Source organism: Musa acuminata, chromosome BXJ2-6, assembly GCF_036884655.1.
Source record: "Musa acuminata AAA Group cultivar baxijiao chromosome BXJ2-6, Cavendish_Baxijiao_AAA, whole genome shotgun sequence".
Lineage (NCBI taxonomy): Eukaryota > Viridiplantae > Streptophyta > Magnoliopsida > Zingiberales > Musaceae > Musa > Musa acuminata.
The window spans coordinates 2860357-2931927 of NC_088343.1; the positions used below are offsets into that span (position 1 = coordinate 2860357).

At 45.3% G+C, this 71571-nt stretch overlaps 3 protein-coding genes and 1 pseudogene across 3 annotated transcripts in view; 2 read left to right on the forward strand and 2 right to left on the reverse strand.

Annotated features, from left to right (window-relative positions):
• Positions 1–11484: 11484 nt before the first annotated feature.
• Positions 11485–30129, forward strand: LOC135614249 (mediator of RNA polymerase II transcription subunit 14-like). Its single transcript, XM_065111401.1, has 6 exons — positions 11485–11980; positions 13338–13805; positions 27827–27924; positions 28713–28886; positions 28993–29135; positions 29238–30129. Exons 1-4 carry the CDS (start codon positions 11762–11764, stop codon positions 28750–28752), a joined length of 825 nt encoding a protein of 274 aa, XP_064967473.1. The 5' UTR covers positions 11485–11761; the 3' UTR covers positions 28753–28886; positions 28993–29135; positions 29238–30129.
• Positions 30130–32148: 2019 nt separating this feature from the next.
• LOC135613498 (DNA-directed RNA polymerase V subunit 1-like) lies at positions 32149–39257 on the reverse strand (annotated as a pseudogene).
• Positions 39258–42496: 3239 nt separating this feature from the next.
• On the reverse strand, positions 42497–59136 carry LOC135613501 (uncharacterized). Its single transcript, XM_065110536.1, has 2 exons — positions 58796–59136; positions 42497–43259 (listed from the first exon to the last, which is right to left on the reverse strand). Exons 1-2 carry the CDS (start codon positions 59134–59136, stop codon positions 42497–42499), a joined length of 1104 nt encoding a protein of 367 aa, XP_064966608.1.
• Positions 59137–69579: 10443 nt separating this feature from the next.
• LOC135614252 (uncharacterized) overlaps positions 69580–71571 on the forward strand; it is a 2362-nt gene continuing 370 nt past the window's right edge. The window contains exons 1-4 of the mRNA XM_065111407.1: positions 69580–69736; positions 70525–70698; positions 70805–70947; positions 71050–71571. The exon at positions 71050–71571 is cut by the window's right edge and continues 370 nt beyond it. Of these exons, the coding sequence (XP_064967479.1) occupies positions 70882–70947; positions 71050–71571 (588 nt within the window). The 5' untranslated portion in view covers positions 69580–69736; positions 70525–70698; positions 70805–70881. The remainder of the gene's footprint in view (positions 69737–70524; positions 70699–70804; positions 70948–71049) is intronic.

The window sequence follows — 71571 nt, forward strand, 5'->3', positions numbered from 1 at the left end:
CCCCCTCGGAATTTGAGAAATTCTAGTTTCTGTCTTTTTATCCAAATTACGAAAATACCCTTAGGAATTGAGAAATTCCCTACATGTCCCTAATTTCAGAAAATATTAATTAATTAAAATGTTTAGTTGATTATTATTTTTATTATTATCTAGTAGTCCTACATGATGATGATTATTTATACATATGATGTATGATGTGTGGACGGATGATCATGGACCGTGTGATGTGTGTACTTGTGATTATTATTATTGAGGTCTACGAGCCTCCATTATATTTCTCGTTTATTGTCGGGCCTGCGTGCCTATGATTAAGTTGTAATCATATGAGGAGGCGCAGCGGGAGCGTGGATGCGATAGCGGGACCCACGAGACGGACGACTATGATGCATGAAGATGCATCAAGATGTCGACGGAACCGACGAAGACGAGATGGACGATCACAGGGCATGGAGATGCACCGTCGCACACATAGATCTTGATGTGAGTGATTAGGCCTACTGGCTCGGGCCTAATCATATTAGGTTATGGTCCATGATCATCTGGTGTGATTGGTTATACACATACTAGATATGTATATATATTTGCATGCGATGTAGATATATATTAAATATGTATATGTATGACATGTCATATTAGGAGAACAAATCATATAAACATCTCTCGATAATATTAAGTCGGTAAACGTGAGGCAATTAGATTGACCCACGTGGCCTTCGATCGTTATAAGTAGGAACCGATTCCCGGTGTAGGTTGAGTTGGTCGAGTCCCTCGAGACTCACCTATATCGCGATTCGCTATCTTGCTTACGACATAGAGATGTCACCGGTGACCTGAGGGCATGGTATGCTTGGTCGAGTCCCTCGAGGGTATATCATCAAATCAGACTCATCTTGTAACGAAGGTGTTGACTTAACCGAGCATCATGGTTGGTCGAGTCACTCGAGGCCATGGTGATTCGGAGGCCGAACAGGACGGGAATCACAAGGAGTTATGATCGGCAAGAGTTGCCTACCTTTTAGACTTAGTGTGATTGGTCGAGTCCCTCGAGGTTACACTATGACACTGATTGGATCCTGATCCCCACTAGAAGTCTGCCGGAGACTTCCGTTTCATGTGCTGAGGGTGTCGCGTGACTCGTTAGTAAAATAGTGGGAGCATATTAAGATAGAAGTCCATATCTTGATAGTTTATTTCTTGCAAAATCTGCATGTTATTCATTTCTGCTGCATCTTTATTTTCAGAAAATGTCGCTTTCAAATCCCTTACGTGGCATACTTGATGTCAACCGCCTCACTAGTCCAAATTATACGGATTGGCTCCGTAACTTGAGAATTGTTCTCACAGCGGAGAAAATCATGTACATCCTTGATACAGTGATGCCTACGCCCGAAGAAGGGGCAAGCGAGGATGAGATCGCTCGCTACGTGAAGTACATTGATGACTCCACTCTTGCTCAGTGGTATATGTTGGGCTCTATGACTCCTGAGTTACAGAGACAAAATGAAAAGATGGATGCCAAATCCATTCTCCTACATGTCCGTAAATTGTTTGAGGAACAGGGAAGGACTCAGCGATATGAGATATCCAAGAGCCTTTTCCGCGCTAGGATGACTGAGGGGACACCGGTTCAGAACCATGTCCTAAAGATGATTGAGTGGATAGAGAAACTCATAGGTCTAGGAATGGCCCTAGAGGATAACTTGTGTGTGGACATTGTGCTTCAGTCCCTACCAGATTCCTTTTCACAGTTCATAATGAATTTTAATAGGAACAAGCTTGAGGTAACTCTCCTAGAGCTCCTCAATATGTTGAGGGAGGAGAGAGTACTATTTAGAAAGAGAAGCCAGTTCTCTACACTAGTGAGACCAGAAAGAAAATAAAAGTAAAAAGACCCCTTAAGAAGGGAAAGGGCAAGAGCAGACCAGGTAAAGCAAAGGTTGCTATGAAAGACCCAGCAAAGGACAAAGGCTAGTGCTTCCACTGTGGTAAAGATGGGCACTGGAAGAGGAACTGCAAAGAGTACCTTGCAGAAAGGGCGAAATAGAAGCTTGGAGAAGCTTCAGGTACATTCATGATCAATCTCCAATTGTCAGATTTTTGTGATAGTGCATTGGTATTGGATACCAGTATTGCTTATCACATCTACAATTTATTGTAAATTCTAGCAAAGCCGAGGGGAGATTGACGAGAGAAATGCTGCATAAAGGTTTGTTTATGCAAGACACTACTCCACATATCATGAATGTAAGTGTCTAAGAGGAAACAAGATGAGGTGAACAGTGCATACCTTTGGCATTGTAGGCTAGGTCATATCCATGAGGGAATAATTCAAAAGTTGCTAAATGATGGATATCTAGATCCATTTGACTATGTGTCATATGCAACTTGCGAGCCTTGCCTTCGTGGAAAACTGACCAACTCTCCATTTAGTGGAACTGGAGAGAGAGCCACTGAGTTGTTGGAACTCATACATAGTGATGTATGTGGACCCATGTCAACTCATGCCATTGGAGGTTACTCCTACTTCATTACATTTACTGATGATTTCTCAAGGTATGGATATGTGTACTTAATGAAGTACAAGTCCGAGGCCTTTGAGAAATTCAGAGAGTATAAGAATGAGGTGGAGAACTAGACTGGAAAGAGTATCAAAACTCTTCGATCAGATCGAGGAGGTGAGTACTTAAGTATAGAGTTTACTCAGTTTCTCAAGGACCATGGGATATTATCCCAATGGACACCTCCTTATACACCTCAGCTCAATGGTGTCTCTGGAAGGAGGAATCGTACGCTATTAGATATGGTACGGTCCATGATGAGTTTCACTGACCTACCCATCTCATTCTGGGGATATGCCCTAGAAACCGCAGCTTACCTTCTGAATAGAGTTCCAACTAAGTCGGTAGTGTCTACACCATATGAGATATGGAAAGGGAAGAAGCCTGATCTTAAGGTTGTTAAGATTTGGGGCTGTCATGCCCATGTTAAAAGACACAACCCCGATAAGTTAGAATCAAGGACAAAGCGATGCAAATTTGTGGGATACCCCAAGGAAACTTGTGGGTATTATTTCTATCATCTCGAGGACCAAAAGGTCTTTGTAGCTAAGAGAGCAGTGTTCCTTGAGAAGGAACACATTCTTGGCGGAGACAGTGAGAGAATGATAGAGATGAGCGAAGTTGGAGAACCAAGCTCAAGCACCACTCTACAGCCCGAGTCTGTTCAGGTACCTAATACACAAGTTTCAACTTTACGCAAGTCTGATAGAGTATCCCATCCTCCTGAGAGATATGTGGGACATATTAGAGGAGAGGATGTTGAGGATATTGATCCTCAGACCTACGAGGAGGCTATTATGAGTATAGACTCCGGGAAGTGGCAAAAAGCCATGAATTTTGAGATGGATTATATGTACTCCAATAAGGTTTGGAACCTAGTTGATGCGCCCGAATGTATTGTACCCATCGGTTGCAAGTGGATCTTTAAGAAAAAGATCGGAGTAGATGGAAAGGTAGAGACCTATAAAGCAAGGCTAGTGGCTAAGGGGTATCGTCAAAGGCAAGATGTTGACTACGACGAAACCTTCTCACTCGTAGCAATGCTAAAATCCATTAGAATTCTATTGGCTATTGTAGCACACTATGATTATGAGATCTGGCATATGGATGTGAAAACCGCATTCCTCAATGGGAACCTCAAGGAGGAGGTGTATATGATACAACCTGAGGGATTCGTGTTCAAGAACTGCTCAGATAAGGTGTGTAGGTTGCTTAGATCCATTTATGGACTAAAGCAAGCTTCCCGAAGTTGGAACATAAGATTTGATGAGGCGATCAGATCTTATGACTTCGTTAAGAACGAAGATGAGCCTTGTGTGTACAGGAAAGTAAGTGGGAGCGTTATCACCTTTTTGGTTTTATATGTGGATGACATCCCAATCATTGGGAATGACGTAGGAATGCTATCCACAGTAAAGGCTTGGTTATCTAGATATTTCTCTATGAAGGACTTAGAGGAAGCATCCTATACCTTGGGGATTCGAATCTATAGAGATAGATCCAAAAGGATGCTTGGCTTGTCCCATTCCAGGTACATAGAAACTATTGTCAAAAGGTTTGACATGGAAAATTCCAAGAAAGGGCGAACATGGATATGATACCTTATGCCTCAGCAATAGGGTCTATCATGTATGCAATGCTATGTACTAGGCCTGATATAGCGCATGCTCTGAGTGTCACGAGCAGGTATCAGGCAGATCCAGGCTTGGAGCATTGGACAGCAGTAAAGTGTATCATTAAGTACTTGAGAAGGACTAAGGATCTTTTACTAGTATATGGAGGTAATAGCCTTAAGGTTGAAGGCTATACAGACTCAAGTTTTCAGTCTGATGTCAATGATAGCAAGTCGAATTCAGGGTATGTGTACACCTTGAATGGAGGAGTAGTGTGCTGGAAGAGTTCCAAGCAAGATACCACTGCTGACTCGACCACAGAGGCGGAGTACATTGCTGCATCAGATGCAGCAAAGGAGAGAGTTTGGGTGAAGAAGTTCATCACAAATTTGAGAGTCGTGCCGAGTAACGAGGAGCAGACTTCCTTGTATTGCGAAACTATGGGGCGATTACTCAAATTAGGGAACCCGGGTCTCATCAGAAGTGTTCTGAAGAGGTTCCAACTTATCAGAGAGATCATAACCCGAGGAGATGTAGTAGTGGAAAGAGTTTAATCCGAAGATAACATTGCAGATCCACTGACAAAGTCATTGTCTCAGATTATCTTTGAGCGTCACAAGGGTCTGATGGGGATCATACACATAGGTGATTGACTTTAGGTCAAGTGGGAGATTGCTAGTCATAGGTGCCCAGCAAGCCAATCACGTGAGTGATAGCACGTGTGACTTGATACAGAATCTTTTTGCTTATTATATTTTGGCGTATATCACTTTATAACTATTGCATAAATGCATATATATATTGTGATGTCCTTGGATTTGTGCAATGGGAATCGGATCGTGATGAGATCACGATAATGAGATTGATTCACCTTTAAACACATATCCTAAATAATCCCGGTCATAGGTTACTCGAGAGGGACATCGTGATAACCGGACAGACTGGTGTGTTGTATACCCGTCCATATGATGGATGCAGCTGGTCTCATAGTTGCTCATGTAGGGACACTAGGGATACAGTACAGGTGCTCATTGGAGAATGAGTTCACTGATTGATCCGCTTACGGAATGCTGGATGGTTGATGATGCCTTATTGTCAGACAGCGATTCCGTAGTCCTAATGGTATATCTGGTCCTTAGACTTGAGACACCAAGGATGTCCTGTATGAGTGCTCCACTCTTTGATACCAGACTTATAGGTTTGACTGTCCCAGATCTAGTACAGCTGGTCATTGGGAGTGGTAGTCGACCTTACGAGGTCTATTGAGTGTCGATAGAGAATCATCCACTCTCGGCGTCATGAGAGGAATATCACATGTGTTCTTGCTCAGACAAATCCCTGGCCAGGGTCATTCGGGTTGAGAGAGAAAGAGTTCTCTAGGAGAATCCGATTAGAGCGAGACTCGAGTAGAAACCGTATGGGTCTGACAGCACCATGCTCGATATACGGTCTTTGGGATATTAGATGAATGAGGGACTATAGGTACACGGTAACTGAGGATAGACAAGTCCAATGGATTGGATTCCCCTGTATCGTTTGGGGACTATGGCGTAGTGGCCTAGTACGTCCGTAGTCGATGAGTCGAGTGAATTATTATAGAGATAATAATTCACTGAGTTAGAAGGAGTTCTGACAGGTATGACTCACGGCCAGCTCGATATTGGGCCTAGAGGGTCACACACATATGGTAGGTATTGCGATGAGTAGAGGTTCGGATATGAGATATCCGACGAAGCCCTTGTCTTATTGGATGCAGATCCAATACCCACTAGGGGAGGACCCATTAGGGTTTGATAGGGGACCTCTATAAAAATAAGAGGGATTCAGAGCCTCATAGGCTAGAGCCTTTGCTTGCCTCTCATATTCTCCTCCCCCTCTCCACCTCAGAGTAGGCCTGGAGTTTTGAGGAGCGTCGTCGCAACCCTGCAGTGTGGATCACCGCTAGAGAGGAGGACGCTTGACATCCTTCACCCTCTCTTAAGGATCTGCAAGGAAACATAGATATACGATCTCCCTAAGTAACACAATCTACTCTATACGCAGTTTTAAGTTTCGCGGATTTTGCGCACCAATCTTCGCACGATGACGAACATCTCTTCGGGAATCGGGGATTTTGTTTTCTTGTTCTTCCGCTGCACATATGATGTCGCCCCCATGATTTCCCAACAGTGGTATCAGAGCCAGGTTGTTCGTGCGAATGATTGGTTTTGAACTGCGTGTGTTGTGTTTAGGAAGAATTTTGACGTCAAAATCGTTGACGCAAAAACAATGAAGGGCAGCAACAGTTGCTGCCCTCGATATGCGTGCGTGCTGCGCAGCCGAAGGCAGGCAGCATAGGGGCTGCGTCTGCAGCAGCCGGTCGGTGGCCTGCTTGCAGCGGGCTTGCGTCCGGCGGGGCTGGCAGCCCGCGGGTAGAGGCGCATGCGGCCGCTTCTCCCGCGGGGTGAGGCGCCGCAGGGCAGCGGCGCATGCCGCCGCTGCTCCCGCGTGGGCGGCCGCCCGGCGAGGCAGCACGGCCTGCGGGCGCTGCCTCGCGGGCAGAACCACCCGCGGAGGCGGCAGCGCCCGCGTGGGTGCCGAGCTGCGGGGGCAGCGCCACCCGCAGGGGTGCCAACCCACGGTGGCGCCCACCTGCAAGGGCGACGGCGACAACAGCAAAGGGGAGTAGGGCATTAGGGTTTTCTGGGCAAAAGATAGTTTTGCCCCCTCGGAATTTGAGAAATTCTAGTTTCTTTCTTTTTGTCCAAATTACGAAAATACCCTTAGGAATTGAGAAATTCCCTACATGTCCCTGATTTCAGAAAATATTAATTAATTAAAATGTTTAGTTGATTATTATTTTTATTATTATCTAGTAGTCGTACATGATGATGATTATTTATACATGTGATGTATGATGTGTGGACGGATGATCATGGACCGTGTGATGTGTGTACTTGTGATTATTATTATTGAGGTCTGCGAGCCTCCATTATATTTCTCGTTTATTGTCGGGCCTGCGTGCCTATGATTAAGTTGTAATCAAATGAGGAGGCGTAGCGGGAGCATGGATGTGATAGCGGGACCCACGAGACGGACGACTATGATGCATGAAGATGTATCAAGATGTCGACGGAACCGACGAGGACGAGATGGACGATCACAGGGCATGGAGATGCACCGTTGCACACATAGATCCTGATGTGAGTGATTAGGCCTACTGGCTCGGGCCTAATCATATTAGGTTGTGGTCCATGATCATCTGGTGTGATTGGTTATACACATACTAGATATGTATATATATTTGCATGAGATGTAGATATATATTAAATATGTATATGTATGACATGTCATATTAGGAGACCAAATCATATAAACATCTCTCGATAATATTAAGTCGGTAAACGTGAGGCAATTAGATTGACCCACGTGGCCTTCGATCGTTATAAGTAGGAACCGATTCCCGGTGCAGGTTGAGTTGGTCGAGTCCCTCGAGACTCACCTATATCGCGATTCACTATCTTGCTTACGACATAGAGATGTCACCGGTGACCTAAGGGCATGGTATGCTTGGTCGATCAATCATACAGTGAAACCAAATCTTATAATGTGGAAAAAACCACGGGACCATAGTCCACCTCAAACTACCACTATCAATAGTAATGATAACAGGTTTACAGTAAATCTTCTCTAGAATAACTCGAGGATCACAACAACATCAAGAATAACATATCATCATCACGGATGGATCTCCTCAAAAGAGAATTCTAGGTCTCACAAAGTAGGTATAGCAGGAAAGTACCTTAGAGAGGAAAACTATAGATCAACGCTATTAGAATTGTAGAGTTTGTTGCAAGGATTCTTCACATAAAATTTGGGTTAAAATTGATAATGTTTGGCCACTGATCGTCAAGCAAAAAACTCAATATCCTAATCTTTCTCTCTCCTTCTCTCTCTTTTTGCGTCGCCGATCGCTGCCCTCACGCTGCACAAACGATGCCCTATTTCACCTTTTAATTTCCTTTTGATTAATGATTTAGGCTCAATAGGCCAAATTGTCTAAGCCCACATATGGGCTGGACCCAACAACTCTTACCTTTAGAGGTGCCTTTTGGAGTTCACCCCAAAGAGGCAAAATCATACGGGCTCACCGAAAGTGAATAATTCCTCACACCAATATCGATAAAATATTAACTTATCAAAAATGATTTCTTACCCTTATAGATGCATTTTCAGGCTATAGTTAGATCATAATGACATTTTTGGATTAGAAACATACTTCATTCGTTATCGATCGAGGCGTATACTATTACAAAGTCATACCTTTCGGGTTAAAAAATATTTAAGTATTAAATTGGGAGGAATGTCGAGGTATCGAGGTATATGTAGATGATATGATAATAAAAAATAGAATGACTGGTACATACTTGATGACCTAATCGAGAAGTTTTACGTCTTGAAAAAATTCGATATGTATCTCAACCCATTCAAGACAAATTCCTTGGATTTGCCATTCACCACACCACAGGCGAATAGATGTAAACCAAAAAAAGTTCACACGATAATCGAGATGTACCTATCTTAGATTTATAATAATTGACCGGATGACTAGCAACGGTTAACCTATTTCTATCTTAATTTCACGACAAGTGACAATCTTTTTTTAAATTTTATATTTGTCAAGAGGTTCCAAAGCATCGTATCGCCTGACTGTCACAGCTTTCATCTTTCGTACAAGACGAACTGCTAAGTTAGTACCTCACCGTCATCAAACATGACATCAGCTCAGTACTACTACAGGATGACACGGGTCCAACAGCAAGTCAGCCACATCGCGGCGAACGTCAACGACATGCTAAGCTATCTTTGTTTCTGTTGAAACGCTTTGAGATATATGTAACATCATCCGAACTTTATCGTATGGCTGATATATATATATATATATGTTGAATTAGGGAAACGAAATAACGATTTGTTGACTCGGTCTTTTGTGCTTTATGGTCGGGTTCGATAAAGTAATGATTCCGTTGAGTTAATATTTTGTTGACGTGTTTTGTGATTCCGACTCTACATGCTACGCAAATCAAGTGGGGTGGAAGTATTAAGTAATGGGAATGATGTTTTGGTTAGTCAAACGAAGATGGTTATCAGAAACAGTTCATGTGTCAGATCACTCATAGTGTCCGCACGATCGGAATGTGGACATGGACAATTGATGATCGTTTGCGATTGACTCTGCAGGGGTGGACTCGGTTCCGTAATAATTGGACACTTCATCTCGTCCGAATGCATGCATGGATATATATATATATATATATATATATATATATATATATATATATATATATATATATATATATATATATATATATATATATATATATATGTAAGTGTTATTGTGTTGTATAAATTTATCATGTAATTATGTTAGACGTTCTTAAATTAGCGAGCGAATATTTCACGTAGATATATTTTTAACGATGACATATACAAAGTCTTCGTTAGTTCATTGTCTTCTTCTTCATCTATCATTCTTTTCTCTAAGGCTATTAAAGAAGACATGATTTGACTTATATTCTTTTTTCCCTCGAATTATAGATACACTCTTCAAAATTTTCGTGAATACTCATCACGAATATCGACAAATGCATTGAAAGTTGAACTTTTTTACATGTAGACATGTAAGAAAGAGTAGTCTCGTAGGACAGAATTTTGGACAAATTTATACGAAAAGCCTAGGCTTTGTTTTTTTTTTATCCTTTTTTATTTATCTCTATTAGTGCTCTCACTTTCTCTATAATTTCATTCTGTCCTACTGAGAGTAGATTGTCCGCTTAATTTCCCAACGAAATGCCAATCGAAAGCGGAAGTGATGCGAACCTACTTGGAGGTGATAATTAAGTGAAGGAAGAGTCAATGGGCAAATATCATGGAGGAAGGATCCAAAACTTTAGAAGTTTACGGGGCGATGCTCATTAAAGCTCTAATAAGCATCCACCCAGTTCAAGTAGCATGAGGCATTTGAAAGACTGGCGCATTGTAAGGATGGTCTTTTCCTTTATCTGGAGGATCAGTATGAACCAACAGAGATCAACACAACTCAGCCAACCCCACACTATAGTTAGAGTCATTGGCGAGTTGAAGCAGCATGGCGGATCAAAGATTCGACTACTAAAAAAAAAGAACAACAGCAGAGAGTAGATGGGAGCCAAGAGGCGCATTGCAGCTGGAGCAGAAGATTGAAGACTCATCAAAGGCGAGGAGTTGCAGTGTCGGCAAAGGCTTCGACGAGGACGTCGAAGGCATAAGTGGGGTAGAATGTCACAGACAAAGTTCTAAACTGGATGTTTGATGTAATACTTGTGTATGTCCGTGTCTTTCTATTTGTTTATGCTTTGAATAGCATAGAGGGACGACCAAAGGCTTGATAGTCCCATTTTAGTTGGGTTTGGTAGCCTCTTTAGGCTTGTAAATATAGGTTGTGTCGTGTGGACACGTGTGAGAGATTTTCGGTCTGTAATGGACCATTTTACCCCTTTGTTGTGTAACTGTTCAGATCTTGTAAAGTCTATTTGTAATTTGCATTGTCTATGAAGTGTTTTCGGAAATGTTTGCTTGTGGATCCCGAGTGAGACGTTTTCCCTAACCCGGTTTCTCTTTTATGAGTCCTAAGGGACTATAGGAGGCTGACCTTTGCGAATGGACACGCAAGGGTGCCATACGATTTAAGCAAAACCAGCTAAGTCCGTGACAATACGACACATTCTTTTCTTTTATTTTAGATAATTTATATTGAAAATGGGTATTTTTATATTAATTTCCAAATCGATAAATTACGCCTCAAATGTTTAAGGGTGAAACGTACTCCACAAGATACCACCTCATGCCCGATGGTGAGATCCACGTACACGTGTCAACAAATCAACTATCCCGGTTTCAGGATTGATTCAGTCTTGTCAACCAGGCAGAGTCCAAATATTTCACGCACCCAGCTCTTTCGGAGCCCCGCTTGGCCGAACGAAACTGGAGATGACACGTGGAGCCCATGAGAGAGATGGGGTGCGAGGGTGAGTCACATAGTGCGACGTGTAGTAGACAAGAAATATTTATCTGGGGGCAAAACAAAAGAAATGATTTCCCCACCGGTTAATTTGAGACAAGAAGTCTGCCCTCGTTATCGTTTGAGATTATACTGAGCTTCTTACGGACCCACTGTTTTCCTCCAATTGCATAGCAGGTATGATTTGCGAGTATTAAATCAGATGTAAGAAAAATATTTTTATGATGAAGTTGCGGCCACATAGATCACATGTGGACCAACCAACCCTTTCCCCCATTCCTGTTTGTCGTAAGCCCAAACCCGCACGCTCCAAATAGCCTGCCTTTCTCTCCGTGCGGGTCGCGGATCCTCTCTCTCTCTCTCTCCGGTCTTTGCACACTGTATTTGGTCGCTTCCTCCGCCCTCGAACGCCAGAAAACATCAATTGGAGCTGCGAATTCGATCTCGCCTTCCTTCGCTTTGCACCCGCGGCGCCCGGATTCGAGCCCGGCCGTCGAAACCCTAGCGCGCCCCCCCTCCGCCCCACACTTTGGGCGCCGGAGCGGAGGGCGATGGCGGCGGAACTGGGGCAGCAGACGGTGGAGTTCTCCGCCCTTGTGCGACGAGCCGCGGAGGATTCCTACCTCGCCCTCAAAGAGCTGGTGGAGCGGTCCCGGGCGCCGGAGGACCAGCGATCCGACTCCGAGAAGAAGATAGACCTCCTCAAGTTCATCGCCAAGACTCGGCAGCGGATGCTCCGCCTCCATGTGCTCGCCAAGTGGTGCCGACAGGTGATTCTCGTCCTCGTCTTTTTTTTTTTTTTGGCTTCTTTATTGCTCGCTGTGAACTGGTTTTTTGCCTAGGGTTTCTGAATGTGTTCCTTCTTGAGTGCCTCTAGGCTCCGGTAGATGGAAAGCCGCTTCATTTCTTAATCCATGGTACGGATTTAGTCTAGTGTCTGGATTAGTAGTTTATCTGGGGATGATCCTGGAAACCTAGTTCCAAACTGGTAGTCAGTCTTGGTGAATTTGGCGTTTTGGATATGCTTTAGGTTACAATAAGTGCAGCTTATTTCAGTTTTCTGGAGTGTTTTTCCCCCCTCCCTTTTAATGCATTTGAGCGACAATATGAAATTTATTAGTTTGTGATGCAGTACAACACGCTTTGTGCTCTAACAATTTTTTTCTACTAACCCCAAATGCTAAAACATCATTAAATCTTTAGTCTATTTGTATGTATTAATAGTTAAAAAATAGCAGATTATGTTTTGATGCAATTTAAGATGTAGCTAAATCCTTGAAGGTGAATTGTAAAATTAGAGAAATTTATTGGAACCATTATTTTGAGAATTTTCTCATTGGTGTTCTATATACTATTCTCAATCTTTGACATTTTTTATTTGAGACTGATTGTATCCTAATTTAGTAAGATGCTCTACAACTTTAGGAACCAAGTGAGTCGTTTTTATATGGTGCAGAAAATGTTTATCATGATTCACAACATATTAAATCTTTGTTGTCTAGACATGTTAGGAGAAATATTCCATAAAGCACAGATTAAGGATGTAAGTTGGGCAGTTTGGGTTTATTAGAGGTAAAACTTTATTGACCAAAGGTGAACACCCTCACCGCATGATGAACCCAATGTAATTTCTGAACTAGCTTGATAAACATGTACCTAATTCGAGGTGGAATCAAATTGATTCTCAAGGTATTTATGTCAGAAAAAGAAGTAAGCCACTGCATTCAATTTGTAAATGTTGATTGACAAAGCATGTTGTGCTTTTAATTGTCATTATCTAAATGTACAACTTTCCAGAAAGGTTGCACACTTTTTATGTTTGAATGATTTTTTTTGGAGTCTTCACTGGTAACCTTATTATAAAATCCTTTTGTGACATTATGCTTCTTGATTTTTTGGAGTCTTTTTTATTCACTTTGTCACTTGTTTTACATCCAGCATTTTCTTTAAATTAAGCTCAGAATCTGATTTGAAGATGGTGGTCTGTGCATTTATTCATTTGTTTGATGATCAATGTCAAAGTAGTCTTGTAAACTTTTGAGATGCCTTATTTATATAATTAAATTGTTGGCTCACGTTGTGTATCACATTAGATGACTGATTTGATCTTGAACTGGCATGGTTTAGGCGAAGTTCAAGATCAATGCAATACGCTTTGAGCTTATCTCTGATGGCACTGCAGCACAAGGAGCAAATACTAGTGCTTTGCAACTGGCCCAAGACGGTGAACTCGATTCAACTGGCCTAAAAACTCCTGGTTTGAAAATCATTTATTGGTTAGATGCTGACAAAAATGCCGGGGGATCTGATTTTAGTTCACGTCCATTTCTCAAACTTGAACCAGGGCAAGATACACAGATTAAGTGTCTACATAATTCCTTTGTATTAGACCCACTTACTGGCAAGGAAGCTATTTTTTCACTCGATCAAAGTTGCATTGATCTTGAGAAACTCCTGCTAAAAGCTATTGCATGCAATATACACACCCGTCTGTTTGAAATCCAGAGGGAGTTGAGTAAAAGTGTTAACATTTGTCGAGGTACAGGTGATGTTGTACTGAAGAATGATGGAAGTATGGTAGCAGATCTAAGAAAGGTTAGTAATGAATAAATTTATTCTTCATTTGTCATATGAGTTATCTGTTTCTAAGATACATGTGTAGATTTCATGATTGGGGTCTTTAGGATCAATAAATGTTTAAATGGTTCTAGTAAAAATATTTTTAAGGTGCTGGCCTATATCACTGTTGATTACATGGTTTCATTCATATTGGCTAGATTTTCTTGGTTATACTTCTTCCATTTTGTTCATCTGTATTCAAATTCAATTACAAAGTCCCCACATGATTGACCCAAAACAATTAGCTGATCTATTTGTATTTCATTAATATTCATACAAACTTTAATTCCATAAAGAAATGCAATTAATATTTGAAAATACTCCCATAGCGTCACAAATCATGATGCAAGGAAATGTTCTTTGGCTTACAGAATATTGTAGAATGGATCCATAGGAGAAAATGGATTCTAAGGGTAAGGAAGTTAAGTTGAAGCGGGGAATGTTCATGTGGGTAGACTTTTGAGCTGCAGGCTGTGGCTAGATCTGGTCATCATGTATTTGCTTGGGAAAAATATTAGAAAAGCCTCCTTGGTGGTGTTCCAGGGGTTTTCAACATTAGATCAGTGCTAATGTAGACTTGAGTTGATCATGCTTATCTAAGGCATTTTGGTGGCGCGAGGTGGAAAGATGTTACTTCAAACTGTCCTGTTCTGTGAAGAGGCCTAATTATGTCTAACGCTATTGAATTAATTTAATACAGTAATCTCATGCTCTTTGTTGTCCCATGCAAGGTTTGCAATACCGAATGATACCACCTGGTAAGGGCAGTACATATCAGTCCATCAGCAGACCAGTACACAAACCGCCCGCTACCGAACTGTCACGGACAAAATTCTAAACAGGGTGTTTGATGTAATGCTTGGGTATGTCCGTGTCTTTTATTATGTTCATGCTTTGTACAGCATGTAGAGGGACGGCCGAAGGCTTATAAGTCCCATTTTAGTTGGGTCGGTGGCCGCTTTAGGCTTGTAAATAAAGGTTGTGTCATGTGGACACGTAGGAGAGATTATTCGGTCTGTAATGGACCATTTTACCCTTTGTTGTGCAACTATTCAGAGCTTGTAAAGTCTGTTTGTAATCTGCATTGTCTATGAAGTGTTTTTCGGACATGTTTGCTTGTGGATCCCGAGTGAGGCGTTTTCTCTGTCTCGTTCTCTCTTTTGTGGGTCCTAAGGGACCAGGGGAGGCTTCGGGGAGGCTGACCTTTACGGACGGACGCGCAAGGGTGCCGCACGACTTAGGCAAAACCAGCTAAGTCCGTGTCATATGGTATCAGAGCGGGACAAGCACTCATAGAAACACTTAGCGTGCAAACGTGGGGGACCTAGCGGGGCTGCGTTGAGGGCAGTCAGCACACGCGCGACCGTTATGGGAAAACGGGCATGGAGATGTAGGAAAAAGGAGTCGCTCAGTGGAGCGGGCATCTGAGATTGGCATTCAGAGGAATGGCCAACCCTTCGCGCAAGAGGCACCACGAGAACAGACAAGCTTGGAAGAATTTGAAGCGCACAAGGGTTGGGATGGCTGAGTTTGAGCTACGGCTCAACGTTGACAACCATTCCGGATGGCGCTCATGGCAAGCGAGGCGCTTGGCAAAAGGATGAGACCATGCAAGGTGGAATGAGTTGCTCAACGACCAAAAGAGTTATGCAAAGCTCACAGAGGTGAGGGGAATTGCTAGCTCGAAGAATTTGGTACTCATGCAGGGGCTTGTATGCGGACGATGGAATGTTCGTGGCCATCCCAAGGCGACCGAAACTCGGCGCCATGGAGCATTGAAACTTTCTCTTCGGCATGTGAAGGATACGTTCGTAGGAGGCTGAAGTGTGCAACGAGTTCAGCATGTTGCTAGGCCTTGAGGGGTGCAGCGGGGGCTGTATTGACATGGAGTCGCAATCTAGCAAGTGCGTTTGCAAGAGGCAGAACAGTGCACAGTTTGTTCAGCAGATCGGAGTAGTCCAAGGGGATGGTGGTCTCCGAAACGAAGAGAGATGTTGCTCCAATGGGATAGTTATCCAGGAGGGATAAGTCCCGGCTCTCCAGAGGGAGAATCATGTGAGACGGACCTCACATGTTGAGGAGGAGTACCTCAACAAACCACAACTCCACGAAGCTCGATGGACTGAGCAAGCGGCGAGGAGTTGTCCCATGATCTCGCTCGAGAGAATGCATTGGTGGATGCATTGCGAGATCAAGTGGGGGAGCGACCCAAAGCAACACAAATGAAGGCACACTTGGAGTCGATATGGAGATCAGACTCAAGGGACGGCTGACCCGTGGAATGGTGGGCGCGAGGGCCACCATCAACTCAATGCAAAAACGAGGAGCGGAGCAACTTGGGTGTAACTTGGCGAAGTACCCAAGCCGCATGAAGGGAGCCAGCATAGAAGATGGAACATGGAGCAGAGGCATAGTGCTTTCCAGGGACAGAGGTCAAGGACATGAACTCTTGCAGAGGCAAGAGCAGGATCATGTTGTTCCATGGGTCATTCATTCTGACGGAGCGGACTCATCTTGCATGGTGCCAAAGACGAAGGGAGCTTCGGGGCACATGCACTTCATCTCGGAGGAGCATTTGATGGAAGAACTAAGGCGACTCAATTTGCGGAGGCGAAGTTGAGTTCAGAAGGCCTTAGCACGGGGCAAGAGGATGCAGAGGCGGGTACTCTTGAAGAATATGCCACAGTGTTGTCATTCAAGTTGTTGTGAAGGAGGCGGTGCGCAGCGAAGATTGTGCTGGTAGGGGCAGAGGCCAGGATCCAGACAATGGTGCACTGATTGCAGCGAAGTCGGGGGACTTCGGGAGCTACTAGGCGACGGACTGTCCTAGAGCGGTGCTTCATCTTGGTGTGACCCAAGAGTGGGTGGATGAAGGTCGATTGCCAAAGAAGCAAACAAAATCGAAGGTGGAGGAGACCCTGCGATGTATTGGCAGAGGCCACACATGGAGGGTTCACAATTCGAGTTTATTCCACAAGGATCAGAATGCAATGGAGATGTCACCAGGAGGCGACATGGTGCAGCGGATCGTGGTGGAACAGTTCGTGGCAATGCGATACACACGACTTTGTCCTGTGAGGGATGAGATCATATGGAGGTATGATCGGGAGCTACTGGGAGCTTCGCTTTGGTGAACAACACGACGGCAAGAAGGGCTATGGATTCAAGGAGTGAAGGCTATGGTACCGCAGAGGCGGGTCTTCCGGGCGTGCACCGAATTTTGCATCGGATGAAAACCTTGGTCATCAGCATATGGGGGCTGGGTTCCACCAAGGGAAAAGTTCGAATGCAAGTACCAGTGAGTTCCATGGGAGGGACTTGATCATACAGAGGTATGATCGAAGCAGCTGGAGAGTTGGACTGCTCCAGAGCTCACATTCGCTTAAGGGAGCCCGACAAGTCAGAGGACAAGGTCGAGTAAGCGAACGTTGCTACCAAGGAAGCTAAGGAGAACAGAATCGGTGCAAACCCTACAATGTGATGGCAGAGGCCATGCATGGGAGTTGCAGTCTGTCTTTCCATCGACCAAACAGATTGCTTGGAGAACACAGAGGTGTTGAAGCAGGAGGTCGAAAGGGGCGAGGAAGCGACGATGAGTCCAGAGGGACTTAGCTACCCAAAATCAAGCATCAGTTAGAATGGAGGTGGACTCAGAGGAGTGCCACGGAGACATATCTACTGATCATGGAGAAAAGGGATGCAGAGGCGAGGTGACGGATAGTAGGGCCATGGGCATGGCAGCGCCATGGTACCGCAGAGGCGGGACTTCCGTCAAAGTCATTGATCCCTTGCTCTCACGGAGGGAGAGTGCTTGGTCGTGAAAGGGGCCGAGGAGGTGGAGCATGCAGAGGCATTCTCCAAGTACCGAGACAAGGCTGAAGGGCAGAGGCCAAGAAACTTCGTAAGACCGGTGTCAACAAGTTTCTCATCAAGATAGCCGTAAGTGAAGGACTTCGGGTCATGCAAGAGTGCACGACCAAGGAATGAAGCAGGCAGTACGCGGTGCTGTACCTTTGCTACTCAGTGGAGTAGGCGGCAGGGTTGATGGAGAAGACGGTACAATCCCAGAGGCGACCTCATCTATCAGAGAATTACTCCAAGTTGGGGTGAAAACTTCCTGCATTCCAGAAGTTCAATGGCATTGAGAAGGTGAATCACAGTAGCTAACTCAACGCAAGGAGTGCAAACACTTCAAGTGCTTCAGAAGTGTGAGCAAAGAGCAGGCGAAGACCAGTAACCAGCTCGATGCATGAAGTACAACCTCGAGGAGGCGGGCGAAGTCAAGTAACCTTTGCCTTCTCAACTCTTAAGAGAATTGGGCGAAATCGAGTACCCCAATTCTCTTATTTATCCAGCAGAAGAGCTCTGCAAAAGTTCAAAGACCCTTCGAAGATGATGGAAGATAATAGTTGTCAAATCCTCACCAACGGTGATCAGTGCTACTGAGAGTAGATTGTCCGCCTCATTTCCCAACGAAATGCCAATCGATAGCGGAAGTGATGCGAACCTACTTGGATGTGACAACTAACAGAAAGAAGAGTCAATGAGCAGATTTTGTGGAGGAAGGACCCGAAACTTCAGAAGTTTGCGAGATGGTGCTCGTTAAAGCTCCAACAAGCATCCACCCAGTTCAAGCAGCGTGAGGAATTTCAGAGAGACTGGCGCAGTAAGGATGGTCTTTTCCTTCATCTGGTAGATCCGCAGGAAGCAACAAGGATCAACACAACTCAGCCAACCCCACAACAGAGTCAAAGTCATTGGTGAGTTGTAGCAGCATGGCGGATCAAAGGTTCGACTACTCAAAAACAGCAGCGGAGAGCAGCTGGGAGCCAGGAGGCGCATTGCAGCTGGAGCAGAAGATTGACGACTCAGCAAAGGCGAAGAGTTGCAGTGTTCACAAAGGCTTCGACGAGGACGTCGAAGGGATAAGTGGGGGAGAATGTCACGGACAAAATTCTAAACAGGGTGTTTGATGTAATGCTTGGGTATGTCCGTGTCTTTTATTATGTTCATGCTTTGTACAGCATGTAGAGGGACGGCCGAAGGCTTATAAGTCCCATTTTAGTTGGGTCGGTGGCCGCTTTAGGCTTGTAAATAAAGGTTGTGTCATGTGGACACGTAGGAGAGATTATTCGGTCTGTAATGGACCATTTTACCCTTTGTTGTGCAACTATTCAGAGCTTGTAAAGTCTGTTTGTAATCTGCATTGTCTATGAAGTGTTTTTCGGACATGTTTGCTTGTGGATCCCGAGTGAGGCGTTTTCTCTGTCTCGTTCTCTCTTTTGTGGGTCCTAAGGGACCAGGGGAGGCTTCGGGGAGGCTGACCTTTGCGGACGGACGCGCAAGGGTGCCGCACGACTTAGGCAAAACCAGCTAAGTCCGTGTCAGAACGGTATCGCTGATTGAGGTTGTTATTGTCGACGGTGACCGAGGGAGAAAGTGAAAGAAGAGGGAGAAGAGGAAGAAAGAAATGAGAAAAAAAAAGAACCTGCAGATCGGCGCTGCTCTCCTCCTCGTTTGTCGGTGACTTCTCATCCGCGCACGGGGGGAAGAGTCATTGGCGTCGTGGGGCGAAGAGAGACAATGCCTCAACGAAATTATATATATATATAAAGGCGACGTCGCCGCGTGGGGAGAAGGCAGATTTTTTTTCTTCGGGCGACATCATAATTTTTTTTTTTTCTGTAATGTCGCTCGAGAGGCGATGTGGCCCCGTGTGGGGAGAAGAGAGATATACTGAGCGGTTTATCTCTTATATATATATATATATATATATATATATATATATATACCGAATGATATACCGAAATATGTCGCTCTGTCATAAACGGTCGTCGCGCACCCGCAACAACTCCGTTCAACGAACCGTTCGTCGCTCACACCCACATGTACAGCTTCTTGACATGTTGTTTTCTCTTGGTTTTGGGGCATTTTGCTTGTAAAAATGTAAGTTCGAACAAGCTGCAACGTTACAAAGCGACCGCTCACCGAACCGAGCAAAACAACCCCAAAATAGTTCCGTTTTCGCGTGCCACGGGGGCTAGCGAACAAACTGCCTCCGCTCACCAAAACGTCAGCCATCTCAGCCCCTTTGAATCCCCCGGGTGGCACAGGGCTGGATGGGGCTTTGGTTATATATCGGGCGTTGAACTCTCATTCACAAGTTCGCACGTGACCTTTACGGGGACTTGTTTTCACGCCCGGGACCAGGTGAGCGGCTGTTTGTGGGCTTGCAGCTGTTCGTTCATCCTTCTAAAGCCTTGTTTTCTCCTTCTCCCTCTTTTCTCTTGTGCACACAAGGTGCTCGCTGATTTGCTTGTAAAGCTTCCCCTTTTCGTGAGACTTCGAGACTTGTCCGTCGCTCGCCCTTTTTAACTAATCAACTTTCTCTCTTTTACAGGTCCTTCGGGACCTGCGTGAGGTTACAAGTTGGCTGACCCTTTGCGGAGCAATATAGCAAGGGCGGAGCGCGACTTAGGCAACGCAAGCTAAGTTCGCGTCTTTGCCACGAGTGGGCCTCGCGACTTAGGCAACATAAGCTAAGTTCGCGTCATTGGCCGCAAGGGTGCCTCACGCCTTAGGCAATTCTAGCTAAGGCCGTGACATTGTGGTATCAGAGCGGGCAAGCACTTCGAGCGAGCAGCGAACGAACTTCGCAACTTCGCCATGGCAAAGCATCGTGGCGAATCAAGCAAGACGGGGCAAGCCGGACCCTTGCCCCAAGCAACCGAAGGTGGGCTGCATGTGCATACTCGCTCTCATGCTGTTGGAGCCGCTCAAGAGGAGCGCGACAGCGAAAATGACGAGCGAGAAGTTGGCTACTCTCCGCGAGCGGAGGAAGCGCAATCGGGAGCGTTAACTGGGAAAAAGAGTCACAAGGAGAGACTCGCAACGGCGGAAACCCGCCTGGATGTTCTTGAAGCGAGCATGGAGGAACTCTACCATGGCCAACAAAGACTTGTTGGGGTAGAGAGCTCGCAGGAAGAAGCGGAGTCCAGGATCGATAAGGTCGAGGCCCTAGTCGACCGACTGTCTAATGACACCAAAGACTCCGTGCAACACTTACAGGATGTTGTGGCAGAACTCACTGCAAAGGTGGCCATGCTCACAAGAATATTAAATGCGGGAGGAAGCAACACCCACGTTGCACCGTCACAAAATTTGAGGGCACCTAAGCCCCATGGATATGGAGGAGCCAGAGATGCCAAAGAGCTCGAGAACTTTCTGTTTGACATGGAACATGATACCGGGGAGGGTACAAATGCAGAATGGATTTCGAAAGAGCACCGAAATAACAGTAGTTCAGATAGAAAATGTCACAAAAGGCAAGGAACGCACTTTTGAAGAAACTTCGGTAAAACGAAATATAGCTCACCACCAAGTTTAAAATCGCAATGGGATACAGAAAGTTCACCACCCAACGGAAATTAAACGAGGATACAGAACTAGAAAATAAAAGACTCACCACTCAAGGACGCATCCAAGAGATACAGAGTTCAAGGGGTTCTCTAAGAGCTTCTGTCCAGATATCATCAGTTTCTAAAGTCCTTTCTAAGTCCTAAACACCAAAATAAATACTAGTGCATGAAACAACCCTTCATGCATAGGAAATTTCGAAATTAAGTGTTTACAGCTACTAACCAACTATTTTAATGCACTCATTGGTAATGAAGAAATGTTCACAGCTGCTAACCAACTCCTTTAATGCATTCCTTTGTCTTGAAGAAAAGCACCTTGAAACAGCTTTAACTTTGTGCAGAGAATATGCTGATGAGCTGTCATATTTGAGTGTGCTGAGATCAAGATTATGAGGCATCATTATTGACTGAAAAAGATACTAGATCATAATCAAGGCTCATATAGTCAGATTGTAGTAAATTAGACACTCCCGTGTCAGAACAATACTTCTGAGCCACGAGGCCCGATTCTGAAGATACCAAAGTTTCGATAGCAACAATGTATCTGAACGGAGATGCGAAACTTTGGTGGCGAACCCGTTAGGAGGAGATCCAACAAGGTCAGTGTCGAGTCGACACTTGGGAGGACTTGAAGCGGGAGTTGAGAACTCAGTTCCTACCGGAGAACACAGAATTCGTCGCAAGAAGGAAGTTGAGACAACTCCGCCAAAGTTCCACCATCCGAGACTATGTGAAACAATTTTCTGCACTGATGCTGGACATACAGGACATGTCCGAGAAGGACAAGTTGTTCAGTTTCCTCGATGGTGTGAAACCATGGGCTCAGCAGGAGCTAAATCGAAGGAATGTTACCGACGTGGTCGGGGCAATTGCTGCTGCAGAAAGGCTCACCGACTTTGTTTCCTCTGAAGACCCAGCAAGAAGGAAACAATCTTCAGGCAATCGTCCTCCAAAACATTCTCGAAGGAAGGAGCTAGGGGGCGAACAAAAGAAGAAGAGCTCCCACAAAGGACCGAACCCGAAAGGCAAGGCCTCAAAGCTTGGAGGGTGCTTCTTGTGCGGAGGACCGCACATGGTGAGGAAGTGCCCACAAAAACAGGCACTCAATGCTTTGACGGCTTCCATCCACCCCCCCCGATCGGACAAGGGCAAAGCTGTTGCTCTTAGTTCGAGCAGTTCTGAATCCAGTAGCGACGACGAGGAGTTGCAAGGCCCGCGAATAAGAGCAATGCGTTTGTTGAACGCTATGCGGGGTCAAGTGGGGGAGAACATGAAGACAAAAGCACAAAGAGCAGGAAATAGTGAGTTGATGTATGTGGACATCAAACTAAATGGCCAAACGACTCGTGCAATGGTGGACACGGGCGCTACCCACAACTTCATAGCCGATCGTGAAGCACAGCGACTTGGGTTGATCTTGGAGAAGAGCCCAAGCCGAATGAAAGCGGAACTCGGAGGCCAGGCGAATCTCCGGGTTGGCGAAGGGAGTTCCCATCAAAATTGGGACATGGAGCGGAAACACCAACATGATGGTCGTACCACTGGACGACTTCCAAGTGATTCTTGGAATGGAGTTTATGCACGCGGCGAAGCTGGTGCCGATGCTGTTCTTGAACTCCCTATGTATGATGGGAGGTGATGACCCCTGCGTGGTTCCCGTCTCTCGGAGAGGAACCAAGGAGCCCCAACACATTTCGGCATTACAATTGAAGAAAGGGGTGCGAAAAGGCGAATTGACATTCGTGGCTGCTATGAAGCTAGAGCCACTCAACGAGGCCATTCAAGAACCTGCTGTGGTGGCGAACGTCCTGAAAGAGTTCAAAGACGTTATGCCACCCGAGTTGCCAAAGACTCTTCCACCACGCAGAGGCGTGGATCATAGTATCAAGCTGGAGCCAGGAGTGAAGCCTCCAGCGAGACCACCCTACCGCATGCCCCCGCCATAGTTGGCAGAACTCAGGAAGCAGTTAGATGAACTGCTAAGCGGTGGTCTCATCCGCAGCTCTAAAGCACCTTTCGGAGCTCCAGTTCTCTTCCAGAAGAAACAAGATGGGAGCCTCCGATTATGTGTCGACTATCGAGCCCTCAACAAAGTGACGGTGAAGAACAAGTATCCCATCCCGCTCATTGCGGACTTGTTCGACCAATTGGGCAAGGCTAAGTATTTCTCAAAACTCGACCTTCGATCGGGATATTGGCAGGTGCGCATTGCTGAAGGCGACGAGGCGAAGACTACCTGTGTAACCAGGTATGGAGCGTTTGAGTTCTTGGTGATGCCTTTCGGCTTAACCAACGCTCCGGCCACATTCTGCACTCTCATGAACTAGTTATTCAAGGAGTATTTGGATAAGTTTGTGGTCGTCTACCTGGACGATATCATCGTCTACAGTCAAACGCTCGAGGAGCACGTCAAGCACCTTCGGACGATTTTCAAGGTTCTCAGGGAGAACATTTTATTCGTGAAAAGGGAGAAATGCTACTTTGCTCAAACTGAGATCCTATTCTTGGGGCATCGAATCGGTGGTGGCTCCATTCGGATGGATAAGTCGAAGGTGCAAGCAGTTGCGGAATGGCGAACTCCAAAGAAGGTGCCAGAGTTGAGATCCTTCCTTGGTTTCGTCAACTACTATCGCCGCTTCATAGCGGGATATTCGAAGCGGGCAACCCCACTGACGGAGTTGCTGAAGAAGGAGCAGCCTTGGAGGTCGTTTGACAAATGTGAGATAGCATTCCAAGATCTGAAGGCTGCTGTTCTAGAAGAATCGGTACTCAAATTGTCAAATTATGGAGAGCCCTTTGAAGTCCATACAGATGCTTCGGACTTCGCCATTAGAGGGGTGCTCATGCAGGAAGGTCATCCGGTGGCCTACGAGAGCCGCAAACTCAACGAGACCGAGCGGCAGTATCCAGTGCATGAGAAGGAGATGACAACAGTGATCCACTGTCTACGAGTTTGGCGACACTATCTCCTCGGGTCGCGATTTGTGCTGAGGACAAACAACATCGCCCTGAGCTATTTCCAAACTCAGAAGAAGCTCTCCCCAAAGCAGGCGCGGTGGCAGGACTTCCTGGCTGAATTTGATATGGCAATGGAGTACAAGCCCGGGAAGGCGAATGTCGTGGCCGATGCACTGAGTCGGAAAGTGGAATGCGTGAATGCCGTACAACTGGAGGGCAGAGGCCAAGCAAGTCAGTTGCACTCCAACTTCCTTTCCCGAATCAGGGATGGGCTGTATAGTGATCCCCAAGCAGTTATCCTGATGCAGCTCATCAAAGAAGGCAAAGCACGGCGATTCTGGGTCCAGGAGGGACTCATTTACACAAAAGGGAATAGGGTTTATGTTCCTCGAGTGGACAACTTAAGGCGTGAGCTCTTAAAAGAGTGTCACGATTCCCTTTGGGCTGGACACCCAGGCATTCACAGAACATTGGCTCTCGTGGAGAGGGCCTTCTATTGGCCGAAGATGGGGACTGATGTGGAGGAGTATGTTCGAACATGCCTTACTTGCCAACAAGACAAGGTGGAGCAGCGGAAGCCGGTGGAACTCTTGTAGCTGTTGCCCATACCAGAAAGGCCGTGGGAGAGCATTTCCTTGGATTTCATATCAAGCTTGCCACTTGTAGGGAGACTCGGGTCGATCCTCGTGGTGGTCGATCGGTTTTCGAAGTATGCAACCTTCATTGCTGCTCCCCTACACTGTTCAGCAGAGGAGGCGGCTAAGCTGATGATGAAGGATGTAGTGAAGTATTGGGGAGTCCCACACAACATCATTAGCGATCGAGACGCTCGGTTCCTGGGACGATTCTGGACCGAGTTGTTCAAATTGTTGAGGTCAAAGTTATACTTCTCTACAAGCCTCCACCCCCAGACGGATGGCCAGACTGAAAGGATAAACTCGCTCTTGGAGCAATATCTCTGGCACTACGTGAGTGCCAATCAACGAGATTGGGTGAAGTTGTTGGACATTGCCCAATTCTCCTACAACTTACAGCGGAGCTCTGCATCTAACAAGAGCCCCTTCGAGATCATTACTGGACAACAACCGTCGACTCCGCACACCATGGCAATTGGGTATACTGGGAGTAGTCCATCAGCCTATCATTTTGCAAAGGAGTGGCATCGAAATGCAGATATTGCACGGGCTTACTTGGAGAAGGCGGCAAAAAGAATGAAGAAGTGGGCAGACTTAGGAAGGCGACCGCAAGAGTTCAAAGTTGGCGATTTGGTGTTGGTAAAGCTCCAACCAGCATCCCTCCAATTCTTTAGGAACAGAGTCCACAAAGGATTGGTGCGCAAGTATGAAGGACCCTTCCCAATTATCAGCAGGGTAGGCAACGTGTCTTACAAGTTGCAACTGTCGGCGTGGTTCAAAATTCACAACGTTCTTCACGCCAGCAACCTAAAAGCCTACCACTCGGATCCGCAAGATGCTTCCCGAAGTGTTCCAACTCGGCTACCTCCCATCACAGCCTTCTACGAGAAGCGAGTGGAAACCATTCTGGCGGACCGCAAGATAAAGCTACCCAACGGAGCTGAGCAAACAGAGTACTTGGTGAAATGGCGAAAGCTTCCCCGAACTGAAGCCAGTTGGGAGCCTGAAGACGCCCTGCGACATGAAGAAAAAGTCATCAACAACTACCATCAAGCGTTGACGAGGGCGTCGACAGTTTAAGTGGGGGAGAATGTCACGAACGGTCGTCGCGCACCCGCAACAACTCCGTTCAACGAACCATTCGTCGCTCACACCCACATGTACAACTGCTTGACATGTTGTTTTCTCTTGGTTTTGAGGCATTTTGCTTGTAAAAATGTAAGTTCGAACAAGCTGCAGCGTTACAAAGCGATCGCTCACCGAACCGAGCAAAACAACCCTAAAACAGCTCCGTTTTCGCATGCCGCGGGGGCTAGCGAACAAACTGCCTTCGCTCACCAAAACGTCAGCCATCTCAGCCCCTTTGAACCCCCCGGGTGGCACAGGGCTGGATGAGGCTTCGGTTATATACCGGGCGTTGAACTCTCATTCACAAGTTCGCACGTGACCTTTACGGGGACTTGTTTTCGCGCCAGGGACCAGGTGAGCGGCTGTTTGTGGGCTTGCAGCTGTTCGTTCATCCTTCTAAAACCTTGTTTTCTCATTCTCCCTCTTTTCTCTTGTGCACACAAGGTGCTCGCTGATTTGCTTATAAAGCTTCCCCTTTTCGCGAGACTTCGGGACTTGTCCGTCGCTCGCCCTTTCGAACTAATCAACTTTCTCTCTTTTACAGGTCCTTCGGGACCTGTGTGAGGTTACAAGTTGGCTGACCCTTTGCAGAGCAATATAGCAAGGGCGGAGCGCGACTTACGCAACGCAAGCTAAGTTCGCGTCTTTGCCACGAGTGGGCCTCGCGACTTAGGCAACGCAAGCTAAGTTCGCGTCATTGGCCGCAAGGGTGCCTCACGCCTTAGGCAATTCTAGCTAAGGCCGTGACAGCTCGGTACACAGTATCATACCGAGAAAATCTCGAAATTCGATTCGGTACGAAATTTCAATCCTTGGTCCCATGAACATAAAGGTTGGTTTTTTATTCATATTGTCAATTTTGAACTGGATGCCTGTGAGTTCTTTGATGTATCTAGCATGAATGACATCTTTTTTTTTTATCTTAATATGTGCATCCTGAATGATCCAGATTAGATGGTATCTTTTGGTCATTAATTTTGATTTTCAATGCTATAATGATCGTCTATCATAAATATCATTCTTTATTTGCTTGTGTATAAGCCTAGCTACTTTATCGTGGATGTAACTTTTTGTTCAGAGTAGCATACTGTTAGCAACTAGCTTCATCAACTTGGACTCCTTTCAAGTCCTTGGATTCCCATGAGGAGGGTGTTGAAAATATTCATTGGTTTTGGTGGAAAAAAATCATTAGTTGATTGACTCAATGCCTTTACCATAAAATCACTTGTCAGTTTATATCTGCTCCTTTAAACTAGTTGATTAAGAATAAAACAAAGAAAGAGAAAAACTATTCTATATTGGATTCAGTGATAATCTTCTTTTTGTGTTGAAAGGCAAAATTAATGTTGTGATCTGAAGTGATTTTTAGTTTTTGTTCAAACCGATAAATGAAAAGTTATATGCCACTTATTGAAGCTTCTCTAATGGGATATTATGATTATCCTGCCTACTGGCTAAGGTTTCTGATTAGATACAGGTTATTATGAAGAAGTCTGGTAGGTGTCCTTTTTGCCTTTAAATGATGATTCAAGTTTTACCAAGCTATCTTTATAAGCACAAAAGTCTAATTAACCTGAAATCTCTGAGAAATTAGTCAGTGAATTGGAAGTATTATGTCATAAATTTCTTGGTAGTTGTCTTTTAACTAATATATAATATGCTAGATTGAGATTCCATAATAAGTATCTAGGTGATGTTTGTTTGATTTGATGAACCCTAGCATTTTTAAAAGTTGAGTCAAATGACGTTGAACATTCTTTCTTAGTTTCTTGTTTTTGACTTGATAGTTCTATACTTGTTCTTTCATGACAACATGAATATTCGAAGTAGCTTTTTAACTTTTCTAAGTATTTTGCAGAAGGATGAAAACTCTAGTATTGAGGATTATTTTGGGGATGAAGTACTAAAAGTGCGAGCTTGTGGGATGTCATTTATTACACTTGGAATAAATATCCGGTTAGTTAATCTTTTTAACTTGTGACATCAGTAAATGTTGCTTTATTTTTTGTGGTGTTTAGTTTTAGAGCATAGCTTCTTAGTGTCAACCACAACAAGAATCATGTGATGTTATAGGAAATTCGGTTTTCATGGTTTCAACCTTCTACAAAAGTAGATATGTTCTAGAATAACCAAATATCGTAAATGACTCCCTTAAATTCTTAGCATCATAATTGATCCTAAATTTCTTCTGACAACGTGTTGGCATCAATATTGTTGTATGTAAATTTCTTGGGACAGAAGATTGACATATTATGTATTGCATTTAGCTCACTTGTAAATCTAGCATTGTTCCTAATATAAAGCACAGTAAGTAACAAGCAGGTAGGTAATTTCATAGTTTAAAGGAAGATCCCACAATTGAGGTGCTTTCTTGAGTGCAGAATTTCACATCGGCATGCTTCTTGATAACTATGTTTAGTAAATTGTTTACAGATATCTAGGATCAGAGATCCTCATAGATTGATTTTGTTTTTATCAAGTAAAATATTTAATATATGAAGATTTAAAACAATCATTATGTACTTCAATAAAAGATTTATTAGTTGCATGGAGTGGGACATGCATGTTCTAGTTACGTTGGCTTGAGTCTGTACTTGACTTGATCCATCCTTGGGAACTATTTTATCATATTTCTACTGATTGCACTTCCATTTGTGTATTTGTCAATTATTTTTGTCCCTTCCCTATGATTTGTAATTTTTGATTTGTTGATGTGCCTTAACTTGCGACGGCTGCTATTACAGCGAATGTCAAAATCAATCAAAATGGTTTCTAAAGGTGTGATGAAGGAACACCTTCTGCTTGTTGCAAACAGCATGACTTGCACTGGAAAACTTATCGGTTTCAACACTGGTGGTTATAAGGCGCTCTTTCGTTCTTTCAAAGTTGAAGTACCATTTACTGAAGCCACTTTATTTGTAAGTGCATGTCTGAATATTTAAGCTCTTCTTTGTTCATTTACATCAAGTGTGCTTTTTAATTTTGTCTGATAATAACATTAGAATGTTTCTATTCTTCTTGCAGACACCAATGAAATGCTTTGAAAGAGCTGCTGAGAAGCGTCAGGTTGATTCATTAGCCAGTGTGGTTTCATCCTGTTCATGGGGCAAAAATGTGGCTATTGGGACTGGTGCACACCATTCCAGATTCTTTGGGATAAGAAACAGGTTCCATTTTCCATTCACCCAATACCATGTACCCATGACTTTATTGAAATATTTGTACATATAATGAATGAGAGTTAATTTACCTTATTTCTGCTGTGACAGATGGCAATGAACAAAGATATTGGAAAAGGAGTCTATGACTTTCTGGAGTTATCAAGGGAGACATCCAGTGGAGAAGCAACTGGCAGATATCTAGCAGATGTTGATGAAATGGCAGAAGAAAATGGAATTTGTCTATCACCTGACCTCGATGGATGTATGACTTTTGATGATGTTGAGTACAACTTTCAGAAAAGGATTGGCCTGGTAAATGGAAAATCTGGCGAGTCTAGCTGGGAAGTGGATCCAGTTTCGGTCAAGTCAGGTAACCGGGAGGGATGGGGAGATAAAGAATCAACTCATGTGGACAACTGTGAATCCCCAGCAACCAAACATAATGTTTGGTCTAGTTGGGATTCCATCCAAGTGAAACAAAAGACTGTTGAATCTGAGAATCTGGCAGGTGATACTGTACCTGGTGAAGATATGGATGCACAGAAACATTCTGGCACAGCAGATGAGTCTGTTGCATGGGGGAAATGGACGGCAGACGGGAACTCAACTGCCTGGGACAAATTGTCTCACAGGAATTGTTGGAATGAGGCAAGCAAGACCAAGGTGGATTTGAAACATGGTGATGAGAGAGATTAGTTGAGAAAGAGGTGAACAGGAGAAGGGAAGGGAAACATAGGTTCAACAGCCACAACCTAAGTTCCTCAACTTGTTTTCCAATAGGCTTGGCTAATGAAAGGATACACTACATCTGTTATGTATTAAAGCATCAGTAACTTACCTGGCATTGACATTTGAAAAGCACCCACAACTGCTCTAAATAAGTCATCAATAACTTATCTGATGGGCTTTTCTGAAAAGGAAGCATAAGTGTTCTAAACAAGGTTTAAACTAGAACAATTTAAATGTATCTCTAAAGGCTTAAATTTATTTATTGGTCTCATCTGCTGCAGTGTACATATGGTGGTGGGTATTGTTCATACTACAGTGACAGAAATAGTAAAGAGCCCCATTACAAATGACTTTAAACCAAATGAAGCCCAAACTAAACTTAAACAAATTGCACAAAATCCAGTATCAAAACCTTTAAGCTAGTAGATAAGAAAATTTAATAAACTCTTGGGTGGATCAGCAGGCCTTGATGTTTCATCGATGGCTATCAGAGACTGGCTAATGCTTCCACCTTCCCTATTGGTTATGCATACCTTCATGCAGCAGATCAGAGGTGTTTAATCTCACATCATCTAGACGTCTGAGCCCTAACCCAGGGACTTTGGATGCTGCTGTTAGTGCCTTGATTTGGAGATTGTTACTTCTCATGTCATCAGGATTGGGTTTTATGACCTTGCTTAGAATTGCTTTACACAACCTTATTTCGATGATCGTAGAAACCATCCAATCCAATGTTATATACTATGATGTATAAATGCTTATGGCTATCACATTTTATTTAAATAGACATCATAAAAGTGACAATGAGCTCATACATTTTTATATAGAGAGCTTATTATTTTGCACGATTATGCTATGATTAAATTTAAAAATTCTGGTCTCAATAATTAGTTCTATACACATTGTTTATTTTTCCTCATTTATTATATTAAGGGTAGGAAAGACCATGAACATGATTTCTTACCTAACTGACATATGTTTATTTTATATTCCTATTTGATTCATGAGAGTTTGAATATAGGGCCTAAAATAGCAGTTGAACTTGGGTGAACAATTTTCCCTAAAATGTCCTGCTTTTCTCACGTACATATTATTGGTTGGTCATGGAAAAACTATCCTTTTAGATGTTACTTCGTCAATGAACAAATTGTATGATATTTGTAACGTCATGCTTGCTCTGATGGTATACATATCTTGGTTATGATATATTATTTCAGTGATGGCAATCGACTTTCTGCTGATGATCAAAAGTTCATCTCGGAGAATGTTTTCAAGTACCACCCTGATAAGCAATCAAAGGTGTCTGATCAAGTTGACTACATTATGGTAAGCTGGACGAGTCATGTGTTCCCAATAAAGCGACAAGGGCATTGCATGACAATGGTCCAAACCATGGTTTTTTTTTCTTTTCCTTAAATTAATCTTATTTAGTTGCAATGTCACATAAAGATATATTTATTTTGCTGATGGCAGGTTGACAAGAACATGAGCTTCCAAGACTCGAGGTGCTTTTATGTGGTATCATCGGATGGCACAAGTGCAGACCTCTCCTATCTCAAATGCATGGAGGGTAATGTCAAGCAAACTTTCTCATAGCATGGGGAGTCCTTTTGTTAATGATGTTGCCATCTCATCCCATGAAAGGGTTAAACCAGGGCTTAAAATTTTGTTATGTCAATAATGCTGATGATAACCATTATTTTCTTTAGGAAACTTGTTATGTGAGGCATATCAGGTAAAATTTCACTATTTTTATTTTTATTTTTATTTTCATTATGAGAACTTTATTCCACCATTCTCTTTATGAAACTTGTACGAGACAGATTGGGTTAATTTTCATTAACAGTACCTGCCATTAGAATATAGAATTTGATGTGATGGAGAATATTCCAATTCTACGACGAAGACCTAATGGAAGGTACTTATCCAGAGATATATTAGGAGATAGCGGAACTCTCGTAAATAGAGAAAAAAAAAAGATATATAAAGAAAAATGCTTTTGTTAGACAAATAAAATATTTTAATCAAAGTAGATCAAGGTTCAAGCGATAGAAATGGCATGTAAGGCATTTGCAGATCAACCATCCCCAAACCTTATAATACTGAAAGTGCTTGATAGTGGTTACTCAATGATAAATCTCACTTCCCAATGAAACATAATACTGAAAAATGGAAAGCAGATAATCTGATATATATTGAAGTGATGACCACATGACAACTTAGAGAAGAAACAAATCAATCTTGGTCAATACCAAAAATCTATACTGCAGATATGCACATACAGGGATACCTACTCAATTAAGAACTCATGAGCACAGTCCTTCAAAGTGACTCTTTTTAAGCAGTTCAAAACTGCGAATGCTGCATTTTCCTTGCAAAATCTTTTCTGGCAGCAGCAATCATTCAAGTACAAAATCACTCCGCGGTCAGAAACATCATTTTTGTAACTGACCTTACAAAGAAGAATTTCCTGCAAGATACGCATGTCTATTAAAAACAAATCATGTTTCTCTTGGACCTATGCAAGTCCAACCAAAATGAAGATGAAGATTAATTTGCCAAGTAGAAACATAACATAGATGACTCACTTTCATGAGTTCCCATGATGAATTGTTACTTTGAGATGAATCAAGAACTGCCTTATATGCAAGGTTTGATATTGCAGTTGCAGCCAACACACCTACAGGATCACCAGCGGGTGGAGTATTTACGGAATTAACTCCTTCATCATCCACATACTCAAGCTGCACAAGTGAACCAGTACACACATTTCTGACACTTCCATCATAGCAGATAACAACATCTCGAAGAATTGCCATCAAATATTTAAACAAAGTTCCAGGTTCTGTGAGTCTCTCTAGACGAACGAACTATCACTTCTCTGGATGATATCGCATGGACTAACATTTCATATGGATTTAGACCATGAAAAAAAGAGTTCTTCACCAGTCCATATGCTTCTGATGGATGATCAACTTCACCAGCGGAATACTTGCTTACAAAGTTTAAAAAGCAGTCATCAACCAAAGCCCTTGAGTAATATTTTCCTTGATCAAAAAGTTGAAGACCTAAAAATCCAAGCTGTTCAACCACTTTAACCATTGATGAATCACTTTTTGAGTCAGTCGATTAAGTTACCCAGTGCAGAAGAATTCAGGATAAATTTCGCTATTGGATCCTTCATGCTTCTAAGATGGTTCTGAACTTGCAATTCCACAAGTTCATCACGTCTTGATCTCAATTGATTGAGTATGCATGAATTTTTCTCGATGCTTCCTTGAATTTCACTAACAACAGCCTTTGATAAAATAAAATCTTTCAAACAAATACTAAAGCCTTCCATAAACAGCATCTCCACTAGTAAAGGCTGTATATAATTGAAGAAATTAAGAACCTCCATTGGGCCCTTCATGCGGTAAATATGAGTCATGATGATATCTGTCAGCAAAGACTGCACTACATCTTGTTGATCAGTGTCTAACTTCAAAATTTCACTCTCACGTATAAAATATCGTTCGCCAGAACAGTCCAACAAAAGCAGGGAACACATTCTGGAGAACTTGAAGAATTGTCCAACAAGGACCACATTTAGTAGCCTTGACTATTGCAGGTGGTGGCAGCATTGATGAGACATACATCCCCAATTGTTGTGCTACTTCCTTCTTTATGAAACCAGGTTTGAATATAAGCTTCAAGGCCAATGAAGCATCCTGAACAAGCTGCAAGTTCAAGCTCCCAGAATGGGAACTAAGCAGCTGTTTTTCCACACTAAATAATTCTAGAACCTCAGCTTTCGCAGATAGGGATTGTGGATAGAAAATATGAACACAGTCACCATCACATATAAGAGGATTGATCTTAACAGTATGATCATCGTGAATATAAACATAGAATGCTTGTAATGAGTGCTTATGAGTACTGGGGGGGGCTGTTCATAAAAACTATATCCCCATCTAAAATTTGACGATTTATAACCTGGCCAATTTTAAGATTTGTATGCCCCTTTGACTCTACAGAAATGGCATAAGTGGAGGAACCATCTTTGTATGTAATACACAAGCAGCCATCAACTACATTCTGCAAACGAGTTATATTATGCTCAGTCACACGTTCTTCAAATGTAATTCTCTTTGCTATTTCTGATGGTAACCCCACTACATTAATTCCAACATAAGGGTCTCCACTAACAACAGAACGAGAGGAAAACCCAGAACCCTTTCTGATAAATAAAGTTCTAATCTTATCAAGCCACTGCTTTGTCAAATACTCATTAGTCTCATTGCCAAATGCAAATCTTCTTGTGATGTCACGAGGTGCCTGTTAGGTAAGAAGTAAATTGATTTGAATTAAACATCAAAACAAAACAAAATTCTTCTGGAAGCTTCTCCAAAATTTTAAGAGCCTAAAATACATAGTTACATTGCAAGCTTAAGACAAAATGGAAACCTGAATAATGCTAAACAGAAAAACAGCCTTAAAAGTATCGACTGAATGAATCACACAGCATCATATGTTAGTTATTATCCATGATTTAGAGGGCAGGAAGTAATGTAGGATGGACTTCCTTCCACGTCAACATCATGCTAGGTAATCCATGAATCACAATGTCAACAGATAAAATACCACTATCCACTATGAACATTAAACACATGAAAACCCCTTTCTGAAGAACACTTTAGACTTGTTTATGAAAAAAAAAAAACATTGAACTGTATGTTCTTCTATACCAAGGAACATTAATAACACATACATTGGTCTAACCAGAAGTATTCAAATTGGTAAATGATTTCAATTGTTTTGGATGTCAACCATGATTTCTTCTATTTGATACATCAGAAAATTGGGAAGCGAGGAAATACAATCTCAGGGGAAGTACATTTTCTTTTAATAGAAACTTTACAGTCGATAAATTGCTCTCCTAATTTGTTGATGCAGATATGAATCTGATACAACTGCTGCTTCCCCGATTTTGTGTTGCATTGGATTGCTGGTTTATACCCTATTTCCCTTCTGACGTTTTGGAAGATAAGCTTCGAATTATACTTGTTGTTATCAGGAAAAATACCTTCTGCCTCTAGCGAAGAGAGAATATCAACTTTATTCTTGAGGTTGAGGGCTGCTGTGAAGTAAGAAGGTTGATCAAACCTGGACAAGGAACATGTGCCGTGCTTATCCCATTCGTGTTGCCAGAACGAGTGGCCATCGCTGCTGGGACAACGAAAACTGTGCCAGTGTTGAATCATCTTGCATATCAAAGGGTCCATCTGTAATCGAAGACAAGGATAAAAAACGATGAATGACTCACACTCTCATTTTGTAAGGTACCTTTACGATAAAGTAGTCTGTGTCAGAGTCGAATATACCTTATGTTGGACGTACTTAGAAGATGATGGCATGTTCTTATCACAAGATGGAAACATTCCATTGCGGAAAGCGGGCCAAAGGCCATGGATGGTAAAATTTTTTTCCGGATACCCCGTACTCATAGGACAGCAACGGTTGACGTTGCAAAATGATCCGGGCCACTAGATGTTTCAAATCAAATGATCAATATAGAGAAGAACAACAAGATAGAGAAAAAAATTAGACTTACCTGAAGAACCAAGTGAAAATAATCATAATTGGATGCGGCAGTGGTGGAGAAAACCAGCAAGAAAGGGAGGACGAGAGGTGTCATGCTTCGGCGAGTTAGGCTTCTGGGCACGTCGGAAGGCTTCTCCTTTTCTGTATGTGATCATCACAAAATTGCATAAACATTACTGGTTAGCATGCCTGAGGTGGGTTTAATTAATTATCTATAAGACAGATGCATAATTGAAGGAGAAAGAAGAAAAAAAAAATAACTCAGGTTGGGGATCTTCAGACTAGTATCATAAACCAGCAGATGACAAAAAAAAAAACATCATTTAGCAAAAGATAATAGACATAAAAGTCAATAGCATCTCTCTATAAACAAACCAACAACCCAAGTGTGTGCAGCTGCTGAAATCATAATGTTAGTTCATGAAAATAAAAAAAGATTAACAGAACAGACTATACTATGTCTACAAGTCTAAAGAGAATCAGTAACATAGACTTTGAAGAGGATCTGGATCTACCCTTGTGGAGTTGCTAGTGAAAGGACAGGGTTCCAGATGAGTTTTCTAAAAGTTAAGAGTCAGATGTTCTTGTTTCATGTATGCATGTCTCCTTAACTTTGTTAGTCGGGTTGGATTGCTTTGTCAATATCCATTAAGGTGCTTTAGCTCAATATTTGCTGCCATGAGCCAGACTCAATGTCTAAGTGTTTAGACCATGACTCTGAAGTGCTATGATCTCATCCAACACAAACTTCATTGAAGGAAATTATAGAGCTAAACTCCACAAATACATATAAAAATTCTATATGTTTCACTTGTTTCAAGAAAATATGAACATGTTTATCTAGAAAGAGTAGCACATGGGCCTTATCCTAGACAACCTCATCTAAGAAATAGATTTTGTCTTCGTTCTTCTCAAGGCAATCATGTACCAGCTTTCATCTATTTATCCTTCTTTTACCGAGCCTGTCCTTTATTTCATACAAAATACTTTGAAATATATATATATATATATATATATATATATATATATATATATATATATATTCTAAAATCTAAAGTAACCAAACAGGCAAACAAAGAAAGGTTGAACTAGCCAACCAGTATGTTGGAGACCAGGTGACGATGCTGAATTACTTCAAACCCAAATGTCCTCTGTCTAAAACGGCATAAAGCCAAAAAAAACTCAAAATTCCATATACAGCTATTTGCTATAAAATCAGGGATAGCACATAAAAACCAAAAATATTCACTATCGTCAAATTAATCATTCATTAAAAGTTCAATAGAAACATATCTTGGCTGCCATCCAGCTAAATTCATAACTTTCTCACTGCACAACACAGAATCATCCTTATAGTTCAGAAATCAGGAAATGTTACAGTTTCAAAGGAGGCAACACTATAAATTTATTCCTAAATCAGTTGCTAAATGATTATAAATGTAATCCCATAAATGGAAATTGCATAAGATGAGACCTAGGTACATCCTCCAACTTCTGCAATCCACTATGCACACTAACTTATTTCAGCTCTCCCCTAGACATGTTTCTGATGACTGAAACTTGACAGGTGAAACTGTCAAACAGGCTAGAACATGTTAATCCTTACAGTTATGCATACTGACAATCTAAAAGATAGCAGTAATATAATTCCTGAAAAGTCTCCTGACATCACTACAGGAGATATTTACATAAATTAGATTTGATTATGCAGATGAACCACTAGGTCTAGGACAAGCCCAACAATAATTAATAAAGAGAAAGAAGCACATATTTCAAGCACAGAGATGACTGTGATGTTCATTCAATTTTAAATTAGAACTTCAAATATTGATCTCTTGGATTATACTGCTTTTTTTTTTTCCTTTCCCTAAGTGGACAAGCCAGTATCCCAACAAACTTTAAATTCTCAAACTATCACATAAGCCGTGTTGTCAGTCAATGCAATAAGAAAATGATTTTATGTGAAAACCCTTAGAAAAATTACCTCCAGGCCTAAAAATCTCCCAGTTGATGCAAATATATTGAGAATACTCTTGCTGCTTAAGCTTGTAAATACCTCCGTCGCACTAAAGCTTCCTTGGTTTAAAGCCTCTTCACAATCAACTAGGGTAGATGGTAAAAGGATATTCTTGGAAGATTGAAGGAGGAATCGTCCATTCCTGTGCTTTGAACAAATAATTTAACCAATTGAGAGTTGATACATAAGAAAACTGCAGCATTCTGTAAGAGTTGCTAGAAATCTAAATCAGAAGAATGAAGAAGCTTGGCCAAAATATTAGACATGATTTCTGGCTGAATGTAAAATATCATTCAACAGCTTAAAGAATATATATTTCAAAAACACCATGAGTTCAAATCAAGATTTAATCGTTGCTGGGACACGATACCAAAAGAACAAGATGTCTGACACAAATCCATCATGGATCGAGCCAAAGATATACAAAAGGATGAGTCGACATAACCTCATCATAGCATAGATCACCATTTCAAGACCCCCTTAGCATGATAAACTGCTGCTGAAATTCACTAAAACTCTTTAAAATACAAATCCTATTTGAAATATAATTACACCTAACCATATAATAACTTTTGGAAGCATATTTACTAAAGATATGATATTATTGTCATTATATTCAAAGCTTCCGATAGATCTCATACAGCATATTGTCTGCTTGATAGAACTTCCGAATCGTTGATATTGACTGAAACCACATTCTTACTACAGATTATAACGATATCACTCCAGTATAAATTCATGTGGGGACTTTGTAATTGAATTTGAATACAGATGAACAAAATGGAAGAAGTATAACCAAGAAAATCTAGCCAATATGAATGAAACCATGTAATCGACAGTGATATAGGCCAGCGCCTTAAAATCTTTTTACTAGAACCATTTAAACATTTATTGATCCTAAAGACCGCATTCATGAAATCTATACATTGTATCTTAGAAACAGATAACTCATATGACGAATGAAGAATAAATTTATTCATTACTAACCTTTCTTAGATCTGCTACCATACTCCCATCATTCTTCAGTACAACATCACCTGTACCTCGACAAATGTTTAACACTTTTACTCAACTCCCTCTGGATTTCAAGCAGACGGGGCTGAGGTGATGGAGTAGTCGTGGAGACAGAGACAAAAAGTGAGAGAGAGGGGAGGGGAAGAAGAAGAGTTAAAACAAAGAGATGTCAACATAAATAGAAAAGAAACAGCTACCCATACACAAAAGAAACAAGTAAAAAGAAGAGACAGAGAGAGCGAGAGAGAGCATATTACTCTCCCGAGCAGTATGCTCGGTATCGAATTGGAAAGGATGAAACTACCATTGGCCATCAAATGTCTTCAACCTTGCTTCTTATAATAGAAATCAAGTGTTACAACTAGTGTTAATGTAAACACCTTTTTCTTAGCCGTGACCCGGGGGGTCGTCTCGGCTCGTTCGGGGGTCCGAATGGCGGGAATCTCCCTGGGGCGTTGCTTGTCTCTACTGAGGCGGTCGGGTGCGGCCTCGGACTCGGGGCGACGCTGCGACTTCTTCCGGGCGGGGACTTCTCGCCTGCGCGTCCGGACGGGGGGCCTTGGCTTGGTACCTGCACAAAGGTCGGGTCGGGGTGCTCGACCCGACCCCTCCGACGATCACTGTTAGAGAATGTTGTGGGGGCGGTTTTTAGAGGAGGGAGAGTGCTCTTCCTCCCTTTTCCTTTTCCTCACTCCCTCTGGCTCGGGGACGTTTATAGGGGGGCTCGGCCTTACCGGGCGCGTCGTCACGTCGGTCGGGGCCGTACCTCTGATGGCGTCCGACATCGCCGAGGATGTTGCGTAGGGGACTGGGGGATCGCAGGGTATGGGCGAGCTTCAACCGTTACCTGATTCTGTCACGTCGGACTGTGCTGGGTCAACCGGGGGGGCTGTGGGCTCAGTGAGGCTGACGTCCGGGCGCAGACCGTCACCCTCATTGCTCCCCCTGGGGCGCCGGGCCTGTCCACGTGCGGGGGATGTTGCCGGGAGTGGGGTCTGCCATTTTTTGTCATATCATATTCCCCCCCCAAAGGAAGCCATGGCTCGGCATCGGATGGAGGGGATTCGAGGCGTGGCTTTGATCGGTAAGCGGTGGTTCCCTTCGCGGTTCATGATTGAGACATATGTCCGGGGCGAAAAAGCCGCGCCGCGGAGGCGCTTTGGGTGGCATGAGGCCGGGGAGCACGTCTCGGGCGGGCTGGCCCCGCCGAGGAGGTGGTCTCGGGGACATGCGGCCGAGGAGCACGTCTCGGGCGGGCTGGCCCCGCCGAGGAGGTGGTCTCGGGGACATGCGGCCGAGGAGCACGTCTCGGGCGGGCCGGCCGGGCCGAGGAGGTGGTCTCGGGGACATGCGGCCGAGGAGCACGTCCCGGGCGGGCTGGCCGCGCCGAGGAGGTGGTCTCGGGGACATGCGGCCGAGGAGCACGTCTCGGGCGGGCCAGCCCGCGCCTAGGAGGTGGTCTCAGGGACATGCGGCCGAGGAGCACGTCTCGGGCGGGCTGGCCGCGCCGAGGAGGTGGTCTCGGGGACATGCGGCCGAGGAGCACGTTGGCCTTCCCCTGCAGTGACCTCTGGTCCGCATTTATGATGGGGTGTTCGTTGGCCTTCGCTGACGCGACGAGTGAGGGTGCGGATGAGCTGTCGGCCGCTATGGGGAGACGAAGGGACGTCTCTCTTGGCGGGATCTTTCCTATATAAATGGCGCACTCGGCCCGTTTCATGAATCTTGCTGCTGAGCCTTGGACCTCGTCGTCCTTTCTGTCGTCGCACCTTCTCCTCTCTTGTGCCGTTATTCCCCAGTCGCTCCCTCGTCGTCTCTCTTGTTTGTTTCAAAGCCAGTAAGGATGTCCCTCTTGCCCGTCTCTTCACCTTTGTCCCTCGATAGAGTCCGGGAGAGCACGCCTTCGCCCTCCTCAGACGAGGAGGCGGCGCGAGCCCTTGAGGCTCTAATGTGGCCGCACGACCTTGACTCGGTGGTGAGTGGGTCGTCGCTGGAGAAGCTCCGGGAGCGTTATCATATCCCGGAGGAGTTTGTCCTGGTTGCGCCTGATCCGGGGCAGCGGTCATACGACCCGATCCCCCGAGGCTTCGCGCTGACTCAAGATGCCCTAGAGGCTGGGTTGCGCCTCCCCCTTCACCCTATCATTGTCTCCTGTCTTTCTTCGTGGCGGATTTCACCTTCCCAGGTGGCGCCTAACTCATGGCGTTATCTAGTAGCGTTCTTAGGGGAATGTTATTATGCTAACATCACCCCTACCCGAAACCTCTTTCTCTCTTGTTTCCGCCTTCTCAAGGGGCCGGGGGGCTATTTCGTGTCAGCCCGGGTTGGCTTTCGCGTCGGGGGAGCCCCTTCGAACAACAAAGGGTGGAAGGGGCGGTTTTTCTATGTTAGCTGGTCGAAGGATTGGGGCTTCGGAGTTCGGTGGGCAGTGAGGGTGATAGATAACACAGTCCCGGATTTGAACGACGAGGAGCATCGGGACCTGAAGAGGCTTCGGGCAATCCTTCCCGGTTCTCAGGCCATCCGAGCTATGACCGAGGAGTGGCTGGCCGAGGCGGGTCTTAGCCCGGCTTTCGGGGGTATGCTTATAGCGGGTGTTCCCCGTGTCTTGCTTGTTTCCATAGTTTGTGATGGTTTGCTTGTTTCCTTCGTAGGAATGAAGCTTCTGTCACTCCGCGGTGGTCGCTCATCGTCGGCTCCTTCCCCACGCCCGTCCGCTGCTTCCTCTCCGCGCCCCTCAGCCGACCCGTTACCCGGCTCGACGGGTGCTCCATTAGAGATTCCGGAGGGGCGCCCGTCAAAAAAGGCGAAGACGGCTGGTCCCGGGAAAGCCAAGGCGGGGGCCACCCCCTCGACAACCGTGGGCGCAAAGCGGACCGTTCGGGACGAAGGGCCTTCCCGAGTTGATGGGCCTAGCCAAGGGGCGGCCGGGAAGAGGTCGAGCCTGCCTACGGTGGATGACCTGTGCGGGCTACGTCCGGGGGCCGACGAGCCCCTATGGTCATCGGTGATGGGCGAGCTTCCACCGGGGGAGGCTTCCGACCCGCTAGTCGCCCGCTGGAAGGGGCTGTCCCGAGGGGACAAGGTGTGGGCCGGGGGAGATCCCTCGGCTGCTTTTCTTCGGGGCGTGCTCCACCCCGACCTGGCTCGGGACCTATACACCCTGCCCTCGGAGGCCATGCTCAACAAGGCGGGGAGGTTTCTGACACTGGTGAGGGTTTTGCTAACTTCGGGCGTCACTGTGACTGCGCGCTGACCCTCCTTTTTCTGTGGCAGGGCCTCCACTACTCGACGGCGCTGATGGACCGAGTGCGTGATGCTGGCCAGGTAATCTGGACTCTCAGCGAGCACAACTTCGAGTTGTGCCGCCAGCTAGAGGAAGTTCGGGCCGGGTCGGGCCCAGAGGCGGTAGCGGTCGCAGAAAAACGCGCGACTGAATCTGAGGAGGATGTGGCGCGTCTGAAGGCAGAGCTCGAGCAGTCGGGCAATTCGGTTAAGGAACTCCAAGAGTTTCTTCGTTTAGATCGGGCCGAGCTTCGCCTGTTGAAGTCGGAGGCGCTTGGCCTTACCAAGAGGGCGGAGAAGGCCGAGGCTGAGGCCCGCGCTGCTTCCAATGCGCTAACCGAGGAGGTTCGCCTTCGCCCGTCAAAGGATAAAGAGGCGGTCGAAGCTTATAAGAAGTCGGAGAACTTTGAGCTCGGACTGACCCGAATGGGGCGAGTATCCTACGAGTATGGGTATAGAATCGCCCTAGGTCGCTTTGGCTCATGCCCTCCTGGCTCCGAGGTGGAAAGGGACCCGTTCGCCTCTCATCCCGTGGACCTGGAGGTGGACATGCCGGAAGATGTGCCATTCGACGATCGCCCAGAGGCTCCAGGAGAGTGATGGGTTTTGTTTTTGTATGTCGGAGTCGGGGTCGAGGGTGTGAGGGGTCTGCCTGTTCCTCACTGTCACGCTTCTGTACCCCCTTTAAAATAAAATGATCTTTTGTTCCGATTTCTGTGCCTGCGTAGTGTCTGCATCTTCAGATGAAGTATTTCCTAAGGTTCTGTATGTTCCAAGTCCTGGGCACGGGGTCGCCATCCATTGTTGCGAGTCGGAACGTCCCTGGTCGGGACACTTCGATGACCCGATAGGGTCCTTCCCACTTCGGGGCCAGTTTCCCCCTTACTCGGGTCGGGTGGCTGACCTCGATTTTGCGCAGGACCAGGTCCTCTAGCTTTATCGATCGGGGTCGTACCCTCCAGTTGTAGACCCTCGCTATGGCTCTTTTGTAAGAAAGGGTTTTCCGGTGCGCGTCGGCCCGTCTTTCTTCGAGCAAATCCAGGTTGGATCGGAGCCCTTCACCCGAGGCCTCTTCGTCGTAGCCTGCTGTCCGCGGAGTCGGGACAGCTACTTCGGATGGTAATACGGCCTCGGTCCCGAACGTGAGGCTGTAGGGAGACTCCCCCGTTGGGGTCTTAGGGGTAGTGCGCAGCGCCCATAGGACGCTCGGGAGCTCGTCGATCCAGGCCGATCGGGCAGCGGACACTCTTTTCTTGAGACCGTCGATGATGGACCGGTTGGTTACTTCAGCTAGTCCGTTCGCCAGGGGGTAAGCCACCGAGCTGAACCTCAGCTGAATCTTGTGCTTGGCGCAGAACTCTTGGAACCTCCTGCCGGCGAACTGAGGTCCATTGTCGGTGACGATGGACTGGGGCAGGCCAAACCGAGTTACGAGGTTTCTCCACACGAACTTTTGCACTTGTGACTCCGTGATGGTTGCTAGGGGCTCGGCTTCGACCCACCTGGTAAAGTAGTCCACTCCCACGATGATGTACTTCCGCTGCCCGGAGGCGGGCGGGAGAGGCCCGAGTATGTCCAGTCCCCACTGCGCGAATGGCCAAGCACAGTCGACGGGGGTGAACAGGACCGCCGGCAGTCGGGCGGTGCGGGCGTGCTCCTGGCATGAGCTGCATCGCCGAACGAAAGCTTTCGCGTCCTAGCGCATGGTCGGCCAGTAGTATCCCTGTCGGAGTATCTTGTGCGCCAGGGCTCGTTCGCCTATGTGTTCTCCGCAGGCCCCTTCATGCATGTCGGACAGAACTGTCCGGGCTTCGTTCGGCTCTAGGCAGCGTAACAAGGGGCGCGAGAAAGACCGCTTGTACAGCCGTCCTCCTTCTTCTGAGTACCACGCCTGCGTCCGACGCAAGCGTCGAGCCGTGGTTTCATTGTCGGGTAGGATAAGGCACTAGCAAGCACCCTTATAATGAAATTTTCATCCCTTAGACTCACCAACATAAAGGGTGTGCGTGAGCACATAATGCAAATGCGAGATATTACGGCTCAACTTAAGAAACTTGAGGTTAATATGTTAGAATCCTTCCTGGTGCACTATATTCTGAACACTCTTCCACCTCAATATAGCCCTTTTAAAATTTCATACAATACACATAAGGACAAATGGTCAATTAATGAATTAATAACCATGTGTGTTCAAGAAGAAGAGAGGCTAGTAATGGAATTGGGTGAGAGTACATTGATGGTAACCACTCGCGAGAAGAACAAAACTGACAAACATCAAGCCAATCAAAAAGCTTATCAGCAGGGAAAAGGTAAAATACCACCCCAAGCTGATATCAAGAAAGAAGCGAGGTGTTTCTTTTGTAAAAGAAAAGGACACATGAAGAAGGAATGCACGAAATTTCAACAATGGCTTGAAAAGAAAGGTAAACCAACCTCATATGTATGTTATGAATCTAATATGGTCAATGTTAATATTAACACTGTTAGGATCGAGAGCACTAAGAGGGGGGGGTGAATTAGTGCAGCGGATCTCTTTCAGCGATTAAAATCGAAAGCTGCGTTCGTTCGATAAAAACGATTTCGATGTAAAAGCCGATTCTAAGATTACTTAAGATTAAGTGCAGTTTACGTTTAAACACAGTTTACGTTTAAACGTAGTTTACGTCTAACCGCAGTTTGCGTCTAAGCGCAGTTTGCGTCTAAACGCAGTTTACGTCTAAACGCAGTTTGCGTCTAAGCACAGTTTGCGTCTAAGCGCAGTTTGCGTCTAAGCGCAGTTTACGTCTAATCGAAGTTTTACGTCTAAACGCAGTTTGCGTCTAAACGCAGTTTTACGTCAGAACATAGTTTACGTCTAAACGCAGTTTGCGTCTAAACGCAGTTTTACGTCAGAACGTAGTTTACGTCTAAAAGCAGATTCGGAAAGATCTGAACTTAGAAACTCATTCGTAAAAGCCAGAAGCCAGAAGACACACCTGCGCGGTTCACCCGCTTGCGTCGTGCTCCTCGACCCCCAGCACCCGGGCCACGCCTGCGTGGCCAGCCCGCCTGCGTCGTGCTCCTCGGCTCTTCGGCTTTACGCCACCGAGACCACGCCTGCGCGGCCAGCCCGCCTGCGTCGTGCTCCTCGGCTCTTCGGCTTTACACCACCCGAGATCACGCCTGCGCGGCCAGCCCGCCTGCGTCGTGCTCCTCGGCTCTTCGGCTTTACGCCACCCGAGACCACGCCTGTGCGGCCAGCCCGCCTGCGTCGTGCTCCTCGGCTCTTCGGCTTTACGCCACCGAGACCACGCCTGCGCGGCCAGCCCGCCTGCGTTGTGCTCCTCGGCTCTTCGGCTTTACACCACCCGAGACCACGCCTGCGCGGCCAGCCCGCCTGCGTCGTGCTCCTCGGCTCTTCGGCTTTACGCCACCCGAGACCACGCCAGTGCGGCCAGCCTGCCTGCGTCGTGCTCCTCGGCTCTTCGGCTTTACGCCACCGAGACCACGCCTGCGCGGCCAGCCTGCCTGCGTCATGCTCCTCAGCTCTTCGGCTTTACGCCACCCGAGACCACGCCCGCGCGGCCAGCCCGCCTGCGTCGTGCTCCTCGGCTCTTCGGCTTTACGCCACCGAGACTACGCCACCCGGGACCACGCCTACGCGGCCAGCCCGCCTGCGTCGTGCTCCTCGGCTCTTCGGCTTTACGCCACCTGGGACCACGCTTGCGCGGCCAGCCCGCCTGCGTCGTGCTCCTCGGCTCTTCGGCTTTACGCCACCCGAGACCACGCCTGCGCGACCAGCCAGCCTGCGTCGCACTCCTCAGATCCGCATGACCAGCCCACCTGAAGTAAGAAGCCATGCATCGGACCCCCTGCATGCAAGAACCGACGCATAGCTCCTTTCTCGGGGGGCATATGATAGGGACAAAAATGGCAATGTGACACGCCATCCCCTTGAGTAACACACTGCCCGAGGCTCGCCATACCCTGCAGCAGCTCGGCCTCCCACGCAACCAAAGGTACAGTCCTGCCTTGCATCAGGTAACAGCAAACCTCCTCTATAAATACCCACGAGCCCTTAGCAAAAAGGGGAGAGGAACTCACTCAGACACAAAACACTCAGAGGCTCTTCTTCTGCCTCATCTACAATCCCCTCCACATCTTTCTCTAACTTGATCGTCGGAGGGGTCGGGCCGAGCTCCTGGCCCGACCTATCTGCAGGTGCGAGACGGTATCGCCTCTTCCCGAAGCTGCGGCGGTGCTGCCTCCCGACCCGAGCTGCCGACCCGAACTACCGACCCGAGCTGCCGAACCGACCTCCTGACCCGAACCACCGAGCTCGGTCGCCGGGAGACCTCGAGGAGCACCCCCACGGAGATCACCGCCTTCCGGACCCGAACGAAGCCGCGACGGCCCCGAGGCCACGGCTAAAAAACTTTCTCATAGCATGGGGAGTCCTTTTGTTAATGATGTTGCCATCTCATCCCATGAAAGGGTTAAACCAGGGCTTAAAATTTTGTTATGTCAATAATGCTGATGATAACCATTATTTTCTTTAGGAAACTTGTTATGTGAGGCATATCAGGTAAAATTTCACTATTTTTATTTTTATTTTTAATTTCATTACGAGAACTTTATGTAACGGTTATTATTAAATATCTTATTTAATAATAATAATGTAACCGTTCTTATTAAGATTCATAATTCATTATCATGAATTTCTTCATTTATTATGGTTTAAATGATTTCAGTTTCTTATTCTTTATGCATGAAACCGTTATTATTAAATTAAATATTTAATATCATTAAGTTCTTCATTATGGTCCAAACGTTACAAATTTGAATTAATTCTTGAACGTTATGAGTTGGTGATGATAAATGTTCTTGATGGGAGAACATCTATATATACATGAGGATTTTGGTCCCTTGGCTCAATCATCTCTTTGAAGCGAAAGGCTTTCCTACACCATCTAAAGCGAGAGTTCTGAGCCGAGAAGAACCAAAGTTCAAGAAGAAACCTCTGCAGAAATTCTTGGCGACAATGGCTGGAGGTACGCTATTTCGTTTCCGCATTAGTTTTATCATGTTTCTATTACAATGATTTAGAAACACAAGTTGGCTTCATTAAAATTTCTAACATTTTGTATCAGAGCCTTTTGACCTCTGCCTTGATACGAAAGAGTTTTCATTTTTTATACCATGAAAATGATTTGATTTTGGTTTCTTCTTGGAAACTTGTTGATATATTTTGTTGAAAATCATGAGGAAATATCATTTTCAACATTTTTAGTCGGTAAAATGCTCATATTATGTATGCATATTTAGTTATATTAAATTATGTTCATGAGATTCATATTTTTGGCATGTTTCACATTGGTAAAACATGTAATTTAGTCTATTAAGCTTCAAATTTTGACATAAGCATGTTTGATTTTATGCAGTTTCTCAAACTGTTAATTTCTCTGATATTCGATGTGATATTCCCGAACTTAGTGGTGATAACTATAAGATATGGAAGGAGAGGGTTCTTCTCCATTTAGGGTGGATGGATATCGATTATGCTATCAGGAAAGACGAACCACCTATAGTTGTTGAATCTCGGATTTTGATGATGAAGTCAATTGTCATTTGTTGTCTAATCTATGTGTTGAGATAAGTGTGCAGGATTAACTACGATGAAAGATAGACAAGCAGCAGGAGTTGCGCCGGAGTCAAGTTCATGATCACGTTGGGAGTTCGAGAGTTCGACGGAAGTACGGACGGTCGTCGGAGGTTCTGCGGGAACAGATCCGAGAAGTCCAGAAGCTTGCCAAGCGAAGCTCGTCGGAACTCGCCAAGTGGATCGTCGCAAAGTCCAGGAGTTTGCCGGAAGTCCGCAGAAGCATCACCGAGGGTTCATCGGATGATCGACGGAAGTTCGCCGGAAACTCGCCGGAAGAAGCGATTGACGTACCGAAGCAAAGCTGCAGAAATTGTCTTAGATTTAATCGTAGTTAGCACGATGATTAAGTTAGAAATGGGAGGTGATCCCATTAGCTTAATCCTGGGGCAATTGGGCCCCTGAAGAACTCAAGTTGGGTCGAATGGTTCAACCCATTCGAACCCAAGTAGCTGTGGGAGGTGCAACCGCCCAGGTAGGGAGGTGCCACCGCCCAGGCTAAGTCTCCCAGCGAGACTGGGCGGTGCAACCGCCCCAGCCAGGAGGTGCAACCGCCCAGGGCTCAGTCTCCAAGCGAGACTGGGCGGTGCAACCTCCTCTGTCGAGAGGTAGCACCGCCAGAGCTCAAGTTTCGAGCTCTGGCAGGCGATGCAACCACCGAGCTCGGTCTTCGAGCTCTAGCAGAGAGCTGCAACCTCTCTGGACAGGAAATGCACCGCCTGAGCTCGGTCTTCGAGCTCTGGCAGAGTGGTGCAACCACCTCTGGCAGAAAGGTGCGATCACCTCTAGCAGAGAAGAGAAACTTCTCTGGTCAGGAGATGCACCGCCTGAGCTCGGTCTTCGAGCTCTAGCAGGAAGGTGCAACCACCCCTGACAGAGAAGGTGGAACCGTCTGAGCTCAGTCTTCGAGCTCTGCCAGGCGGTGCCACCTCTCCAGTCGAGAGGTGCAACCGCCTGAGCTCAGACTTCGAGCTCTGCCAGGCGGTGCCACCTCTCCAGTCAAGAGGTGCAACCGCCTGATCCCGGAATTCTGGGATTTGATCGTTTTGAGCTCGAAATTTGAATTGGGTTGGGGCTTATAAATACCCCACCTATTCAGCATGGAAAAGATACAGACCTACACCGAAATCTTGATCTTTTCTGTGATTCTAAGAGCTCAAAAGTGTTGTAAAGCCTTTAAGTCTCCTCCTTCTGTTCTTCAAGTTTTCAGTTGTAAAGTGAGGAGAGAAAGGTCTGTAAAGGTTGTCTCCTGAGCCTGTCAAAAGGAGAGAAACTGTAAAAGGGAAGTTTGGCCTTCGCCTATTGAAGGAAGGCCCCTAGTTGACGTCGGCAACCTCGTCGGTGGAGGAAGCCAAAAGTGGAGTAGGTCAAGGCTGACCGAACCACTCTAAATCTCTGGTTTGCGTTTATTTTTGAGCACTTTATCATTACTGCAAACCTCCTTCACTACTACTGCTCTCTGCGCTTTCACGAACAAGTTCTAAGTGCTGTTCTTCCGAATCTGCATTCAGACGTAAATTCGTATTTTCGTACATTACAGTTTACGTTTACGTTTGATTCTGCAGAACTGTCTTCCGTGCTTTTACGAACGAGTTTCTTTGCAGTTTACACTTACATTTTGATCCTATTGATAACTGCAAACTGTCCTCTACAATTTTACGAACGAGTTTCAACGTTTAGACGTAAAACTGCAGTTAGACGTAAATCGGCTTTCCTCGCACAATCATCAGATCTCAGTTCACGTTTACGTCTTGATTTCAACTGCATAACTGCCTTCTGCGAGTATACAAACGAGTTTCAAAGTTTAGACGTAAATCTGCGTCTAGACGTAAAATTGCGTTTAGACGTAAATCTGCGTTTATACGTAAGACTGCGTTTAGACGTAAATCTGAGTTTAGACGTAAATCTGTGTTTAGACGTAAAACTGCGTTTAGACGTAAATCTGCGTTTAGACGTAAAACTGCGTTTAGACGTAAATCTGAGTTTAGACGTAAACTGCGCTTAGACGCAAAACTGCGCTTAGACGCAAACTGTGTTTAGACGCAAACTGCGCTTAGACGCAATCTGCGCTAAGACGCAAACTGCACTTAGATACAAACTGAGAATTAGCTTTTGCATCATAATAGTTTTTATTGAACGAACGCAGCTTTTGGTTTTTAATCGCTGTAAGATTTCCGCTGCACTAATTCACCCCCCCCCCTCTTAGTGCTCTCGATCCTAACAATTGGTATCAGAGCCCGGTTAACTCTCAAAAGGATTAAAACCCAAGAGAGATGACTTACGCCGGAAACCAAGAGGGCCATTCTATTACACGTCCACCCATGTTTAATGGGACGGACTACACCTACTGGAAGACCCGAATGAGGATCTTTCTTATTTCTATGGATTTTGAATTATGGAATCTTGTCGAGAATGGATTTTCAAAGTCTTCTCTTCCAATGATCGATTGGAATGATTTGGAGAAGAAGGCTTTCGCTCTAAATGCAAAGGCTATGAATGCCTTATTTTGTGCACTCGATAAAAACGAGTTTAACCGTGTTTCAACTTGTGAAACTGCATTTGATATTTGGCACACACTCGAAGTGACCCATGAGGGCACAAGTAGAGTAAAAGAGTCAAAAATCAATTTGCTGTTACACTCTTTCGAACTCTTTCGGATGAAACCGAGTGAAACCATTGGCGACATGTTTACCCGTTTCACGGATGTCGTCAACGGTCTAAAAGGACTCGGAAAGAGCTTTTCGGATTTTGAGCTTGTTAATAAGATACTAAGATCCCTTCCTAAGAGTTGGGATCCTAAAGTCACCGCTATTCAAGAGGCAAAAGATCTGCAAAATTTCCCTCTTGAAGAACTAATCGGGTCACTAATGACCTACGAAATGACTTGTAAAGCTCATGAAGAGCAAGAAGACATCCTTCCAAAGAACAGGAAGGATATGGCACTCAAAACTTCAGAATGCCACTTGAGAGAAAACTCAAGTGATGAGGACTGTGATGATGACTTGGCTCTTCTAACAAGAAAGTTTAAAAAGTTCTTTAAAAGAAACAAGTTTAAGAATGATGCAAAAAATAAACTTGAACCCAAAAAGGACCAAGTAATCTGCTATGAATGCAAAAAGCCGGGACACTACAAGAGTGATTGTCCCCAAGTCAAGAAAAGAACAGCAAAGAAGAAGGCGCTCCAAGCAACATGGGATGATTCGAGCGCATCTGAGGAAGAGGAGTCCAACACCAAGCAAGTTGCTCATTACGCCTTAATGGCCATCGAAGACGAGGTAACAAATTCAATAGATGCTGATTTATCTTTCGATGAATTATTAAATGCCTTCAATGACTTATTTGACGAATGCAAGAGTATAAGTAGAAAATATAAATTGCTGAAAAAGATGCATGATAGTCTTACTTGTGAGTTTGATAAGTTAAAAGTCGAACATCATGATAGTTTAAATTCATGTATCAAATGTCATGATTTAGAAACTATGCAAAAAGAAAATCTGCTACTCAAGGACACCTTGAAGAAATTCGAGGTTGGTAGCAAGTCATTAAACATGATCCTTGCAAACAAGGGTCACATTCCAAAAAGGAGCGGGATTGGATTTGTGAGAAATCCTCACCAAAATCCAACCACCTTCATAAAAGGCTCCATCTTACATGTTCAACACCAAACCAAGTGCAACTTTTGTTGCAAATCTGGACACAAGACACATTGTTGTCCATTCAAGAAAATAAGTCCAAACAAATTAATTTGGGTTCCTAAAGGAACCATGATAAACTCTATGCAACATGATAGAAAATGTAGATCTATTTATGAGGCACCCAAAAGCAAATGGGTACCTAAACATCATCCTTTCTTGTAGAAAACTAAACAATCGCAAGCTAGGAGCAAGAAATGGTACCTTGATAGTGGATGCTCAAGGCATATGACCGGAGATCCATCTCAATTCTCTAAGCTCACTAGCATAGACGAAGGATATGTCACCTTCGGAGACAACAACAAGGGTAAAATCATTGGCAAAGGAACCATAGGTAACAAATCCAACCTCTCTATTGAAGATGTTTTACTAGTTGATGGTTTAAAACATAATCTCTTGAGCATTAGTCAATTATGTGATAAAGGATATATTATAAGATTTGAATCTAATGCCTGCATCATTGAAAAACCACACAAAAATATATCTATGATTGCATTAAAACAAAACAACGTATACACTATTGACATCAATGACTTATGTGATGAAATGTGCTTTGCCGTTATGAATGAGGATGCTTGGCTATGGCATAGAAGATTAGGTCATGCTAGCATGAAACTAATCACTCAAGTATCATCTAGAGAACTTGTAAGAGGAATTTCTCATATCAAGTTCATCAAAGATAATGTATGTGATGCTTGCCAATTAGGTAAGCAAATTAAGGGTAGCTTCAAAGCTAAGAATCAAATAAGCACCTCTAGGCCCTTACAATTGATCCATATGGACTTGTTCGGACCAATCTCTACATTGAGTCTAGGAGGTAGCAAATACGCCTTTGTCATTATTGATGATTATAGCAGATATACATGGACCTACTTCTTAAAACAAAAAAATGAATGCTTTAGATATTTTACCAAGTTTTGTAAACTTGTTCAAAATGAGAAGGGATCTATGATTTCGTCAATTAGAAGTGATCATGGTGGAGAATTTCAAAACCATGACTTCCAAGAATTCTGTGAACTCAACGGATACAACCATAATTTCTCTACTCCAAGAAATCCTCAACAAAATGGGGTAGTAGAAAGAAAAAATCGAAATTTACAAGAAATGGCAAGAACCATGTTGAATGAACATAGCCTACCCAAATATTTTTGGGCCGAAGCTGTAAACACTGCATGCTATATTTTAAATAGAGTCCTAGTAAGACCCTTACTCACCAAAACTCCTTATGAGTTATGGAATAACAAAAAACCCAATGTCTCATATTTTAAAGTCTTTGGGTGTAAGTGTTTTGTCTTGAATGAAAAGGATAACTTAGGAAAATTCGATGCTAAATCTGATGAAGGAATCTTTCTTGGTTATTCTTCGGTTTCTAAAGCTTTTCGCATCTTCAATAAAAGAACCTTAATTATTGAAGAATCCATCCATGTTGTTTTCAATGAGATTTCAGAAATTAAGAAAAATGATCTTGATGATGATGTTAATTTTGATTCCTTGAATTTAAACGAAACCCCGTCTCCAACTAGCAACTTGGATGCATCCACTTCCGAAACAACCTTACCCAAGGATTGGAAGTGTATAGATGCTCATCCTAAGGAGCTAATCCTAGGAGACACATCAAAGGGGGTTCAAACACGATCTTCTTTTAAAAACTTTTGTGCCAACGCCGCCTTTCTCTCCCAAATTGAACCCAAATGTGTTGATGAAGCCATGAAAGATGATTCATGGATTATCGCAATGCAAGATGAATTAAATCAATTTGAGAGAAATGAGGTGTGGACGCTTGTTCCTAGGCCAAATGACCATTTAGTTATTGGTACTAAATGGGTCTTTAGAAATAAGCAAGATGAAAATGGTATCGTGGTTAGAAACAATGCTAGATTAGTGGCCAAAGGTTTCAACCAAGAAGAAGGTATCGATTACGAAGAAACCTTCGCACCTGTGGCTCGATTGGAAGCCATAAGGATGCTCCTTGCCTACGCTAGTTGCAATAATTTTAAGTTATTTCAAATGGATGTTAAAAGCGCTTTTCTAAATGGTTTCATTTCCGAAGAAGTTTATGTTGAACAACCTCCTGGATTTGAAAATAATGGCTACCCTAATCATGTGTTTAGATTAACTAAAGCTCTCTATGGTTTAAAACAAGCCCCAAGGGCTTGGTATGAGAGACTTAGTTCTTTTCTCATTGAAAATAATTTCATAAAAGGCAAGGTTGATACTACATTGTTTATCAAGAATTTTGAAAACAATTTTCTCATTGTTCAGATTTATGTTGATGATATCATCTTTGGCTCTACAAATGAATCTCTTTGTGAATCGTTTGGTAAAACTATGAGTCTTGAATTCGAAATGAGCTTAATGGGAGAATTAACATTCTTCTTAGGTTTACAAATCAAACAACTAAGCAATGGCATCTTTATTAGTCAAACTAAATATGCCATGAATTTATTAAAAAGGTTTAACATGAACAACTCAAAGGCCAGTAACACTCCTATGAGCACCTCCACTAAATTAGAAATTGATGAAACTGGAGAAAGCTTTGATCAAAAAACTTATAGGGGTATGATAGGAAGTTTACTTTACCTCACTGCAACCAGACCAGACATCATGTTCAGTGTAGGACTTTGTGCTAGATTTCAATCAAACCCTAAGATGTCTCATCTCAAAGCAGTTAAAAGAATATTTAGATATCTTAATGGTACCACAAATCTAGGATTATGGTACCCAAAATCAGAAAATTTTGAGTTAATTGCTTTTGCTGATGCTGACTTTGCTGGGTGTAGATTAGATAGAAAAAGCACATCAGGATCATGTCAATTTTTAGGACATGCCCTTGTTTCCTGGTCATCAAAGAAACAAAACTCAGTTGCACTATCAACAACCGAAGCTGAATATATTGCAGCAAGTGCATGCTGTGCACAAGTTGTATGGATGAAAAATACCTTAGAAGATTATAAAGTTCATCTCAAAAATATTCCAATTAAATGTGATAACACAAGTGCAATATGCTTAACCAAAAATCCTATACAACACTCAAGAACAAAACATATTGATATTAGACATCACTTTATACGAGATCATGTCACCAATCATGACGTAACCATAGAATTCATTGATACTAAACATCAACTAGCTGACATTTTTACAAAACCTCTAAGTGAAGAACAATTTGATTTCATTAGAAGAGAGTTAGGAATGCTCATGTGTCCGAATAAATAAACTTGTTAAAATTATTTTTCGGACTATATTGAATGATCAGATCACATGAATGCCATTTTCTATGATTATATGTGAAAATCTGTAACAAAATCTTGTCCAAATGCATCTTAGTTGTTCGAATGCTATAAAACAGATTTATTCGTACACTTTCATGAAAAATAAGTTTTTGAAATAAATCTGATAAAGTGATTCCTGAATATGTATTTCATTCTCTAATATCTTTACGGGTAAAATGAATTATAACAAAAGGGGGAAGAAATTTTCAAAGCAATCTATGTAAAATCCCTCTATAAGCTTTCGTCTAAATTGGTTTTCCTTGTATCACAATGCTTTTTGTTGATGACAAAGGGGGAGAAATATATGAATTGATAAACACTGCCATGATCATGTTTATAGTTGCAGATACTTGAGTGATGCTATAAATAATGTTTGCACAATGCCATCCTTGCATCACCAAGAGATATATGAACATGTGCTATAGTTTGCATTATGTCTTGAGTTGATATCCTATCTTGTGAAGTAAATGCAAACTTGCTAGAATGATAATATGTGTGCATCATGTAATAGTCCTTCGAGCTTTAAATGATAATGTTCAATTACATGATGAATAGTCACAAACACTATCATACAAACTTGATGATGAATGTCAAGCTTTGACTTCATCCTTGAAGAGATACATCATGATAGGTATCATGATGGGAGTATTGATAAGTTTAACTGATCTAACTTATCAATACGTCACTTGAATTCTTAGGTCTTGAATTCAAGGTTGACTTATCTCAACTATGGCATATAGACAGGGGGAGTTAAGGATAACTCCATTATCAATTGATTGTCATCATCAAAAAGGGGGAGATTGTTGAATCTCGGATTTTGATGATGAAGTCAATTGTCATTTGTTGTCTAATCTATGTGTTGAGATAAGTGTGCAGGATTAACTACGATGAAAGATAGACAAGCAGCAGGAGTTGCGCCGGAGTCAAGTTCATGATCACGTTGGGAGTTCGAGAGTTCGACGGAAGTACGGACGGTCGTCGGAGGTTCTGCGGGAATAGATCCGAGAAGTCCAGAAGCTTGCCAAGCGAAGCTCGTCGGAACTCGCCAAGTGGATCGTCGCAAAGTCCAGGAGTTTGCCGGAAGTCCGCAGAAGCATCACCGAGGGTTCATCGGATGATCGACGGAAGTTCGCCGGAAACTCGCCGGAAGAAGCGATTGACGTACCGAAGCAAAGCTGCAGAAATTGTCTTAGATTTAATCGTAGTTAGCACGGTGATTAAGTTAGAAATGGGAGGTGATCCCATTAGCTTAATCCTGGGGCAATTGGGCCCCTGAAGAACTCAAGTTGGGTTGAATGGTTCAACCCATTCGAACCCAAGTAGCTGTGGGAGGTGCAACCGCCCAGGTAGGGAGGTGCCACCGCCCAGGCTAAGTCTCCCAGCGAGACTGGGCGGTGCAACCGCCCCAGCCAGGAGGTGCAACCGCCCAGGGCTCAGTCTCCAAGCGAGACTGGGCGGTGCAACCTCCTCTGTCGAGAGGTAGCACCGCCAGAGCTCAAGTTTCGAGCTCTGGCAGGCGATGCAACCACCGAGCTCGGTCTTCGAGCTCTAGCAGAGAGCTGCAACCTCTCTGGACAGGAAATGCACCGCCTGAGCTCGGTCTTCGAGCTCTGGCAGAGTGGTGCAACCACCTCTGGCAGAGAGGTGCAACCACCTCTGGCAGAAAGGTGCGATCACCTCTGGCAGAGAAGAGAAACTTCTCTGGTCAGGAGATGCACCGCCTGAGCTCGGTCTTCGAGCTCTGCTAGGCGGTGCCACCTCTCCAGTCGAGAGGTGCAACCGCCTGAGCTCAGACTTCGAGCTCTGCCAGGCGGTGCCACCTCTCCAGTCAAGAGGTGCAACCGCCTGATCCCGGAATTCCGGGATTTGATCGTTTTGAGCTCGAAATTTGAATTGGGTTGGGGCTTATAAATACCCCACCTATTCAGCATGGAAAAGATACAGACCTACACCGAAATCTTGATCTTTTTTGTGATTCTAAGAGCTCAAAAGTGTTGTAAAGCCTTTAAGTCTCCTCCTTCTGTTCTTCAAGTTTTCAGTTGTAAAGTGAGGAGAGAAAGGTCTGTAAAGGTTGTCTCCTGAGCCTGTCAAAAGGAGAGAAACTGTAAAAGGGAAGTTTGGCCTTCGCCTATTGAAGGAAGGCCCCTAGTTGACGTCGGCAACCTCGTCGGTGGAGGAAGCCAAAAGTGGAGTAGGTCAAGGCTGACCGAACCACTCTAAATCTCTGGTTTGCGTTTATTTTTGAGCACTTTATCATTACTGCAAACCTCCTTCACTACTACTGCTCTCTGCGCTTTCACGAACAAGTTCTAAGTGCTGTTCTTCCGAATCTGCATTCAGACGTAAATTCGTATTTTCGTACATTACAGTTTACGTTTACGTTTGATTCTGCAGAACTGTCTTCCGTGCTTTTACGAACGAGTTTCTTTGCAGTTTACACTTACATTTTGATCCTATTGATAACTGCAAACTGTCCTCTACAATTTTACGAACGAGTTTCAACGTTTAGACGTAAAACTGCAGTTAGACGTAAATCGGCTTTCCTCGCACAATCATCAGATCTCAGTTCACGTTTACGTCTTGATTTCAACTGCATAACTGCCTTCTGCGAGTATACAAACGAGTTTCAAAGTTTAGACGTAAATCTGCGTCTAGACGTAAAACTGCGTTTAGACGTAAATCTGCGTTTAGACGTAAGACTGCGTTTAGACGTAAATCTGAGTTTAGACGTAAATCTGCGTTTAGACGTAAAACTGCGTTTAGACGTAAATCTGCGTTTAGACGTAAAACTGCGTTTAGACGTAAATCTGAGTTTAGACGTAAACTGCGCTTAGACGCAAAACTGCGCTTAGACGCAAACTGTGTTTAGACGCAAACTGCGCTTAGACGCAATCTGCGCTAAGACGCAAACTGCACTTAGATACAAACTGAGAATTAGCTTTTGCATCATAATAGTTTTTATTGAACGAACGCAGCTTTTGGTTTTTAATCGCTGTAAGATTTCCGCTGCACTAATTCACCCCCCCCCCTCTTAGTGCTCTCGATCCTAACAATAGTCACTAATACCGGCACTCCAACTGAGATCACATTATATGAGCGATCGGAGCGGTCCAATCGGCTCAGCGTGATGTTTATCAAAACTAAGATAACTGCTGGCATATGTGGTTCTGTTGACCAGCATGAAAATGTCCGAGACTTGCTAAAGGCTATCGATGAATAATTCATCACTTCGGATAAGGCACTAGCAAGCACCCTTATAATGAAATTTTCATCCCTTAGACTCACCAACATAAAGGGTGTGCGTGAGCACATAATGCAAATGCGAGATATTACGGCTCAACTTAAGAAACTTGAGGTTAATATGTTAGAATCCTTCTTGGTGCACTATATTCTGAACACCCTTCCACCTCAATATAGCCCTTTTAAAATTTCATACAATACACATAAGGACAAATGGTCAATTAATGAATTAATAACCATGTGTGTTCAAGAAGAAGAGAGGCTAGTAATGGAATTGGGTGAGAGTGCATTGATGGTAACCACTCGCGAGAAGAACAAAACTGACAAACATCAAGCCAATCAAAAAGCTTATCAGCAGGGAAAAGGTAAAATACCACCCCAAGCTGATATCAAGAAAGAAGCGAGGTGTTTCTTTTGTAAAAAAAAAAGGACACATGAAGAAGGAATGCACGAAATTTCAACAATGGCTTGAAAAGAAAGGTAAACCAACCTCATATGTATGTTATGAATCTAATATGGTCAATGTTAATATTAACACTGTTAGGATCGAGAGCACTAAGAGGGGGGGGTGAATTAGTGCCAGCGGATCTCTTTCAGCGATTAAAATCGAAAGCTGCGTTCGTTCGATAAAAACGATTTCAATGTAAAAGCCGATTCTAAGATTACTTAAGATTAAGTGCAGTTTACGTTTAAACACAGTTTACGTTTAAACGCAGTTTACGTCTAACCGCAGTTTGCGTCTAAGCGCAGTTTACGTCTAAACATAGTTTATGTCTAAACGCAGTTTGCGTCTAAGCGCAGTTTGCGTCTAAGCGCAGTTTACGTCTAATCGAAGTTTTACGTCTAAACGCAGTTTGCGTCCAAACGCAGTTTTACGTCAGAACATAGTTTACGTCTAAACGCAGTTTTACGTCTAAACACAGTTTGCGTCTAAACGCAGTTTTACGTCAGAACGTAGTTTACGTCTAAAAGCAGATTCGGAAAGAAATGAACTTAGAAACTCGTTCGTAAAAGCCAGAAGACAGTTTGCAGTTATAAATAGAATCAAAACGTAAACGTTAACTGCAATGTAAAGATCGTATGAAAACACCGATTTACGTCTGAATGCAGATTCGGGAAGATCAGAACTTAGAAACTTGTTCGTAAAAGCGCAGAGAGCAGTAGCTATGTAGGAGGTTTGCAGTAATAATCAGAACTTGGCGGGGTTGAGGCGCAGGCTGAGCCTTCGCAGGGTGTTGAATGTTTCAGCCAGGTCGGAGGAGCGGCCGAGCATGTCTTGGGCGGCGTAAAGCCGAAGGGCCGAGGAGCGGCCGAGCATGTGCAACGGGGCTCTTAAAAGCTGCCGTGTTAATTGTTGCCTCGTGGATGGGGTTACTTTTACTGCACGTTTCCGGGCGTTGAGGTCGAGGAGGTCCCTGGGCGGCACCACGTCCTCCGGGTTCGCCACGTCAGGTCTTTCCTTTAATTCGGGGTGCCTTTGGGCATTCTTCGATGCGACGTAACGGCCGCGCACTTGCGCGAGTGTGCTGCCGCCCATTCTCGGGAGGCGATGAGGCATTGACCCCGGCGACGTATCTCTTTTAGACGTTTAGGCGCCTGTCCTCTCCTCCAACCCTTGTTGCTGCACTTCCGCCTTCAAGCCCCGCCATTGTGTCCCCAAGCTTCTTCCCGACCTTCCGCGCGGTTTCTGTCTTCTTCTCGAGGTCAGTCGAGATGTCGTCCTCTCCTTCTTCACTTTCCTCGCCGTCTTCCTCTCCCTCTTCTTCTTCCGCGCTTGGGGTTGGAGGGGGCGGTCCCCCTTCGACCTTTGACGAGTCTCCTGACGAGGAGGCGGCGCGGTCGCTTGAGGCTTTGATGTGGCCGCATGATATTGACTAAACTGTGAGTGAACCTTTGCTGGAGGGACTCCGCGAGCGTTATTGCATCCCGGGAGATCATGCCCTCGGTGCTCCTGAGCCGGGGCAGCGGGCGTATGACCCGTTCCCGAAGGGTTTTGCTTTGTCCCTTGATGCTCTGGAGGCGGGTTTGCGTTTCCCCCTTCATCCCTTCATTGTGTCTTGTGTATCTTTCTGGCGGGTTTCTCCGTCTCAGGTGACGCCGAACTCCTGTCGTTACCTCGTGGTATTCCTGGGGGAGTGCCATCATGCTCGTATCACCCCCACCCTCAGCCTCTTTCTTTCCTGTTACCGCTTTTGCAAGGGCTCGGGGGGTTACATCTTAACGGCTCGAACCGGATTTCGCGTTGGGGGTGCCCCTTCCAATAACAAGGGACGGAAGGCTCGGTTTTTTTATGTCAGCCGCACACAGGACTGGGGCTTCGGGGTTCGGTGGTCTGCAAGGGTGATTGACAACACCCCCCCTTGCTTGGGCGAAGCGGATCGCCAAGCTCGGGAGAGGCTCAGAGAGATTCTCCCGAAATCGCAGGCCATCCGGACCATGACCGAGCAGTGGTTGGTCGCGGCGGGCCTTAGCCCGGTGCCTCAGGGTATGTCAGTGACATTTGTGTCGGGCGTTCGTGTGGCTGATTTTGGATGCTAATGCTTTCCATTTCCTATAGAGATGGTGAACCTTTGGTCGCTCCTGGGGGATCCGGCGTCGCAGCCTCCTTCCCCGACTCCGGAGACCGCCTTGCGGCCTCCTCACCCAGCTCCGGAGACCGAACTACAGCCTCTACCGCCGGCTTCGGCAGACGAATCGACAACTCTTCCCCCGGCGCCGGTGACCGAACCGCTGCCTGGTACGGAGGGTGCCCCCTTGGAGGTCGGGGACGGGCGCCCTTCGAAGAAGGCGAAGACATGCGCGTCGAAGGGGCCGGGAGCGAGTTCCCGTCAGGGCGGGGTCGGGCCTGGTCGGCGTGCGGCAGGGAAGTGGCCCCACCCCGTCTCCGTGCGTGACTTGTGCCGACTCCCGGTTGGGGATGGGGAGCTGTTCGTGACGCGGCTGGTGAGCGAGATCCCGCGTGGCGAGCCCCGCGAGCCCCTGGTCGCCCGCTGGGAAGGTCTTTTCCGGGGGGATAAGGTGTGGGCCGGAGGGGATCCCTCTGCGGCGTTCCTCCGAGGGGCGCTCCATCCCGACCTGGCTCGGGATTTGTACACCCTGCCCTCGGAGACGCTCCTCAGCAAGTCTTCTCAGTCGCTGGTGTGGGTGGGTATATCTTCCTCCTTAGGGTTCGGCCGCTTGATACCGACTTCCTTGATCCTTTTTCTTCTTGCAGGGTCTTCATTATGCGACGGCCCTGATGGACAGGGTGCGGGATGCCGGCCGTACTGTCGGGGGCCTCGTCAATCGTAACACGGAGCTCTGCCACCAGATGGCGGAGTTCCAGGCCAAAAACGGCCCGGAGGCCGTGGCGGCTGCCGAGGAGCGTGCCTCGGGTTTCGAGGCGGAAGTGGTCCGTCTCCAGGCGGAGCTCGAGGCCTCCAAAGAGGCCAACGACGCCTCGAAGGAAGCCAACAATGAGCTCCAAAAAATGATGCGGATAGAACGGACCGAGCTCCGTCTGGTGAAGGCAGAGGCAAGTGCCCTTAGCAAGAAGCTGGACGGCGCGAATGCCGAGGTGAAAAGGGCCTCGGAGGCATTGGCGGAGGAGACCCTGCTTCGACCCCTGAAGGACAAGGCGCTCATCGAGGCGTACAAGAAGTCGGAAGGGTTCGAACTCGGGTTGACGCGGACGGGGCGGGTATCCTTCGAATACGGGTATCGGATCGCAATGTCGCGCTTCCGTACTCGCCATCCTGGACTCGAGGTAGACGAGGACCCCTTCATCTCTCGCCCCGAGGACCGAGGCGTGGACATGCCCGAGGAGGTTCCCTTCGACGACCGCCTGGAGGTCCCCCGCCAGTAAGGATAGGCCTCTCGCATCGTCGCGTGCGGGCTCCCGTGCGCTAAGTCTTTGTATTTTCCTCTCGGTGCCGTGTCTTGTGTTTTTCCATTTTCGAAATAAAGGAAGCTTTCTACCATTCGTGTACTGTCCTACCAAAGAGGCTTTTTGTGTGGCGGAATGAGCTTCCCTTGTTCTAAACAAAAAATTTCTTAAGGTTCCGGACGTTCCATGTTTTTGGCAAGCGGGACCCGTCCATTATCGCGAGCCTGTATGTGCCCGGTCGGACTACCTCGATGACCCGATAAGGTCCCTCCCGGTTGGGGGCCAGCTTCCCCCTGGCTCTAGCGCCAATGTGTTTGTGCAAACACCCTTGAACCGTGGCCTGGGGGCCTACACGGCTTGATTCGAATCACGTGGCCGGGGGATCTCTCGGTGATGTGTCCTGCGGCGATCGGGGGCCCTCGGGGAAGGAGCCGTCGGTTGCCTGGCAGCTCGGCGGGGTCGTCGTCTCGGTACCTACACGAAGGTCGGGTCGGTGGTTCGGCCAGACCTCTCCGACGATCAAGTTAGCAATGATGTGGAGAGGATCTTGGGAAGAAGAGAAGCAGCAGTGTCCTCTAGTCTTTCCGTCTAGTTTTTTCCCCCCCTCTTGTTTGGAACTCGTGGGTATTTATAAGTGGGCCTGGGTGTTACCTGACGTGCCCGATTGTGGGGGTAGGTGAATGCTTCACGTGGCGTCTGACACGGCCATTGGGGCTGCGTGGGAGGCCGAGCTGCTGCAGGGTATGGAGTGTCTCGGTTGACGTGTTTCGTAGCCTCGGCCGAGCCCAGAGGACGAAGAGCCGGGCTCGTCGGCTGAGGGGTGGTGGCGTTGTCATGACGGACTGTCACGACCTTAGCTGGAATTGCCTAAGGCGTGAGGCACCCTTGCGGCCAAAGACTCGAAGCTAGCGTGTGTTGCCAAAGTCGCGGGTCACCCGTGCGGCAAAGACACGAACTTAGCTTGCGTTGCCTAAGTCGCGCTTCGCCCTTGCGATCTTGCTCCGCAAGGATCAGCCACTTTGTAACCTCTCGCAGGTCCCGAAGGACCTGTAAAAGAGAAAGAAAGTTAGATCGAAAGAACGAGCAACGGACAAGTCCCGAAGTCTCGCGAAAAGGGAAGCTTTACAAGCAAATCGTCGAACACCTTGTGTGCACAAGAGAAAAGAGGGAGAGGGAGGAAAACAAGGCTTTCAAGGATGAACGAACAGCTGCAAGCCCACAAACAGCCGCTCACCTGGTCCCAGGCGCAACACCAAGTTCCCGTAAAGGTCACGTGCGAACTTGCGAAAGAGTGTTCAACGCCCGGTATATAACCGAAGCCCCATCCAGCCCGGTGCCACCTGGGGGGTTCCTGGGGTCTGAGATGGCTGACATTTTGCTTTGACGAGACAGTTCGCCGCGCGATCCTGTGGCACGCGAAAACGGGGCTGATTTGGGCTGATTTGGGCTGTTTTGGGGCTGTTTTGCTCGGTTCGGTGAGCGGTCGCATTGCAGCGCTGCAGCTTGTTCGAACTTACATATTAACAAGCAAAATGACCCAAAACCATAAGAAAACCTACTGTCAAGCAGCTGTACAAGCGGGTGTGAGCGACGAACGGATCGTTGAACGGAGTTGTTGCGGGTGCGCGACGACCGTTCGTGACAGGACGGGGTCGAGTCGAGGCGTTAATGCGCCTGGGTCGTAGCCCCGGGGTCACGTTGACTGTGGCGTGAGGCGCTGGTTCAGGGTGGCTGGCGTCATTCATGTCCTGTCGCCATTATTGCCCTTATCAAGCGACATACGCGTCATCACCGACTAACAGCTGGTGGCGAGGCAGCTCGACGGCGAATACGAAGCCCGGGACCCGACCATGGCGAAATGTTACCGATGTGGTCGGGGCAATTGCAGCTGCAGAAAGGCTCACCGACTTTGTTTCCTCTGAAGACCCGGCGAGAAGGAAACAAACTTCAAGCAATCGCCCTCCAAAACATTCTCGAGGGAAGGAGCTCAGGGGAGAACAAAAGAAGAAGAGCTCCCACAAAGGGCCGAACCCTAAAGGCAAGGCCTCAAAACCTGGAGGATGCTTCTTGTGCGGAGGACCGCACATGGTAAGGGAGTGCCCACAGAAACAGGCACTCAATGCTTTGACGGCTTCCATCCACCCTCCCCGATCGGACAAGGGCAAAGGTGTTGCTCTTAGCTCGAGCAGTTCAGAATCTAGCAGCGATGACGAAGAGTCGCAAGGACCCCGAATGGGAGCAATGCGTTTGTTGAACGCTATGCGGGGTCAAGTGGGGGAGAACAACAAGACAAAGCAACAGAAAGCAGGAAGTGGTGAGTTGATGTACGTAGACATCAAGCTGAATGGCCAAATGACCCGTGCAATGGTGGACACGGGCGCTACCCACAACTTCATAGCCGATCGTGAAGCACAACGACTTGGGTTGATCTTGGAGAAGAGCCCAAGCCGAATGAAAGCGGTGAACTCGGAGGCCAGGCGAATCTCCGGGTTGGCGAAGGGTGTTCCTATCAAAATCGGGACTTGGAGCGGAAACACCAACATGATGGCCGTGCCACTGGACGACTTCCAAGTGATTCTTGGAATGGAATTTATGCACGCGGTGAAGTTGGTGCCGATGCCGTTCTTGAACTCCCTATGTATGATGGGAGGCGATGACCCCTGCGTGGTTCCCGTCTCTCGGAGAGGAACCAAGGAGCCCCAACATATTTCGGCGTTACAATTGAAGAAAGGGGTGCGAAAGGGCGAACTGACATTCGTGGCTGCTATGAAGCTAGAGCCACTCAACGAAGAGGCCATTCAAGAACCTGCTGTGGTGGTGAACGTCCTGAAGGAGTTCAAAGACGTTATGCCACCCGAGTTGCCGAAGACTCTTCCACCACGCAGAGGCGTGGATCACAGTATCGAGCTGGAGCCAGGAGTGAAGCCTCCAGCGAGACCACCCTACCGCATGCCCCCACCAGAGTTGGCAGAACTCAGAAAGCAGTTAGGTGAACTGCTAAGCGGTGGTCTCATCCGCAGCTCAAAAGCACCTTTCGGAGCTCCAGTTCTCTTCCAGAAGAAACAAGATGGGAGCCTCCGATTATGCGTCGACTACCGAGCCCTCAACAAAGTAACAGTGAAGAACAAGTATCCTATCCCGCTCATTGCGGACTTGTTCGATCAATTGGGCAAGGCGAAGTATTTCTCAAAACTCGACCTTCGGTCGGGATATTGGCAGGTGCGCATTGCTGAAGGCGACGAAGCAAAGACTACTTGTGTGACCAGATACGGAGCGTTTGAGTTCTTGGTGATGCCTTTTGGCTTAACCAACGCTCCGGCCACATTCTGTACTCTCATGAACCAGCTATTCAAGGAGTATTTGGATAAGTTCGTGGTCGTCTACTTCGACGATATCGTCGTCTACAGCCAAACGCTCGAGGAGCATGTCAAGCACCTTCGGACGATTTTCAAGGTTCTCAGGGAGAACACGTTGTTCGTAAAAAGGGAGAAATGCTACTTTGCTCAAACTGAGATCCTATTCTTGGGGCATCGAATCGGTGATGGCTCCATTCGGATGGACAAGTCGAAGGTGCAAGCAGTTGCGGAATGGCGAACTTCAAAGAAGGTGCCAGAGTTGAGATCCTTCCTTGGTTTCGTCAACTACTATCGACGCTTCATTGCCGGGTATTCGAAGCGGGCAACCCCACTGACGGAGTTGCTGAAGAAGGAGCAGCCTTGGAAGTGGTCGGACAAATGTGAGATAGCATTCCAAGACCTGAAAGCTGCTGTCCTAGAAGAACCAGTGCTCAAATTGCCAAACTATGGAGAGCCCTTTGAAGTCCACACAGATGCTTCGGACTTCGCTATTGGAGGAGTACTCATGCAGGAAGGTCATCCGGTGGCCTACGAGAGCCGCAAACTCAACGAGACCGAGAGGCGGTATCCAGTGCATGAGAAGGAGATGACAGCAGTGATTCACTGTCTACGAGTTTGGCGACACTACCTTCTCGGGTCGCGATTTGTGCTGAGGACAGACAACATCGCCCTGAGTTATTTCCAAACTCAGAAGAAGCTCTCCCCAAAGCAAGCACGGTGGCAGGACTTCCTGGCTGAATTTGATATGGCAATGGAATACAAGCCCGGGAAGGCGAATGTCGTGGCCGATGCGCTGAGCCAGAAAGTGGAATGCGTGAATGCTGCCCAACTGGAGGGCAGAGGCCAAGCAAGTCAGTTACACTCCAACTTCCTTTCCCGAATCAGAGATGGACTGTATAGTGATCCCCAGGCAGTTATCCTGATGCAGCTCATCAAAGAAGGCAAGGCACGATGATTTTGGGTCCAGGAGGGACTTGTTTACACAAAAGGGAATAGGGTTTATGTTCCCCGAGTGGACAATTTGAGGCGTGAACTCTTAAAAGAGTGTCACGATTCCCTTTGGGCTGGACACCCCGGCATTCACAGAACGTTGGCTCTCGTGGAGAGGGCCTTCTACTGGCCAAAGATGGGGATTGATGTGGAGGAGTATGTTCGGACATGCCTTACTTGCCAACAAGACAAGGCGGAGCAGCGGAAGCCGGTGGGACTTTTGGAGCCGTTGCCCGTACCAGAAAGGCCATGGGAGAGCATTTCCTTAGACTTCATATCAAGTTTGCCACCTGTAGGGGGACTTGGATCGATACTCGTGGTGGTCGATCGGTTTTCAAAGTATGCAACTTTCATTGCTGCCCCCCTACATTGTTCGGCTGAAGAGGCGGCTAGACTGATGATGAAGGGTGTAGTGAAGTATTGGGGAGTCCCACACAATATCATTAGTGATCGGGATGCTCGGTTCCTGGGACGATTCTGGACCGAGCTATTCAAATTGTTGGGGTCAAAGTTATACTTCTCTACAAGCCTCCACCCCCAGACGGATGGTCAGACTGAAAGAATAAATTCGCTCTTGGAGCAGTATCTCCGGCACTACGTGAGTGCCAATCAACGAGATTGGGTGAAGCTATTGGACATCGCCCAATTCTCCTACAACTTGCAGCAGAGCTCTGCATCCAACAAGAGCCCCTTCGAAATTATCACAGGACAACAACCGTCGACTCCGCATACCATGGCAATTGGGTATACTGGAAGTAGTCCTTCAGCCTATCATTTCGCAAAGGAGTGGCATCGAAATGCAGATATTGCGCGGGCTTACTTGGAGAAGGCGGCAAAGAAGATGAAGAAGTGGGCTGACTTGGGAAGGCGACCGCAAGAGTTCAAAGTTGGCGATTTGGTGTTGGTAAAGCTCCAACCGGCATCCCTCCAATTCTTCAGGAACAGAGTTCACAAAGGATTGGTGCGTAAGTATGAAGGGCCCTTCCCAATTGTCAGCAGGGTAGACAATGTTTCTTACAGGCTACAGCTGCCGGCGTGGTTCAAAATTCACAACGTTCTTCACGCCAGCAACCTGAAGGCCTACCATTCGGATCCGCAAGATGCTTCTCGAAGTGTTCCAACTCGGCTACCTCCCATCACAGCCTCCTACGAGAAGCGAGTGGAAACCATTCTGGCGGATCGCAAGATAAAGCTACCCAACGGAACGGAGCAGACAGAGTACTTGGTGAAGTGGCGAAAGCTTCCCCGAACTGAAGCCAGTTGGGAGCCTGAAGACGCCCTGCGACATGAAGAAGAAGTCATCAACAACTACCAGCAAGCATCGACGAGGGCGTCGACAGTTTAAGTGGGGGAGAATGTCACGAACGGTCGTCGCGCACCCGCAACAACTCCGTTCAACGATCCGTTCGTCGCTCACACCCGCTTGTACAGCTGCTTGACAGCAGGTTTTCTTATGGTTTTGGGTCATTTTGCTTGTAAATATGTAAGTTCGAACAAGCTGCAGCGCTGCAATGCGACCGCTCACCGAACCGAGCAAAACAGCCCCAAAACAGCCCAAATCAGCCCTGTTTTCGCGTGCCACGGGTTCGCGCGGCGAACTGTCTCGTCAAAGCAAAATGTCAGCCATCTCAGACCCCAGGAACCCCCCAGGTGGCACCGGGCTGGATGGGGCTTCGGTTATATACCGGGCGTTGAACACTCTTTCGCAAGTTCGCACGTGACCTTTACGGGAACTTGGTGTTGCGCCTGGGACCAGGTGAGCGGCTGTTTGTGGGCTTGCAGCTGTTCGTTCATCCTTGAAAGCTTTGTTTTCCTCCCTCTCCCTCTTTTCTCTTGTGCACACAAGGTGTTCGACGATTTGCTTGTAAAGCTTCCCTTTTCGCGAGACTTCGGGACTTGTCCGTTGCTCGTTCTTTCGATCTAACTTTCTTTCTCTTTTACAGGTCCTTCGGGACCTGCGAGAGGTTACAAAGTGGCTGATCCTTGCGGAGCAAGATCGCAAGGGCGAAGCGCGACTTAGGCAACGCAAGCTAAGTTCGCGTCTTTGCCGCACGGGTGACCCGCGACTTTGGCAACGCACGCTAGCTTCGAGTCTTTGGCCGCAAGGGTGCCTCACGCCTTAGGCAATTCCAGCTAAGGTCGTGACAGCGGGGGCTAGCGAACAAACTGCCTTCGCTCACCAAAACGTCAGCCATCTCAGCCCCTTTGAACCCCCCGGGTGGCACAGGGCTGGATGAGGCTTCGGTTATATACCGGGCGTTGAACTCTCATTCACAAGTTCGCACGTGACCTTTACGGGGACTTGTTTTCGCGCCAGGGACTAGGTGAGCGGCTGTTTGTGGGCTTGCAGCTGTTCGTTCATCCTTCTAAAACCTTGTTTTCTCATTCTCCCTCTTTTCTCTTGTGCACACAAGGTGCTCGCTGATTTGCTTATAAAGCTTCCCCTTTTCGCGAGACTTCGGGACTTGTCCGTCGCTCGCCCTTTCGAACTAATCAACTTTCTCTCTTTTACAGGTCCTTCGGGACCTGTGTGAGGTTACAAGTTGGCTGACCCTTTGCGGAGCAATATAGCAAGGGCGGAGCGCGACTTACGCAACGCAAGCTAAGTTCGCGTCTTTGCCACGAGTGGGCCTCGCGACTTAGGTAACGCAAGCTAAGTTCGCGTCATTGGCCGCAAGGGTGCCTCACGCCTTAGGCAATTCTAGCTAAGGCCGTGACAGCTCGGTACACAGTATCATACCGAGAAAATCTCGAAATTCGATTCGGTACGAAATTTCAATCCTTGGTCCCATGAACATAAAGGTTGGTTTTTTATTCATATTGTCAATTTTGAACTGGATGCCCGTGAGTTCTTTGATGTATCTAGCATGAATGACATCTTTTTTTTTTATCTTAATATGTGCATCCTGAATGATCCAGATTAGATGGTATCTTTTGGTCATTAATTTTGATTTTCAATGCTATAATGATCGTCTATCATAAATATCATTCTTTATTTGCTTGTGTATAAGCCTAGCTACTTTATCGTGGATGTAACTTTTTGTTCAGAGTAGCATACTGTTAGCAACTAGCTTCATCAACTTGGACTCCTTTCAAGTCCTTGGATTCCCATGAGGAGGGTGTTGAAAATATTCATTGGTTTTGGTGGAAAAAAATCATTAGTTGATTGACTCAATGCCTTTACCATAAAATCACTTGTCAGTTTATATCTGCTCCTTTAAACTAGTTGATTAAGAATAAAACAAAGAAAGAGAAAAACTATTCTATATTGGATTCAGTGATAATCTTCTTTTTGTGTTGAAAGGCAAAATTAATGTTGTGATCTGAAGTGATTTTTAGTTTTTGTTCAAACCGATAAATGAAAAGTTATATGCCACTTATTGAAGCTTCTCTAATGGGATATTATGATTATCCTGCCTACTGGCTAAGGTTTCTGATTAGATACAGGTTATTATGAAGAAGTCTGGTAGGTGTCCTTTTTGCCTTTAAATGATGATTCAAGTTTTACCAAGCTATCTTTATAAGCACAAAAGTCTAATTAACCTGAAATCTCTGAGAAATTAGTCAGTGAATTGGAAGTATTATGTCATAAATTTCTTGGTAGTTGTCTTTTAACTAATATATAATATGCTAGATTGAGATTCCATAATAAGTATCTAGGTGATGTTTGTTTGATTTGATGAACCCTAGCATTTTTAAAAGTTGAGTCAAATGACGTTGAACATTCTTTCTTAGTTTCTTGTTTTTGACTTGATAGTTCTATACTTGTTCTTTCATGACAACATGAATATTCGAAGTAGCTTTTTAACTTTTCTAAGTATTTTGCAGAAGGATGAAAACTCTAGTATTGAGGATTATTTTGGGGATGAAGTACTAAAAGTGCGAGCTTGTGGGATGTCATTTATTACACTTGGAATAAATATCCGGTTAGTTAATCTTTTTAACTTGTGACATCAGTAAATGTTGCTTTATTTTTTGTGGTGTTTAGTTTTAGAGCATAGCTTCTTAGTGTCAACCACAACAAGAATCATGTGATGTTATAGGAAATTCGGTTTTCATGGTTTCAACCTTCTACAAAAGTAGATATGTTCTAGAATAACCAAATATCGTAAATGACTCCCTTAAATTCTTAGCATCATAATTGATCCTAAATTTCTTCTGACAACGTGTTGGCATCAATATTGTTGTATGTAAATTTCTTGGGACAGAAGATTGACATATTATGTATTGCATTTAGCTCACTTGTAAATCTAGCATTGTTCCTAATATAAAGCACAGTAAGTAACAAGCAGGTAGGTAATTTCATAGTTTAAAGGAAGATCCCACAATTGAGGTGCTTTCTTGAGTGCAGAATTTCACATCGGCATGCTTCTTGATAACTATGTTTAGTAAATTGTTTACAGATATCTAGGATCAGAGATCCTCATAGATTGATTTTGTTTTTATCAAGTAAAATATTTAATATATGAAGATTTAAAACAATCATTATGTACTTCAATAAAAGATTTATTAGTTGCATGGAGTGGGACATGCATGTTCTAGTTACGTTGGCTTGAGTCTGTACTTGACTTAATCCATCCTTGGGAACTATTTTATCATATTTCTACTGATTGCACTTCCATTTGTGTATTTGTCAATTATTTTTGTCCCTTCCCTATGATTTGTAATTTTTGATTTGTTGATGTGCCTTAACTTGCGACGGCTGCTATTACAGCGATTGTCAAAATCAATCAAAATGGTTTCTAAAGGTGTGATGAAGGAACACCTTCTGCTTGTTGCAAACAGCATGACTTGCACTGGAAAACTTATCGGTTTCAACACTGGTGGTTATAAGGCGCTCTTTCGTTCTTTCAAAGTTGAAGTACCATTTACTGAAGCCACTTTATTTGTAAGTGCATGTCTGAATATTTAAGCTCTTCTTTGTTCATTTACATCAAGTGTGCTTTTTAATTTTGTCTGATAATAACATTAGAATGTTTCTATTCTTCTTGCAGACACCAATGAAATGCTTTGAAAGAGCTGCTGAGAAGCGTCAGGTTGATTCATTAGCCAGTGTGGTTTCATCCTGTTCATGGGGCAAAAATGTGGCTATTGGGACTGGTGCACACCATTCCAGATTCTTTGGGATAAGAAACAGGTTCCATTTTCCATTCACCCAATACCATGTACCCATGACTTTATTGAAATATTTGTACATATAATGAATGAGAGTTAATTTACCTTATTTCTGCTGTGACAGATGGCAATGAACAAAGATATTGGAAAAGGAGTCTATGACTTTCTGGAGTTATCAAGGGAGACATCCAGTGGAGAAGCAACTGGCAGATATCTAGCAGATGTTGATGAAATGGCAGAAGAAAATGGAATTTGTCTATCACCTGACCTCGATGGATGTATGACTTTTGATGATGTTGAGTACAACTTTCAGAAAAGGATTGGCCTGGTAAATGGAAAATCTGGCGAGTCTAGCTGGGAAGTGGATCCAGTTTCGGTCAAGTCAGGTAACCGGGAGGGATGGGGAGATAAAGAATCAACTCATGTGGACAACTGTGAATCCCCAGCAACCAAACATAATGTTTGGTCTAGTTGGGATTCCATCCAAGTGAAACAAAAGACTGTTGAATCTGAGAATCTGGCAGGTGATACTGTACCTGGTGAAGATATGGATGCACAGAAACATTCTGGCACAGCAGATGAGTCTGTTGCATGGGGGAAATGGACGGCAGACGGGAACTCAACTGCCTGGGACAAATTGTCTCAC

What these genes read in the sequence shown, in the direction of transcription:
- LOC135614249 (XM_065111401.1), top strand. Translation starts at nt 11,762, where the DNA reads ATGGCGGCGGAACTGGGGCAGCAGACGGTGGAGTTCTCCGCCCTTGTG. An exon ending in TCGCCAAGTGGTGCCGACAG is followed by an intron (nt 11,981 to 13,337) that starts GTGATTCTCGTC and finishes GGCATGGTTTAG; the next exon opens with GCGAAGTTCAAGATCAATGC. An exon ending in TGGTAGCAGATCTAAGAAAG is followed by an intron (nt 13,806 to 27,826) that starts GTTAGTAATGAA and finishes AGTATTTTGCAG; the next exon opens with AAGGATGAAAACTCTAGTAT.
- LOC135613501 (XM_065110536.1), bottom strand. Translation starts at nt 59,136, where the DNA reads ATGGGCGGCAGCACACTCGCGCAAGTGCGCGGCCGTTACGTCGCATCG. An exon ending in CTGCGCCTCAACCCCGCCAA is followed by an intron (nt 43,260 to 58,795) that starts GTTCTGATTATT and finishes CTACTTTACCAG; the next exon opens with GTGGGTCGAAGCCGAGCCCC.